Source organism: Lacerta agilis, chromosome 5 (assembly GCF_009819535.1).
Source record: "Lacerta agilis isolate rLacAgi1 chromosome 5, rLacAgi1.pri, whole genome shotgun sequence".
NCBI classification, from domain to species: domain Eukaryota; kingdom Metazoa; phylum Chordata; class Lepidosauria; order Squamata; family Lacertidae; genus Lacerta; species Lacerta agilis.
The window spans coordinates 88583949-88656037 of NC_046316.1; positions in this window are offsets into that span (position 1 = coordinate 88583949).

Here is a 72089-nt window from a genome sequence, read left to right on the forward strand (position 1 = left end):
CAGGAGCACCATGCTCCTGTCCTCCGACCCATAGGTTGGGGCACTAATGATGTCTTACGAACTGTGTGGGCAAAGAGGAGCTTCAATTATTCAGCTGCTTGTCAGCGCAATTAAATTAACTCTTCATTGAGAGAGCCATGAATATTTCACTAGAGAGACGCAAAAGAGATCTCCCGGCAGCACTGCTGGCTGAATGAGGTTCTGGTACAGGGCAGCAGAGAGTGGCTGAATCATGCACCCCAAATTTTCTACACATGAAAACCCAATGCAGATCTGACTCTGCCTAGTTTGGAGGGTAGGTTTCTTGGTACAGCGGTGCAAAAGTAATTGGTGTAGACCCTAATGGCGCTGAGCCAAATCTTCATTAGTTTTGGGGTTTGCATCAGCTCATCCGGAATTCCTCTTGTCCTGCCGCTTCCCCCCGAGAAAACACACTCTGAAGCACTGAATTGGAGCAAACGGCAGCCAGCTATTCCAAGGACTGATGTTTGCTCCGGTTTTTCTGGGACACTTGCAGGTGTCTCATTGGAAGTTGTTGTTCAGGGATAGATGGGGTGAGCTAGGATTGTGGATGTCCTCAGGTTTCATCCTGTTGAAATTTTGGCCACAACTCAACTTACAGAAGAGACAGTTGCATGGGTTAAGACAGAGAGCTAGAATGAGGGACATCCACACTCCCAGACTATCTCTGTCCCTTTAACTTATCAGCTTACTTCTTTATATCCTTGTTGTTTAGACTGATACATCTTAGGTTGCATCCTGTTTACAACTTCCTCCTCACACTTTCTCTTGCACTCCAAGATGAGAGGGTGTCTTTAACTATCTCATGAGGGACCAAAGGAGCAGGCATAGCTGCCTTTCCCCCCCTCTAGAGTAGTTAGTTAGACTGGAACAAGAAACTTTTCTATACAAGTTATGGATTTCCTACAATAAGCAACTGTATTATTTTCTTACCTATACACATCTTGTGTGAGAGAGTGTGTGATTGCAACAGGTTACTCTCTAAACAAGATTCACTAGAAACTGCAGGAGGTGAGATCCCTCTTGTGCTTAGGTTCTGCCTGTGGGTTTCCCCATAAAGCCTCTATCAGGAGCGAGCCAGCAATAAATCACACAGAGTAAGTGAACTCTTTATTGGAAGAAGCAAGGTCTGCTCAGGAGTGCCAGGCCTAATGAGCACAGCAACTCTTCTTGGTAGGTCTTGTCCCTACGAGGCAGTTGCGGAAGCTGGGTCTTTCCCAAGCAATCCGAGACTATGCCGGCGCGCCTGTCTTTGCTCTTCTCACTTCATACCTCTCCCTTTTCATGGGAAACCAGGGAGGGAGGGGAACTTGTTGCAGCAGGAGGGAGAGACACCCTGGTTTCTTCACCAGTTGAACTCATCTCTGTCTCTTGGAATCCTTCCTGTCCTGCTTCCGCTTCTGGACTTTTCTCTGCCACAGACTCTCCTTGCTCACTAAACCCTGTTCCCTCTTCAGTTTCTGACACTTCCTCCCAACAGTCTTCTCCCTCTGACTACTCGTAGTTGTCCCACCACCCCTCCCCAGGCTCTGAGCCTCCTTCCCTTGGGGGTTCCCTGTCCGGTTCCTGCCACCATTCCTCTGCATTCAAACAGCCCATGACAACCTCTGGTTGGCCACTGTGAAAACAGGATGCTGGACTGTATAAAGCACAGGCCTGAGCCAGGAGGCTCTCCCTGTGTTCCTATGCTGCAGTGCATCCTGGAAGAGTTGCTCTTAGAAGAGAGTGATGCTTGGAAGTCCGTGTTGGCCAACAGGTTCACCTGTCGGCCAACAGGTACTGCTCATGTGCTTCCCATGGATATTTGGCCACTGTGGGACTAGATGGATCTGTGGCCTTGCAGATCCAGCAGCCAGAGGCTTCTCATGCTCACTGCTTCAGATGTGGTGAGTTTCACTGGGATAAGGCTGCCCCCTCTCCCTCCTTCATTTTCTATCCCACCTTCCAATGACATTAGAAGCTAACACCTGCTTCCTCCTTCCAAACACCAAGGGCCTCCAAACACCGATCCCCAAATGCTCCTTGTCCCAGTTCCATGTATCAGCTCTTCAGCCCCATTCCCCTCCTCCGCCTCCTCCGCTAACCGGTGGCAGCAGCAATAAGCAGCTCTGGGATTCTCCTCCGTCTTCTCTTCTGAGCAATTAATAATTTATTTCATTATCAGAGAAGGTGGGGGAGGGGGGAGCGAAACTGCTAATGAGACGAAAACAAGCCAGAAACATCTGTCAGGGGCTGCTTTCATCCTGGGCCCAGGGCTTCCGCACGGGAAGCAGCAAGGCTGCGGATGGAATCGAAGGGTGTCCCTGCACACCAGGCATTGCACAGCCTGTTGCCTGACGCCCCCTCCCTCTCCCGCTGCGCTCGTGCACACACACACATCCTGATTCTGCTCTCATGCACGTAGAGCCATGATTTTTCCTCTCCTGCAGAAGGCAGGCATGCCCACCAGTGTGATTCCCAGCAACTGGCATTCAGAGGCAGTAGAGACAGAATGTAGCCATTGTGGCTGGTAGCCATCCATAGTCTTCTCCTGCACTCATATCTTCCCATTTTAATTTTGCAGAAGGAGGCTCTATGGGCAGGCACAGATGGTGGGGTGCAGACCCATGCCCAGAGCCTGACATAGATCAGCCCCTTGGCTGGATCAGGCCAAAGCTCATCTAGTTCAGCATCCTGTTTACACAGCGTCCAACCAGATGCTTGCAGAGAAGCCTACAAGCAAGAGGAACCAGAGTGCCATGCAATGTGAGTGCATCCTACATGGGGTGTAGTTTCCAAGGATTCTGCGTTTACATGAAAAAGTGTATACTCAAACCGTTCCCACAAAACTAACGTTTAAGAAGTGGGTTGTATTGAGGGAGAGAGCTTTGCAGAAAATTAACACCGGGCAAAATTGCATTAAAAAATTGTGTGTATTTGAGCCGCTAGGATTTTAATTGCTAAAAGATGGAAAACTGAAGAGCTACCAACAGTCGAAGAATGGCAGATGAAGTTGATTGAGTATATGGAACTCGCAGAACTGACCGCGAAACTTCGAGACCAGAGGGAGGAGAAGGTGCAAGAAGATTGGAAGAAATTCAAAGAATATTTGAAACGACGTGAAAAGTTAGATATTTGAAATTGAAATCAGAGGATATTTTAGGTGACAGTAATAAAAAGTTAGGTTAAAATAGGATATAAGAAGTTAGAATTGTGTTATGTTTACTTTTGTTAGGAATAAGATTATAGATATATGATGATAGATAAGGACTAAGAATAGTTGAGAAAGAAGAATTTAAAAATGTTATAAAGTTACTATAGTATATTTGAAATGAACGCAGAATGTGATGAAGTCCCAAAATAAGGTTATAAATAAGATAAGTACAGATGAATAAGTGTTTGTTTGTTAGGTTTTGTTTTTGTATTTTGGTTGTATTGTAGTTTTGTGGTAGTGTTTTGTTTATTTTGTATTTTGTATGTGTGTTTTTTTAAACCAATAAATTCTTATAAAAAAATTGTGTCTATTTGGAGAAATTTGGACTAAAATGCAGGTGGAATTACATTAGGACCAAAAAAAATGGCACACTGATATGGAAATGTGGAGAAGTGAACTGAAGACTGGGGAAATAGCAAAGGAAGTGAAACCGAAATGGAGAGATTTGCTCATCCCTCCCCATTGCTGCCCTAAAGTAAAAGAGAGACCCAGCCATGGATCTGGCTTGGATCTTCACATTTAAGGGTGGGTCTCTTGGAACTCCCACCTCTGACGCTAGCCAGGAGAGGCTTCGTTCCAGTTAACTATTCTGAGTTATCAAAGAGCTGGCAAGCTTGTGCCTGTGCCCCCTTTTTCTCAGACTCTCCCCCCCTTCTGCTCCAACACCACCATGCTGCCACCTGCCTCCCCCCCCCCATGCCTCCTGCTTCATTGGGGCTTTGGAGCTGGCTCAACAGTTAAATGGCCCATTGTTTGCAGCCCCCAACCAAATGAATGGCTCCTAAGTGGATTAATTAACTTGGTCTGAAGGATAAAGGGGACTCTCCTCCTTGGGAACTATTGTTTTCGTTTGCCTTTGGTCACTGCAGGCAAATGAGGGTGAGGCATTCTTAGGGGGAGGTTGCCACCTTTTTGCCTGGCACAGTTCCTGTGCCGTTAAAAACCGTGGGGCGGGGTGGGGGTGGGGAATCAACATGTAGGATGGCATCCTCCTCCAGTCCCAATCTCTATATCTCTATAAGACATGGAACTCTTCCTGCTCAATCTCGGCACAAGAATAAACGTGCCAAGAGATAGCTCAGTTGGTAGAGCATGAGACTCTTAATCTTCGGGTTGAGCCCCACGTTGAGCAAAAGATTGCTGCATCATAGGGGGTTAGACTAAATGACCCTCATAGTCCCCTTTTGGGTTCCATGATCACTGCAGATGGTGACAGCAGTCACAAAATTAGAAGACGCCTGCTTCTTGGGAGAAAAGCAATGACAAACCTAGACAGCATCTTAAAAATCATCTTGTCAACAAAGGTCCATATAGTTAAAGCTATGGTTTTCCCAGTAGTGATGTATGGAAGTGAGAGTTGGACCATAAAGAAGGCTGGTAGCCGAAGAATTGATGCTTTTGAATTATGGTGCTGGAGGAGACTCTTGAGAGTCCCATGGACTGCAAAAAGATCAAACTTATCCATCCTTAAAGAAATCAGCCCTGAGTGCTCACTGGAAGGACAGATCCTGAAGTTGAGGCTCCAGTACTTTGGCCACCTCATGAGAAGAGAAGACTCCCTGGAAAAGACCCTGATGTTGGGAAAGATGGAGGGCACAAGGAGAAGGGGACGACAGAGGATGAGATGGTTGGACAGTGTTCTCGAAGCTACTAACATGAGTTTGGAAAAACTGCGGGAGGCAGTGGAAGACAGAAGTGTCTGGCGTGCTCTGGTCCATGGGGTCATGAAGAGCCGGACACGACTGAACGACTGAACAACAACAACAACAACAAGTCCCTTCCAATTCTATGGTTCTATGAATCCCAGTCCAAATTGGCAGCTCTGCCCTGGGGGCTTCCACTCTTTACTGTTAAGCTGGCCTCTCCAAGGAATCCCCAAATAATAATATTCCACCCTGCCTGATCCCTGTGAGAACTTTGATTGGACCAGACTTTGCGATGCCAATTTGTCCTATTCTACTGACTGCTGTGTTGCATATTCCATATGTCCCACTGTGCTACGTGGATAGACAAGCCTGGTGGCCAATGGCGAAAGCATTTCTCTGCCTCTCCCACCCAGCAAGCTTGCAGGTCTAGGGATGCTGTCCCAATGCCATGCAGCTTGTCTCACTTGCTTGAGCCATCTATAATTAGTGGACACTACTGTGTGGCTTGAGCAGACAATGTTTTCTCCTGCTTTCCGCTGGTGATCTGGGACAAGCTATGTGGGAGGCAGCATTTGGAACAGAGTGGGGCAGGAGCTTACCAGAGCGTAGGCTACAGAAGTTAGGCTATCCCTAACTAATTAATAATCATAACAGCAACAACTAATCCTCTTGACCTCATCTCCGCAGCTCTCCCCACTCATTTGCGGGGGTGTGACCATGGGGGTGGATCCTATGATGGTAGAAGGGAGGCAGGCTTCTGAACATTTTGCCTGGGGCACCCCCAAAATCCACCACCTCGTTCTGCCTCTCATGAAAGCCTCATCTGGCTTGTGATGGCCCCTTGCATGGCACTCTTTCCTCCCAGCCCCTTCTCCGACTCAGAGTTTTCATTCAGCCAGACGATGAATAATTCAGCTCCTTTAATCTTCCTTATTAAGTTGCTCCCTCAGGCCTCAGATCATTTGTTGCTTGGCTCTGAAGTGCCTTCAATTTGTCCGCTTCTCTTCGAACCCTCCAGGACCCGGGGAGAACCCAGGATTGGTGGGAAAGTGGCGGGTAGCTGGGAGGGGAGACTGAATGGGCTGCAAGATCCCTAGACATAAGGAAGGAGAGCTCTCTCTCTCTCTCTCTCTCTCTCTCTCTCTCTCTCTCTCTCTCGGTTTGGGGGATGAGCTAGAGAATGCCTCCACGTGCATGAAGATTGGCATGTTCTCACCCTACCACACACTCTCCTCTCAGGAAAGATGACAAGGATCCTTCTCGGATCGTAAAGGGAATCCATTTGGGGGTTCAGCGAGTGGAACGATGCTCAGGAGGCAGGACTGAGAAGTAAAAACCAGCAGTGTGTTCCTTGCTGAGGAGAAGAAGAGATCAAAGCTAGCAGCAGGTTGATCTGATTTGGGGCACTTCTTATTTATGTGGTGCCGTCGCCATGCAGAGCAATGTAAAGTAACAAGGCAGAATTGGGGAGGAAGGCCTCTGTCCTCAAGGAGCTTACATTCTCAAGTTCAGCAATGAGTGGGAGACCACGGAGGGAAACCTGGGCGGGAAAGGGGCAGGCTAAGGAAACGAAATTAAAAGACGCCTGCTTCTTGACAAGCCTAGACAGCATCTTAAAAAGCAGAGACATCACCTTGCTGACAAAGGTTCGTATAGTTAAAGCTATGGTTTTCCCAGTAGTAATGTATGGAAGTGAGAGCTGGACCATAAAGAAGACTGATGGCCAAAGAATTGATGCTTTTTAATTATGGAGCTGGAGGAGACTCTTGAGAGTCCCATGGACTGCAAAAAAATCAAACTTACCCATCCTTAAAGAAATCAGCCCTGTGTGCTCACTAGAAGGACAGATCCTGAAGTTGAGGCTCCAGTACTTTGGCCACCTCATGAGAAGAGAAGACTCCCTGGAAAAGTCCCTGGTGTTGGGAAAGTTGGAGGGCACAAGGAGAAGGGGACGACAGAGGATGAGATGGTTGGACAGTGTTCTCGAAGCGACTGGCATGAGTTTGGCCAAATTGCGGGAGGCAGTGAAGGATAGGCGTGCCTGGCGTGCTCTGGTCTATGGGGTCACGAAGAGTCGTACACGACTGAACGACTGAACAACAACAAGGAAACGAAAATGAAAATTCAGTCGCACAAGATACAAAGGCAATGATTTCCTCCTGTCCCACTGCAGGGAAAAAATTACTCAGCAATGCTAAGCTGGTCGCGTTACCGGTTTAACCAATTACAGCCGCTGCGAAGGATATTTCGTATGCCTTTTAGCTCTGAATTTTCCTCTGGCTGTACTTTTTTTTGCATTTCATTGATATTTCATGCCAACTTTGGGTCATATTGACACCGGGCAAAACCTCAAGAACCTTCCCCCCCGCCCCCCATCTCTGCTGTTGCCTGCCCAGGCCTTTTGAATGATTGTTTTTATGCCGCATTGATTGCTTTTACTATTTTAAATATTTTTCTTTGCATGTTTTCCGTTGATAAATTTTTCATTTGTTTTACTGCGGGGGGGGGGTGAAATAAAGCGGTCGTGTGAGTTTTATTGAATGGCAAGGTACGGTATACATTTTTTTTAAGCCCCTTAAAAACAAAGGATGAAAGAATAGTGTGGACTATTAGCCAAACAAAATAATGGTTGCTAAGCAGTCATAACAATACTCATAGACTGGTTTTATTACACCAGTTGAACTGTAATGGATTCTCCAAAATAAATCTGGAGAGTTGTCATTTTGGTGAGGGTGATGGCAGTCCACTGCTAAAGATCTCTTTTGTTCACGGGACGGTAGGAGTGCATCCGCTCAGAGCAGACTCATTTAAATTAATGGACCTACCGGTAAATTAGTCATGTCTCCTAATTCCAATGGGTCTGAGTAGGGCCAGCATTGGCTACAACTCATAGTCCACAAAGTATCCCAGAGAGAGAGAGAATGACAATTAACCTAGTTGATTTGCTATGGATGTATCCCCAGTAGTGTACTTCCATACCCATAATAGTACAAGAACATTAAGAAGAGGGCTGTCAGTAGCTACTAGCAATGTTTTGGAACAGCAGTTGCTGGGAATCACAAGTCAGTAGAGTGCTGTGGTGCTCCGGCCCTGCTTGCAAACTTCCCAGGGGCAACCAGATGGTCCTTGCGAGAAAAGGATGCTGGATTAGATGAGCCATTGGCCTGATCCAGCAGCCTCTTCTTATGTTCTTATATCAAGAGGCCAAACTGGTCCAGCATCCCGTTCTCACAATGACCATCTGGTTGCCCCGGGAAGCTTGCAAGTGGTGCCTGAGCACCACAGCACTCTACTCACTGGTGATTCCCAGCAACTGGGATTCAGAGCCATACCATGTGCAACAGTGGAGGAAGAACATGGCCTGTTGATAGCCTTATCCTCCATGAATTTATCTTAAGCCCTTTTAAGGCCATCCACATGGGTTGCTGCTGTTGTTCAGTCATAGAATCATAGAATCATAGAGTTGGAAGAGACCACAAGGGCCATCCAGTCCAACCCCCTGCCAAGCAGGAAACACCATCAAAGCATTCCTAACAGATGGCTGTCAAGCCTCTGCTTAAAGACCTCCAAAGAAGGAGACTCCACCACACTCCTTGGCAGCAAATTCCACTGTTGAACAGCTCTCACTGTAAGGAAGTTCTTCCTAATGTTTAGGTGGAATCTTCTTTCTTGTAGTTTGAATCCATCCGCTTCTCTGGAGCAGCAGAAAACAACCTTTCACTCTCCTCTATATGACAGCCTTTTATATATTTGAACATGGCTATCATATAACCCCTTAACCTTCTCTTCTCCAGGCTAAACATACCCAGCTCCCTAAGCCGTTCCACATAAGGCATTGTTTCCAGGCCTTTGACCATTTTGGTTGCCCTCTTCTGGACACGTTCCAGCTTGTCAGTATCCTTCTTGAACTGTGGTGCCCAGAACTGGACACAGTATTCCAGGTGAGGTCTGACCAGAGCAGAATATAGTGGTACTATTACCTCCCTTGATATAGACGCTATACTCCTATTGATGCAGCCCAGAAGTGCATTGGCTTTTTTAGCTGCTGCATCACACTGTCATTCAGTCATGTCCGACTCTTCGTGACCCCATGGACCAGAGCACACCAGGCACCCCTATCCTCCACTGCCTCCCGCAGTTTGGCCAAACTCATGCCAGTCACTTCGAGAACACTGTCCAACCATCTCATCCTCTGTCGTCCCCTTCTCCTTGTGCCCTCCATCTTTCCCAACATCAGGGTCTTTTCCAGCATCAATTCTTTGGCGATCAGTCTTCTTTATGGTCCAGCTCTCACTTCCATACATTAGTACTGGGGAAAACCATAGCTTTAACTATACATGGGTGGCCATCACTAAATCCTGTGGGAGCGAATTCTGGAGTTTAAGCACTGTGTGAAGAGGTATTCCTTTGGTCTTTGCTGAATTTCCCAACATCCTGCTTCATCGGATGCTCCTGAGTTTCAGTATCATGAGAGCTACTACCTAATCGGCTCTACACCTGACATAATTCTGCACACCTCTGTCATGTCTCTCCCCTACCTTTCTCACCTTATTTCTAAAGGCTCCGGTTGCCATATTCCCCCCCTCAACAGCCATTTGATCATGTTGGCTGCCCTTTTCCGAACCTTTTCCTGCAAGCTCCTTGTTCATGCCATGCATGCCACCCCATAAACATACAGTGGAGCAGTGATTTGCAATGGCTTTGACTGGAGGACCATTTAAAGCTAGCACAGAAGGCTGCACACACCTGCACACCCACTTCGAAACATGGATTGCTGATGAATCCCAGGCTCGTGGCACATAACCTGCTCCAGAGGGTGGGACTCGAACCAATGTCTTCAAGTCGCAAGAAAGGAGGTTCCGACTGAACATCAGGAAGAACTTTCTGACAGTAAGAGCTGTTTGATAGTGGAACAGACCCTCGGGAGGTTGTGGGCTTTCCTTACTTGGAGGTATTTAAATGAAGTGTGCATGCACACGAAAGCTCATACCAGGAACAAACTCAGTTGGTCTCTAAGGTGCTACTAGAAAGAATTTTCGATTTTGTTTTGGAGGTATTTAGGCAGAGTTTGGATGGCCATCTGCCATGGATGATCTAGTTGAGATTCCTGCATTGAAATAGATGATCCCCGGGATCCCTTCCAACTCTACTGTTCTATGATTCTATGATCTGCCTCTCTCTAATGGATCTGGATTGATTACTTGGAGCTAAGTGGTACCTTTGGGGATGCCAGAACTGGGCCCAGGGACCACTTATTGCACAGAAAGGAAGTCAAGACTGCCCTCCTGACCATTGCATTTGAATATGCTAATTCATTTCTTAATGTATGCACATTTAAATTTGACCCTTAACTTCTGATAATGCTGAAGTGGGAAAAGGAAAACTAAAGAGGGGAAAGCCAGGCTGATTTAAAACTCTCTCAGCAGTGTGCTGGCTCTTATCGGTTCCTGCCAGCCAATGAATTTAAGGGATTTGGAGGTGGGAGACAGCACCCCACTCTGGAGACCTTTTTGGCACAGATCCTGGACTTCCCCTGATCACGGACGAAACTGCTGCTTGGTGGGGAGATGTTAAAACTGTGAGGGTCAGAGCAAGCAACTCTCCTGCCAGCTCAGCACACTGCAGGCTGGAGCAATGGATGGGGCAATTCTGCTGATTTCACTGTGTCTCTCAGTTCCAGCCTTAGGTTCAGTTCTCTACATTTCCCTGTCAGTTTGCAATTTAATTAAAAAACAAACAAACCCATGTTTGGCGTTTTAGTGTGAATTTCTCTTAATATACACACTTGGGTATGCAATTTCCCATAATAAAATGTGCTTTTCAACGTCATTTTCACTAGCATATGCATTTGTATGCAGACTTTACCCTAGCATGTGTAATTTTTGTACATATCACCAGGCTGGAGAACTGCAACGCAAAATTCAGAAAAATGCGAATTTTCAAAAGAGGGTTGTGTTTTGGTTTATGTATTGTTTGGGAATGTACAGATGAGGTACGTTCGTCCTTAAATGCAAAGTGAATTGGATTTCTCCTCCATCCACACAAGACAGAGGTGCGTGTTTTGGGTTGCAAAACCAGCTGCTCTGAATGCAGGTTTGCAACCAGTCCTAGTCAGAGTTGCATGCTCACAGGACCGTTTCTGAATGGGTCAGGACTGGATGCAACCTGGGGAAAGCAGGAATGGTTGCGGTGCTCAGAAATGCTTTTTAACAACTGAGGTTGGTACCCCAGCTGCATCCCTGTCGGGAGAGAGCAAAGAGTTAATCACACAGTGGCAAAATCTGGGCTGGGCTACCGTAATGCACTTTGACATCAAGCTGCCTTTAATAATGGTTTAGAATCTTCGGCTGATACTAAATGTGGCTGCTTCGTGGTACCAGGCGGACAGAACATATTCTTCCCATATTGAACCACTTGCCTAAGCATTTGATGGCCCAGTTTAAAGTGCAGTCCTAAATGGCTTGGGACCATGTGATCTAAAGGCCTGGAAATTAATAAATGGTAGGATTTTGACTACCTGGGATATGATGGGAGAAATACAAGCTGCAGAGGAATTCCTGGGCTAGCCTATGCCAAATGACCTGACCAAGCTGGGGCCATTAAGAAACAGGACAGGACCATTGAGGACTGGGGTTTGGAAGGTTGCCAGGGTAACTGGGGCATAGCTGCCAACCCTCTCTGCTGTTTCCCAATGCTATAAGAAGGGAATTTCCCGCAAAAAAAATGGGAAAGGTTGACAGCTATGAACTGGGGGTGAGGTGACAGGAAAAGAGTCTTGAGCAAGGGTTGCTGGTAAGGAGGAGGAGGAGGAGGAGGAGGAGGAGGAGGAGGAGAAAAGATGGGAATCCATCTTGGGCTGGCTGGCTGGGAAAGATGTCTTGGACTTCAGGACTGCACTGCTGTGGGGTACAAGCCCCTCTTGAAATGATCATGCCGTAAGATATGTCCGTCCATGCTGACTGAAGTTGTAAATCAGTGAATAAACCATGCTTCTATTACAGTCTCCACTGTGTTTCAATTCTCCCAAGGAGCACAGACCCTAGTTGACTCCTGAAATCCCTTGTATGGCAGGGATGGGGGTAGATCCTAACATACTCATACCAGCCTGCGTGTAAACTGGCAGGGACAGCTGTGGGCAGGATTCCTGCATTGCAGTGGGTTGGACTAGATGACCCTCGGGGTCCCTTCCAACACAGCAATTCTATGATTCTAACTTCGGACTAGTTGGCGGTTTGGAGTCCACTTCAAGGGCAGCTCCGTGCAGAGCGCATTGCAATGAGATGGTCTCTCTCCATGCCTTCCACACACATGTACAAAAGCCAACCAGGCTGGGCCTTGTCTCTTACTGCATCAGTGGCAAGAGGGCAGCATGCTCCACCACCCCGGAGAGCAGCAAGAAAAGCTTAGCAGGTGCCGATTAGGCGGGGGGAGGGGCAGCATTGCCCTGCCTGCTTCCCACTGCTGCTCGTTGCTGCTAGTTACCGGGAGGGAGAGGGGCAGTCCAATGGGGAGCCCAGTGCTGTGCTGGTGCTGTGGCAGAACCCATTCAATGCTTCTGCCACCGCACCCACACTGCAACAAACTCCCTGCTGCCTTGGTACTTGGCAGCAGCGGCTGGGTAGCCAGAAATGCCATCCCTCCTGCGCTGCCAGTCCCCTCTGCCTGCCGAAAGGTCTGAGAAGTGTGTGTCCCACAGGAGAGCAAAAGTCGGATTATCACGGTGGCCGCTGGGTGCCCTCTGCATCCCAAGGCTGGCACACTTTCCTCTTCCTCATCCGGGATGCCTTCCTGTCCTCCAGTTCCTCCGCAGCTCAGTCATATGCCAAGGGGGGGGGAGGGAGGGGGTGGCGGGTTCTTTTCTGAAATTGCTTGGGTGGAGAGAGAGAGAGAGAGCGCGCAGGCAAAAGAGACCCTTCCAGGGGCCTCTGCCCAGATGTTGTCAGTTAGTGGTGATAAGATCTCGGCATATTAATGCAAACAGCAGGGGCTTCGCGGGGTTTGGGAGGCGATGCTATCGCTCTGCAGGAATGCGGGGCGGCCCCAGGAGACAGTGCTCGCTTGCTCGGGGCACGCAGGCAGGTAGGAGGGAAGCCCTCTGTGTGAGGGGGACACAAGGAGAGGCTTGTGTACGAAACCTGTGGCACCGATTGGTCGCTCGTTACTCCCAGCTAAGCATAATGCCCAGGGATAATGCCATACCCCACTCAGATACCCATGGAAACAAGAGGGTGTATAGCTTTCCTTTCGTATTTGTTTTCCCACGAAGGCTGGGGAGACAATACTTTGAAAGAAGATTTAAGGCCGTGCTGTTGAGTCTCCATTGCCCATGGCATATCTTTATGTGAGTACACACACAAACACACACATGCATCTTTCCAGAAAAGCAATGCTTCTATCAGTACATAAAACACATCCCCCCCCCCATTCTTATTATTGTCTCTGGTGGAAAGGAGAGCGGAGCAATGATTAAGGCACTGCAGAATTCATCATGTGAAAGGCTGGGCTGGATGAATCCCAAACCGGAATTAAGATTGCCGGAAAAAATATCAACAACCTCAGATATGCTGATGATACAACCTTGATGGCAGAAAGTGAGGAGGAATTAAAGAACCTTTTAATGAGGGTGAAAGAGGAGAGTGCAAAATATGGCCTGAAGCTCAACATAAAAAAAACTAAGATCATGGCCACTGGTCCCATCACCTCCTGGCAAATAGAAGGGGAAGAAATGAAGGCAGTGAGAGATTTTACTTTCTTGGGTTCCATGATCACAGCAGATGGTGACAGCAGTCACGAAATTAGAAGACGCCTGCTTCTTGGGAGAAAAGCAATGAAAAACCTAGACAGCATCTTAAAAAGCAAAGACATCACCTTGCCGACAAAGGTCTGTATAGTTAAAGCTATGGTTTTCCCAGTAGTAATGTACGGAAGGGAGAGCTGGACCATCAAGAAGGCTGATCGGCGAAGAATTGATGCTTTTGAATTATGGTGCTGGAGGAGACTCTTGAGAGTCCCATGGACTGCAAGAAGATCAAATCTATCCATCCTTAAAGAAATCAGCCCTGAGTGCTCACTAGAAGGACAGATCCTGAAGTTGAGGCTCCAGTACTTTGGCCACCTCATGAGAAGAGAAGACTCCCTGGAAAAGACCCTGATGTTGGGAAAGATGGAGGGCACAAGGAGAAGGGGACGACAGAGGACGAGATGGTTGGACAGTGTTCTCGAAGCTACTAACATGAGTTTGGCCAAACTGCGAGAGGCAGTGAAGGATAGGCGTGCCTGGCCTGCTCTGGTCCATGAGGTCACGAAGAGTTGGACACGACTGAACGACTGAACAACAACATGCTACAAAATTAAACCAGATTGGAACTAGCATAAAGGCCATTGTTTCCCTCCTAACCCACCCACCTCCTAATAAATAAAAATCAAAATATTTGGAATTGTAGTTTTGTGAAGCTGATGAGGCTGCTGTGACAAGATCTTACCATTCCAGAGTTTATTAAACTGAGAGCTCTGACAGTTATCGGGAGCTCAGGCTATTTAAGTGATTTGAAACTGGCTTAAAGGTGTGGTTTTAGATCGTACGCATAAAATTTCCTGCATGGTCCTTGAAAAGCAAGAAGAAAAAGCTGTTGGCTCTATGTGTAGCCTTTGGAGGCCTGCCATGTGAGAAGCTTCTCAGTTCACATTAATGATTGCTGGTGCAGGCATACCTGACGCCATGTTCACACCATATACAGGTAGTTAAAGCACTCTGATAGTGCTTTAGATTCAGGTAGGTAGGCATGTTGGTCTGACGCGGTCAAAATAAAAAAAATAAATTCTGGAAGACAGAAGAATTACCAACAATAGAAGAATGGCAGATGAAAATGATGGACTATCTGGAGCTTGCAGAAATGACCGGGAAACTCCGTGACCAGAGAGACGACGCGGTGGAAAAAGAGTGGAGGAATTTTAAACTGTATTTGAAAGATCATTGTATGATTGAAAGTTAGATATAATCTGAGGATAGGATAAGTCGTAGAGTAGAAGACAGTTGAATAAGTTAGAGGATGATAAGGATTAAGATAAGATATAAGTTAATTATTAGGCAATGTTATAATAATGTTAAGAGGTATGAGATAGAAATGATATTAGTGTAAAGATTAGAATAGGAATAAGTCTGGGAAGTTACCGTACATAAAAGGTATTCACAAAGGACGCAGGAGGAGGAGATAGGAGGAAGTCCCGAGATGATGTGAGGAAAGATTATATTTTTAGTGAAATAATACGTTAGTGTTTTTGTTATGTATGTGTCTTCTTTTGTGTTATTTGTGTTTTTGTTTATTATTAAAAATTGTTTATTAAAAATTATTATTAAAAAAACAAAATAAATAAATAAATTGTCCAGTAGCACCTTGGAGACCAACTAATTTTGTTCTGGGCATAAGCTTTCGCATGCATGCACACTTCTTCAGAACGGAGAGTGCTTTAAACAGCCATGGCTTCCCCCAAAGAATTATGGGAGCTGTAGTTTTTCTAAGGTTCTCCTAACAACTCTCCGGAAGAATAAGAGGACAAATGATTCAAACAGTGTGGGAAGAATGGAGGATATTTAAAGAATATTTAGTGAGTAATGGTATAAACGGAATCCTAATGGCAGATGTAGATTGAACCTTCATATAATTATATAAACAAAAAGAGATAAGAAGAAAAAATTTGAGTAACAAATGGAAATATATAACTGTACAATATACTAATATAATAATACAAAATGCAGTGAGGATAATTGGAAGCTGTTCGAATGTGTGTGTGAGTTTGCGGATAGTAATTAAGTTTGTAAACATTTTTACTAAAGGATTTAAATTGTTTGTGATTAATATGTATGTGATGTATATGTTTTTTGTGATTTTAACCAATAAAGAATTATATATTCAAAAAAAAAATGTTCTCAGCACCCTTAACAGACTACAGCTCCCATGATCCTTTGGGGGAAGCCATGGCTGTTTGACGTGGTATGACAGCATTTTACGTGTCTGGTGTGAATGGGGCCTAAAGAAAACTATGAATGAGACACCGTGCTATTCCTCTGGGGAAAAACAAATGTTAATGACTCAGGGTGTGAGGGCGGCTATCCAGTGTTCCCTGCCCGCCCTCCATGGTCCTGCCTTCATTACTGGAGAACGAGGCGGAGGAGGATGGCAGGTCACCCTCCCTTTGCAGTTACGCATGTGGCTTCATGAAGGATCCCGCTGGTAAGTGTAGGGTTCATTCCTCCTCATTGTCTGGGGCAGCCTGTTGTCAATGGAATCGCCAGGGTGTAAAACGCAAGCTCAGAGACAGCCCCTGATCTCTAATCTAGCACATAAATATGACCGAGAGCGGCTAATTGATTGTTCAGGCTCGCTACAGTCGTATCATCTGAGATACATGGGCAGCAAAGCAAGAAGGCACTGGAGGCATTTCGACTGTAATCTGCAATCTGTCAATTTAGCAGCGTGACTAAAGCGTCCGTGAATGGGAGAAGAAGGGTTGCACATCCATAATATTGATGCATAAGCGGCCGATGGGCAGAACTAACTGAATCTGCGGTTGGAAAGGCGGTAGCGGCGGGGAGGGTGGGGTGGGGGGACAAGACGGCACCAGGCGAGGAAGTAATAGCACAACAAAACACCCGTTCCAAGTAGAGATAGAAAGAGCACCCATTTCTCCACAAACCCTCCTAGCAACGGACTGTATCCAGGGAATGTCTTGCTCAGGTGCCAACACCTCACGAAGCAACATCAGGAGGCACAAGGCTTGTTCATTCAAGGCTCCCATCCTCAGAGCCGTGGTGGTGGGCATGCAACACCACAGCAAGAGCTCGGATGCTGGGTTGGACAAAAGGCCCCTCGAATCCAGCGGCCTGCTCTCCCAGAAGCCTCTGGGAAGTCCATAAGCAAGGCTTGAGCACAACCAGCTCCCTCCCCACTTGAGAATGAATTGTTTATTTATTTGGTTTTTCAGGTTAAAATTTTGCAGTCACCTGTCCAACTTCCAACATAAAAACAAGATTCCAAGGAATCTCTTGGACTTCCCTCCTCCCCTTTGTGGGTCTTATTGTTTCTTATTTCCTCCTGCATCTTTTATGATAATCCAAAATCCTTTACCTCTCCATTGTGTCCAAAATTCACCATTAAACTACAAGTGATATTCCAATCCTACCAACCATTTTAACTGTTTACAATGGTTTTTCAGGTAAGTTATAAATTTCCCCCATTCCTTATTAAATTTTTGGTCTTCCTGATTTCTGATTCTTCTGGCCATTTCAGCCATTTTGGCATAATCCATCCATTTGATCTGCCACTTTTCTCTGGTAGGGAATTTATCTTGTATCCATCTCTGGGCCAATAACATCCACACAGCCGTGGTCACATACATAAATAGTCTTTTCTGCTCCCATGGGATTTTGGCACCTAGAATTCCTAAAAGGAAGGCTTCAGGTTTGTTGTTGTTGTTGTTGTTGTTGTTGTTTAGACATTTGGTCGTGTCCGACTCTTCGTGACCCCATGGACCAGAGCACGCCAGGCACTCCTGTCTTCCACTGCCTCCCGCAGTTTGGTCAGACTCATGTTGGTGGCTTCGAGAACAATGTCCAACCATCTCATCCTCTGTCGTCCCCTTCTCCTTGTGCCCTCCATCTTTCCCAACATCAGGGTCTTTTCTAGGGAGTCTTCTCTTCTCATGAGGTGGCCAAAGTATTGGAGCCTCAGCTTCAGGATCTGTCCTTCTAGTGAGCACTCAGGGCTGATTTCCTTCAGAATGGATAGGTTTGATCTTCTGCCTCATATTGCTCAGGAGCTTTATCTGCATAACAAAAGACAGAGAGGATTCTAAAACCCTCCAATGACATTTGCTGGTAGCTTGCAGGCAGCCAATCCCTGCTGCGATAGAGCCAGGGTTATGATTCGCTCATTTCGCTGTCAGGCCAGCTTTCCAGGTCATGTGGCCAGCATTGCTAAACCTCTTCTGGTGCAACAAAACACTGTGATGGAAGCCAGGGCACATGGAAACGCCGTTTACTTTCCCACTACAGCAGTACCTGTTTATCTACTTGCACTGGTGTGCTAGGTTGGCAGGAGCTGGGACAGAGCAACGGGAGCTGGGACAGAGCAACGGGGATTCAAACTGCTGACCTTCCAATCGGCAAGCCAAAGAGGCTCAGTGGTTTAGACCACAGTGCCACCCGTGTCCCACTTCTTGGGTAGTAGTCAGTGATGGTCTTCTGTGGTGGCTAAGTCAAAAAAGAAGATGTAAGAACCTCAGAAGAGACTGGTGGATCCATGCAGTGCTCCACCTAGTCCAGCCTCCTGTTCTCACAGTGGCCGGTGAGAAACCCACAAGCAGGATCCACAAGCACAAGAGCAACTCTTCCCTCCTGTGGTTTCTGGAACTTCTCCGTTGCTGACTAACTACCCAGTCCGCACCCACAACTCAGCAGAATCCCACTTCCATCATGCCCTTCTGGCTGATCTCCTGCGACACTGCAGCATCCTGGAAAGATGCTCCACTTACCCAATGGCAGGGCCTGGCCTCGCCATCCCAGCTCCTTTCCCTTCGCTAGCGTGGGCCGGCATTGGAGAAAGGGGCCTGCATCCGAACAGCAATGCCTGTTATTCTTAGCCTGGTTCCAAAAGAGGCTGCGGGTCAGCCGCTCCTTTCTGCCTCACCTGGTGAGGAGGCCACGGGTTCGGAGGCAAGTTCCCACCCCTCCGCTGCCTAACGCCCACACCCCTTCCCAGTGGGCCGACACAGCGCTAAGACAGAGGGAGTCGCACACCATAAATCAGGCTAGGCCGGCCAGACGACGACTTGCGGGCTCGAGGCCTGTTTGTTTTGGAAATGAGCAAAGCACATTTCAGAGGAGCCGGAGATTTACAGGCCCGGCCTGGGGCTCACTCCGTGGGAGAACAAGGAAAAGGCATTGCCAGGACCTTGCAAATGGGGAAAGCAGAAGTCAACAGGGGAACCAGAGAGGGGAGGCTGCGACTAGGCCTGGACCGGTCTGGCAAAGAGTTGAGTTGAGCAATGGTGGCACAAAGACCATTGTCTTGATGCCCTGCCCTCCTCTGTAGTCTCAGCGGCAAATATCCAGCTATCAGCTGGAGTAAGGTTGTGGGGTTGCTACCTCTTCATCGTGCTTTGGGGCTGCTCATATTTTGGGAGTGCTGCCCCTAATAAACAAAGGACCTCTTACAAATGTAGCTTGCCCATATTTTCTGCAAAGGCAGAATCTTACGCTCCGAAAAATGTCCACTCCCCAACGCCTCCAGTTTCAAAAATATGCCTTTGTTCGGAGGAAATATGTGCTTCCGTGGGGCCAGAGAGGCAGGCTGTGCAAGTGATTTTTCTTCTTCTTCTTCTTTTATCCCTTTGAAAAATGAGCTAATAAGGGCAAGTTGTTTTCAGGGAATATAATGCAGAGCATTCCTGTTACCCGCACCGACTTCACCCTGAAAATTGAAATTGCAATGTAGAAAATTAAGGGACGCTAATGACCGCCTTTCCAGCTCTGTGTTTAATAATTAAAATAAAATAGTGTTACTAGATATGCATGATTATGCTTGGTCACAATAAGGCTCTTGGTGTCATGCTTGGTTTTGTCCCCCCAGACGCCGTGAGTAAGAGGGACGGCTGCTTCCTAGGCTAGGCTAAAAGAAGGCAAGGCCATCTCCAAAGCGGGGTGGAAGCCAATAAATGCTCAAAGCCAGTAGCGAAAGTGGGGTACTAGTGGTCCACATAGTTCCTTGGCCCCCCTCTGACCTCCTTTTGGTGGTTGGACCCACATTTACAAGCACATTACTGGAATAAACTTGACCCTGTTTGACCCTCTTGCTGGGCTTCCTGCAAAGGAACCCTAGACAAAATAGGAAGCTGTGTTATACTGAGTCAGGCCATTGTGGCCCAGCTAGCTGTGTGTGTGTGTGTGTGTGTGTGTGTGTGTAGGCACTCACATTAAGAGATCTGCAACTTCCCCCCAGCATTCTAATTCGCAAGGCTTTTTGCAGAGGGAGGCCATGCCAGTGGATGTGGGTTAACTTTGTAAATAGTAGAGCAGACCATAAGCCAAGGGTGGGGAATCTCAGGGCCAGGGAACAGAATGCAGCCCTCGGTTTTCTGTCCCCTCGGCTGCGTTCCTACACAGGCCATACCGCTTTCCCCCCAAGCCATGCCTCTCTATGCTGGGATCAGACAGGAATCCCTTTGAACATTCCCTGACATTAAGTTTCGCCAAGATAAATGGGTCCTCGGCGAGGCAGGGCCTTCTTGGCCCTCCGCCAGGGCCTGTCTGTCCGACAAGGGCCTTGTCCGCTTCAGACGGAGCCTTCTGCTTCCATCCCTTAATCGCAGCCCGGTGATTTATGGGGGGAAGCTGGAGACCCCAATTCCGCTTCCCTTCCTGAGTCTCTCGCTAGCCTGAGAAGCAGCAGCGGCCCCAAGTCAGGCAAGATTGATGAGGCTTAAAGGTGTTCTCTGCATACAGAAGCGTCTGTCTGGGCCTGCTGTGTGGCACAACACAGGATTAGTTGACGTACTACAAGACCTCGCAAAGAGGCAGGAGAGCTGGATTACAGGGGAGGGAGGCCTTTGCCTGAACCGTACTGTGGGGCCCCAAACTATCTCCGGCATCCCAACACGAGCTGATGAAAAAAGGAGGCAGCCCACCCAGGTCCCATTCATGGAGTTGGGTGGCCGAGGCAAAACAAACAAACAAACAAACAAAAAACCCCAAATGACAACTTTATTTTAACTGAAGTTCTATATTTTGATATTCTACTGCATGATACCACTGTCCACCATATTGAAACGTCCTCACAACTGGTGGTATATAAATATCTTCTTAGAGCTATCCTTAGGAGGTTGACTAGGAGCTCCAGGGAGTGATTAATGCTTCACTGCAGTGGGGGGAAGTACCATCTGCCTTGGAGGAGACAGTGGCGTGCCCCTTTCTTAAAACGACCTCCCCGGACCTTGAAGCAATAAACCATTATTGCTCCGTGGAAATGTCCCATTTTGGGGCAAAGCTTTTGAGAAGGTGGTGGCAATCCAGCTTCAGGAATGCTTGGATTACTTGGATCCATTCCAGTCTGGCTTCATAGAATCATAGAGTTGGAAGGTACCCCCAAGAGTCATCTAGTCCAACCCCCTGCGATGCAGGAATCTCAGCTAAAGCACCCATGACTGATGGCCATCCAACCTCTGCTTAAAAACCTCCAAGGAAGGAGAGACCACAAGCTCCTGAGGGAGACCATTCCACTATCGAACAACTCTTACCGTCAGAAAGTTCTTCCTGATGTTTGGGCCTGGTGGTCATGGCACCGAGACTCTCTTGGTCACCCTGGTTGATGACATTTATCAGGCAAGAGATGGGGAGACAGCTACGCTGCTCGCTCTCCTTGATCTCTCAGCGGCTTTTGGTACTGTTGGCTGTGATTATTTCCTTCTGGAGCAGCTCAGAGGGTTGGAGGAGCTGTGGTTCAGTGGTTCTTCTCCTCCTGTTTCCAGAAAGTAGTCGTGGGAGGCCACTGTTCAGCACCCTGGGAGTTGCCCCGCGTTGTCCCACAGGGCTCCATCTTGCCCCCCATGCTGTGGAGCACCTAGGAGCTGTCATGAGGAGATCTGGAGTGAAGGGTCCCCAATATGCAGATGACACTCGACTCTATCTCTCTGTTCCATCTGAATCAGGAGAGGAGGCTGAGGTGTTGGGCCGGCACTTGGAGGCAGTGATGGGCTGGGTGTGGGCCAATGCACTGAAGTTGAATCCTGAAAAGACAGAAGAGCTGCAAATCCCACCCAGGACCTCATGTTCAGGAGGTGGGAGAGAAGGCATGCTCTGGACAGGAATTGCTTCACTGTACAGAGGCTGCCCAGTAGTGATGTATGGAAGTGAGAGCTGGACCATAAAGAAGACTGATCGCCGAAGAATTGATGCTTTTGAATCATGGTGCTGGAGGAGACTCTTGAGAGTCCCATGGACTGCAAAAATATCAAACTTATCCATCCTTAAAGAAATCAGCCCTGAGTGCTCACTGGAAGGACAGATCCTGAAGTTGAGGCTCCAGTATTTTGGCCACCTCATGAGAAGAGAAGACTCCCTGGAAAAGACCCTGATGTTGGGAAAGATGGAGGGCACAAGGAGAAGGGGACGACAGAGGATGAGATGGTTGGACAGTGTTCTCACAGCTACCAACATGAGTCTGACCAAACTGCGGGAGGCAGTGGAGGATAGGGGTGCCTGGCGTGCTCTGGTCCATGGGGTCACGAAGAGTCGGACACGACTGAACGACTGAACAACAACAAATGTCATCATACGTTTCATGCTTCTTCCATTTAAGGCAATGCAGCAGCGGACCACCATCTAACACGAATTGATCACTTCTTGGAATGTATTCGGTAATCCCTGGCATGAGTTTGGCCAAACTGCAGGAGGCAGTGGAAGACAGGCGTGCCTGGCATGCTCTGGTCCATGGGGTCACGAAGAGTCGGACACGACTGAACAACTCAACAACAACAACAACAACAACAACAGAGGCTGCCCAGTTTTTGACAGCCATGGGTTGTCATTGATCCTGTGTGGCCAGCCCCATTGTTGGTTTGTTTGTGTGCATATATTATTCCTACATTGCAAAGGGTTGGACTAGTTGACTCTTGGGGTCCCTTTCTATGAATTCTGCCCCAGGAATGCTTCCTCTTGCATGAATCCTGCTGCATGAAAAGCACAGGACAGAAGGAAAAACAAGCTGGCAGTCCACGCTAATGTTTGTAGACATTTTCTGGACACATTCCATGCTGGGCGGCCTCGGTGGAGACTTCACGATCTCCCCCAAAAGCAGGCCCCCTGTGGCTTCTCCGGCAGGGACAGCCAATCTCCCACAAGGACGCTCCTTGGGAGCCAATCGATTCTTAATTAACAGGGCTCCTCGTCAGCGCCTCCACTAATTGCTACTCAGCATAATTGATTGTTAAACTGTCACTGACTAAGCTCCGGAGGTTTAACCCAGCGGGAGCTGATGGCTGGGCCTTGTGTTTTGTGTGCTGAGCTGCCAGAGCCCTTCACACCAGCCGCAGGGCGGTGGGGGGGGGGTTTACTTTACTGAGACTCAAAACAAATCAAAAAGCCAATTCCAGGAAGTTCACCAGAAAGGCAAGAAGTGTGTTCTGCAAACATAATTTGCTCCAATAAACTATTTAGGGTTGTCGGGACACTTCGGTGCTCTAAGTCGCTGTATTGTATTATCCGATGCGAAATAATATTAAATTTGGTACAGTGCTTTCAGGTGTTCAAAGCTGCAGACCTCAAAAACAACCGCAAGCAAGTGTGGTGGCTTATCTTCTCCCACATTACAGATGAGGAAGGCTGGCAACGTGGGAAACCCTTGCAGACAGACCGCAGCACCGGGAGACAGGCAGTCAGGTTGTGTATCTGCAGCAGTCACCAGAGGAGGAATGACCGCCGGAAGGAGTGCAGAGAGAAGCATCTGCAGCAGCATAACTGGACACCTTCATCTGCCCCAGCTGTAACAAAACATGTCTCTCCCGTATCGGTCTCTACAGCCACAGCAGGTGCTGTAACCTTCAAACAGTTTTCACCCCCAAAGGCACACTCCTCTGTTGTCTCCCAAGACAGGTGGATGCCAATGACAACAGACGAGGAGACTGAGGCTTGTCAAAAGCCCCCAGTAAGTTCATGGCTGGAGCAAGATTTGAACACGGACCTCCTGTTTCATAGCTCAGTCTCGTAGCCACGGTGTTATCTGCGTAGGATCTAAGAGTTCTGCATCCCAACATTCTCTGCAATGAATGTAAAATCTTGGAGGGTGGGAGTGACCTCGAAGACAGCTTCACGGAGACCTTTAAAGATATTCCTGCCTCGAGGGGCCGTTCCAGCTGTTTGTACGGAAGATGGTGTTATAAAACTCCATTCATCATCGAGAAGGATCAATGGGTGTTTTCAGGACTTAACAAGCTAAGTTAAGGTGGAATTTTTGCCTAGGTGAGCACATGGGACAAATAGTTAAGGGGAAATCACAGCAGACCAAAAGAATACTAGCCCTCATCCTTTCTGCCTGCTCGCAACAATGGCCAGTCTCTCTGCAGGAGTTGCAGGCGTAAGGCTGCCAGCAACGCTTGTATCCTGCAAATAAACAAGGCGCCAAACAAGCAAAGACTTCACCATGTTCTTTGAAATGCAGTTTTGTATGGTGTCGTATAGTGAATACTGTGTCCCCCCCCCTCCTTTTTTTGTATAAATTGTATCCCTTTATGGACAGGTTGAGCCCATTTTTTTAAAAAAAAAAAGATTCCCGGAGGCTTTTAGAAGTTGCTTTTAGTGGGGCTTTTTATTAAATTCTGCTTCAAAGTCTTAACACGTTATTTTACTTCATTTTAGATAATACTTTATTGCTGAGATTTTTCCCCCCTCTGAAGTTTATTTATGTTAAATTGTTATGTAAGCCACTTTGATTAGCAGTTAGCAGGCATCTGGATTTTTTTTTTAAAGTTTCTCAATAAACAGGAAACTAAGAAGCTGAGTCATGTTGGAAGTCAACTCAGCTTGCTGAGAGGTTTTCATGAGTTAAGGCAGATAGAGTCAAGGACAACCAGCTTCCCAGTCTTCCCCTGTGCCTTCATCTCTATGCTGACTTCTCTCTATCTCTTTGATGTTTAGACTGGTAAGTCTTAGGCTGTATCCTGTTCCTTTGGGCCACTAGACAAGAAGTCATCTTGGATCAATCTTCTGAGAACAAACAGGCAAGCATGCCTTCTCTATTTCTCCAACTAGTCAATTAGCTAGGACCATAGTGAGCCAGTGTGGTCTAGTGGTTAGAGGGCTGGACTAAGACCTGCGGGGCTTGGGTTCTAGTTGCAACTTGACCATGAAGCTCCCTGGGTGACCTTAGGCCAGTTGCAGTTCTCTCAGGCTAACCTACATCACAGGGTTGTTGCAAAGATAAAATAGAGGGGAGGGAGAACAACCTCTGCCACTTTGAACTCGTCGGAGGAAAGGTGGTACATAAATGAATAAGAAGAATAATTTATTTATATGCCTGTTATTATTATTATTATTTATTTGTACCCTGCCCATCTGGCTGGGTCTCCCCAGCCACTCTGGGCGGCTTCCAACAAATATTAAAATATAGGTGAAACTCGAAAAATTAGAATATCATGGGAAAGTCCATTTATGCAAGCAATTGTTTTCATTAGCTACTGTAGTTGAATATATGAGATAGACTCATGACATGCAAAGCGAGATATGTCAAGCCTTTGCTTGTTATAGTTGTGATGATTATGGCGCACAGCTGATGAAAACCCCAAAGTTGAAATTGTTAATTTGGGGTTCTCATCAGCTGTATGCCATAATCATCACAATTATAACAAATGAAGGCTTGACATGTATCTCGCTTTGCATGTCATGAGTCTATCTCATATATTAGTTTCACCTTTTAAGTTGAATTACTGAAAGAAACGAACCTTTCCACGATATTCTAATTTTTCGAGTTTCACCTGTACATTAATTAAAATAATAAAATACATGTTACTGGGTTGCCCTAGCCACTCTGAGTGACTTCCAACATATTAAAACATCAAACATTAAAAGCTTCTCTATACAGGGCTGCTTTCAGACATCTTCTAAAAGTCAGGTGGGGGTTTATTTCCTTGACGTGGGAGGGCGTTCCACAAGGAGGATGCCACCACCGAGAAGGTCCTGTACCTGGTTCCCGGAAACCTTGCAGTGAGGGAACCACCAGAAGGCCCTCGGAGCTGGACCTCAGTTTCCGGGCTGGATGATGGGGGCGGAGACACTCCTTCAGTTCAGTTATACAAGGCCAAGGCTTTAAAGGTCAACACCGACACTGTGAATTGTGCAAGAAGCAGAATGGGGGAGCGCTAGCCTGCAGTGGCGCCCACCTGAGAGGTGCTGGAGCTGTGCTCCGGCATGCTCCAGCTCAAAAAGAAAGAAAGAAAGTGAAATATACTCGGAGTCAAGTGTGAATTTCATGCTCTTTATTCAGCTCATAGTAGTGAGGAATGCAGTTCCCCCAAAACCGTTTGCTTTATATACACTATTTACACAATGGGCCCCATGTGATTGGCTAATTCCGGGATACTCCTGTATGCCAATCGGATTGCGGATTCACTTCCACCTGCGGACCAATCAGACCGCTGCATTTTGGATCCTATTCACCTCAGTACATAACAGAAAGAAAGAAAGAAAGAAAGAAAGAAAGAAAGAAAGAAAGAAAGAACTGTTTTTTCCCACTCCAAGGGAAGATGCCAGTTTCTTTCTATACCTCCTGGTTTTGGGGACGGTCTGCTTGTTTTGTTAAGTGAAGAGGTCCCAGAGGCCGGCTGTGGGTGGCAACTGCTGCAGCAAAAGTGCTGTCCACTTTCAAAGGTTCAGGAGATGCTTCTCAGGGTTCCTCCCTAGGAAGTCACCTCTTCCTGGGCCCAGGAGGAGATAAGGCTGTGAGGAACTAATGCCAAGCCCTGCCACCTTGCGCACCCAAAGCAGATGGCAAGATGGAAAGGCAGCTCCTCTTTCAGGGCAGGGCCGCTGCCACTGCTAAATCTTCCACCACTCCTTGTGCGCTCCCCTCCCTCCAAGTCTCTCCCCCCCCCCATTGGCACCGTGAAATGAAAGCATTAAGATGCGGCGGTGAGGAGACCAGCCGCTCCATTGCAGATGCCCTCGCTAATTGAGCCGTTTTGTTTCAGAGCGCTTGAAAAGAGCAGAGCTGAATTGGCTTTGAGAGGCATGGAGAGAGGGAGGGGGGAGCCAAGGTAGGAGAATAGAGTCAAGAAAACACACACACACAAAAACACAAATATGTAGGAAGAGAGACCCACAGGGCCAGCCCCAAGGAATGGCAGCCGAGCTAATCCCAAAGCCCTCAGCTCTCTCCCATGCACAAAGACACCTACCCCACTGAACTGGGAACGTCAATAAGCATGGAAAATGGGCTGGATCTTTCTAGCTTGAAAGCTTGGTGGAAGCCTCCTGGAAGCTGGGGGACTTACAGTAAGAGGCAACGTTTTGGAAGTTTACTCTTAGATGCATTCAGCGCTAACTTGCAAAACAAGGGTATTTTCTGTGGTTGCATTTGAGAACTCATAATAGCTCTACGGCTGTGTTATCTACTAGGGTTGCCAGATGAGGAGGAGCCCACGAATCCTTACCTTTGGCCTGCCTGGATTCCCAGCCGTGGGCTTGATATGACGGCAGCACCTGCCCCATCTGGCCGACCAGGTGCTTTTGGCCAAGCCACGCCCACCTGCCCTACACAGGTAAAGGAGCAGAAGTCCCAGCAAAGGAAGAATTGGGGGGGGGGGACTTATGGAATATATGCAGAAATGGCAAAACTTACCGGAAAAATTAGAAATCAAGATATACTTTTTATAAAAGAATGGAAACGGTTGATTGAATAATTACAGACAAATTCTAAACAGATAAGAGCATTGGCAGGATTATTGTAATAACCTGCAGTTTTATAAGAGTAAATATTTGAAGTAGATGAATAAATGAACAAATTAAGTTAATTGAGATATGCAGAAGATACTAAAAATACATTTAAGGAACCGCAGAAAGAGGGGGAAGGAAGTCAAGTTTTGATATGTTAAAATGACTGTAAAATTATTGAAACGTATAAACGTGAAAATCATAAATAAAATTAATAATAAAAGATTAGAATGATAGAATCGTAGAGTTGGAAGGGACCCCAACGGTCATCTAGTCCAACCCCCTGCAATGCAGGAATGAGGGTAAATATGGATCAGGCCAAAGAATTGATGCTTTTGAATTATGGTGCTGGAGAAGAAGAAGAAGAAGAAGAGTTTGGATTTGATATCCCGCTTTTCACTACCCGAAGGAGTCTCAAAGCGGCTAACATTCTCCTTTCCCTTCCTCCCCCACAACAAACACTCTGTGAGGTGAGTGGGGCTGAGAGACTTCAGAGAAGTGTGACTAGCCCAAGGTCACCCAGCAGCTGCATGGGGAGGAGTGGAGACACGAACCCGGTTCCCCAGATTACGAGTCCACCGCTCTTAACCACTACACCACACTGGCTCTCGAGTCAGGAGGAGACTCTTGAGAGTCCCATGGACTGCAAAAAGATCAAACCTATCCATCCTTAAAGAAATCAGCCCTGAGTGCTGACTGGAAGGACAGATCCTGAAGTTGAGGCTCCAGTACTTTGGCCACCTCATGAGAAGAGAAGACTCCCTAGAAAAGACCCTGATGTTGGGAAAGATGGAGGGCACAAGGAGAATGGGACGACAGAGGATGAGATGGTTGGACAGTGTTCTCGAAGCTACCAGCATGAGTTTGGCCAAACTACGGGAGGCAGTGAAAGACAGGCGTGCTTGGCGTGCTCTGGTCCATGGGGTCACGAAGAGTCGGACACGACTGAACGACTGAACAACAACAATGGATCAGGCATACTGGCCAAATTTTCCCACCCCATCCTTAACCTATTTAAGCATACCTTAAATGAGCACACCTCTCAGTTGATTAAGAGATGCAAATGAGCAACATGCCCCACCCACAGGAAGGGATCATCTAAGCTTCCTTATTTGGCTTCCTCACTGTCAGCGGCCGTATCATTGGAGAAGAGAGAGACAGAATGCGGGACCCTCAGGAGTCGGCGCATATCTCTCCATCTCAGGCATGAGCTCATGCTCTCCAATGGACCTTCCACTGTGCTTATCAGAACTTGCCTCCTCTTGCCATCACCACCTTCCAGGGAGTCCCTGCCTCCCTGTCACCCGGCAGATTCCAGGGCCTTGACTGACTTAGCCGATGGGCAAAGGCTCCTCAGCAGCTACAAGTGTCGCTGGAAGACTTTCTCCCTCGTGCTGACGCTTTATCAGCTCTCTGCCTTTGGAGCAGGATTGGGGGGGGGGAGAGCCGGGGAGATAGATGCTCTCTGTGCAGGAAGCTAGAATGAAGAGGAAGCTTTCCCACAGGACTGTGACAGGTGGGTGGGCTGCTGACGGCTGCATCACCCGACTAATTTTAGCTCTGGAATAAGGACGGAGCTGACTTGACCTCTGCCCTCTCGCAAGTCCCATGTGTCACGTGGCCCACTGTCTGCATCCAGATCCTGGCACAATTGTATGTAGCCCCTTGCAAAAGATTAACCAAGCAACGAAAAAAAGTTTGCCCACACTTTGCTCTCAAATGCACTAAATATGTGTTTCCAACCCATCATTCAGCCCGGACACTGAGATCCAGCGCCGAGGGCCTTCTGTCTGTTCCCTCACTGCGAGAAGCAAAACTACAGGGAACCAGGCAGAGGGCCTTCTCGGTAGTGGCGCCCGCCCTGTGGAACGCCCTCCCATCACAGGTCAGGGAAATAAACAACTACCTGACATTCAGAAAAAACCTGAAGGCAGCCCTTTTTAGGGAAGTTTTTAATGTTTGATATTGTTGTATTTGGTTTCTGTTGGAAGCCGCCCAGAGTGGCTGGGGAAATCCAGCCAGATGGGCGGGGTACAAATAATAAATATTATTATTATTATTATTCCAACTTGTAAGGAGCAGATAACATTCCATATGGGCGTATTCTGCATCCCATCCTTAATTTTCAGCTTCTTCGGGGGGTTCTTTTGTTTGTTTGTTTTTGTTTTAAGTCTCTCATCCTTTTTACTCGCAAAAAGAGAAAAATGAATGCACAAGATTTAGACAATTTTGACAATAAATGCACAAGATCTAGGCAATTATCCAGTAGGAAGAAAAGAAACAAGAGAGAAAGAGGTTGGTTGATTTTCAAAAGTGTCTGGGTTTATTGAACATATTTTGGAAATGCACTTTCCTTATTCAGGGGCAACCCAAAAATGGATGCTTCTTGATTCAGGTATGTTCCAGAGCGACAAATCTGCCCATTTCATTTTCTCTCAGATTCTCTCTCTCTCTCTGTCACATTTCCACATTATTTTGGCTTTTATGAAAACCAAAAACTCATTCATGATCGCCAGCATTTGTCTCCTTCTCCTAACATGCAGTTTTGCCTAATAGTGCATTTTCACAGGTTTCATTCATATATATATACACACATACACACACACACACACACACGCTTTCCCTTAACAAGCATATTTTGGCATCCATCACATGGATGGAGAACTGCACTGCAAAATCTAGAGACGTGTGAATTTTTGAAGGATGGCTGCATTTCAGTTCACAAATAGCTTTGGGAATTTCAAATTGGGTGGGTTTGCATTAAAATGCAAACTGAAACCCAACTTCCCTACCTGCCTCCCAGACTGATGCACAGAATGGAACATTGTTCTGCAGTGGTCCAAGGTCTGCCTTCAGCCCTAGATAGATGGGAGCAGCCACCTCTTTTCCCACCCAGGGAGACTGCCCATTCAAGGCTGAAGGAAGGGACAGTCATCAAGTCATCAGGCCCTGGCTTCCTGAAGGATTTTGTGGCCCTGATGCCTAGCTATGTAGCTACCGCTGCAGCTTCTATCTGTAAAAAGAAAAAGGATGAATGGTGAGAGGCAGCTCCCAGGCGACCTCATAAAATGCAACTCCTTTTTTCAAAAGGAGAAACCCAGCCCACCCAATCTCAAACAGCTCCTCACCCACAATAATACAACAACAGGACTCAACATGGACACTGGTACCAGAGCCTGCAATAAACCCAGATGCCAGCTTTGCTGCCACATAAACCCGGACAACACCATTACTGGCCCCAACAACATCAAACATACCATCTCAGGACTATTTAATTGCTCATGTTCCAACATTGTGTATGCAATCAAATGCCAACAGTGCCCTTCAGCTCTCTATATTGGACAAACAGGCCAAACCCTACGCCAAAGGATAAATGGACATAAATCTGATATCAGGAATCACAAGACAGAGAAACCAGTAGGAGAACACTTCAATCTCCCAGGACATTCTATAAAAGATCTCAAAGTGGCTGTCTTAATACAAAGAAATTTCAGAAATAGACTGGAAAGAGAAGTGGCTGAATTGCAACTAATCACCAAACTTAAAACCATGGAGAAACCTGGTCTGAACATAGACATTGGATTCTTATCTCATTATACATGACAAAGCTATCTTTAGCCATCTCACCCCTTGCCTTTCCCTGCAAGACTAATTGCAGCCGTTAAGAGTCGTCAACAGGTTTTCCACACCTATCAGCTGATCACCCATTCCCACCACCCTCTGAGTAATACCCCTCCCCACTCCCTCACTATATTTAAGGGTCTGGTGACTTCCGTTTCAGTGTATCTGAAGAAGTGTGCATGCACACGAAAGCTCATACCAAGAACAAACTTAGTTGGTCTCTAAGGCGCTACTGGAGAGAATTTTTTATTTTGTTTTAAATCTGCACACAGTTTGGATATGATGGTTTGTGTCAGTTACGTGCGAAATTGATCAAACTTAGACGGTTATGACTATGCCTAGCCTAGAATCAAGTTGCACGCTTCCCCAAATTGCCCGTGGAAAAGGAAATTGCATTTTAAAAAATGTGTTGGGCTTCAATAAGCTCAGGTGCTTTTGAAACTCATTCTTTCGCTGCATTTCTGGACTCCCCTCCTGGCTTTTCACTGCCCCATTAAGACGTGAACCTGTTCCTGGCTCCCTGTTTTCTGTCCAATGAGCATGAAGGCACTGAACAGTGATGGTCAATATTATATTATATATGAAGCGTTGAAAGCCTTCGATGGCAAAATGGCCCGCAGAGAGAGACAAAGTGGGCATGCTCTGGAGCCTTTCGTGGGCTTAAAAGTGTCCGTCCGCGAGGTGTGCAGGATGCATTTTCGGCTTGCGGCCAGCCTCATCTCTCATCCTTTGCCAGGTCCGTAACGATGCGCATACATCAGTCACAGCACCTGGCGCACGGGAACGCTTCGCCGCACATCTGGCCCAGGGAGAAGTCACGTCCATCACTTGGAACAGCTGGAGGAAGCCGGCCATGAGACAAGGCATCTGGTCGGGAGGCTGGTCTCTCAGCAGGTCGGTCCCTGGCCTTGGGCTCCGAGGAGAAGATGTAGAAGGAGAGAGGGAAGCTTCCAAAGGGTCACTTTAAATGGAATGGACACAGCAAAAGATGCACAGGGGCTTAGAGTGGGACAAGTGCCAAGTCAAGCACCGGTGTGACTCTGGCTACTGATTTTTTTAAAAAAGGTTTTAACAAGATGAATCCAAGTCAGCTCCAGTGCACCAATTTTAACTTGCATTTGAACCTTTATTGCAATGCTTAACATATGAAGGCTCACAGTCAGGGGCATAGCAAGGGGGGGGCGGGGGGCAGTCCGCCCTGGGTTCCATAATGGAGGGGGTGACAAATTATCAAGGAACAGTTTTTTTTGGGGGGGGGGAATTGAATTTTTTTTGAATTTTTTTTTTTGAAAATTCCTGCTCCAAAGGTCTTATCTTACTATACTAGGGATTATATAGCTATATATGAAATTTCCATATGAAATTTCCTGCATATCGGTTAATATCTTGACCCTCCTCCACCAAAATAGCTGTTCACTTGGCTGTTTTCCTATGTCATGAAGGCTGAAATTTCAGTTCAGAGAACACTTACTGTTCCCAACCCTAACCCTGTGGAAAGCCATCTAATTAGACTTTAATTTGATTCTGAGATGTTTTTAGGAGGTAATTTAATTATTGTTTGATTGTATACCAATGTTATGTATCTGATGTTAGCCACCCTGAGCCCGACTTCAGCCGGGGAGGGTGGGATATATAAAAAGTTTTATTATTATTATTACTTGTTTTTATTCCTTTGTAAAAAAAAAAGAAGAAGAAATAACGTAAAACCATTTTTGCGGGGGGGGGGGTGTCAATGGGAGGGGGGTTGACAAGAAATTTTCTGCACCGGGTACCACCTCACCTTCCCATGCCTGGGGGGGGGATTTGACAAAAAAATGTTTGCCCACGGGTACCAATTTACCTTGCTACGCCCCTGCTCACAGTCCTAGACATTCACTTTGATCCAATACATGTTGAATAATGATGGAATGCTGTTGTGTGTTGGGGGAAAATTCTGATTCTGTGGTTCTAATCATCAGCATCAATGTTGCTGGAGGATGTGTTGCTGAGACTAAAGCTAGGATTTTGTCGAGGGCACTCTTGTGGTTTCATAGCATAGGTGAGGTTTTAATCAGGCACTCTCAGTCTCACAGGTCTGTCTCAGAGCCTCTGTACTGTGCCAGGTCACCCCATAGCCTCTTCCAATACTCCGACTCCAGCACACGATTTCCGTTCACATCCTGGGGGCAAAGTTCGCAACCAGGAGCAGCGGAGCTCATAATCTGAAGCGTTTGTAACCAGATGTACCGCTGTATTAGACTGCAGGAACAGAAGTCCTTCTAGTGGCAGGGCAGGGCTGGGGTGCCGGGGTGAGGGAAAGGGGAAGAGGAAAGAAGGTTCTTGCAATAGTCGGGCACATTGATAATCTCTGCAGCAAGTTCCAGGGTGAGCCCCAGCATTGAAACCAGATTCGACAGGACCGCGAACGCTGGTTCAGATTAAGCCCTGAATTAATATTTCCTGACGGGGAGCAGAGATGCCATCCCTTCCTGCTAGCTAGCGTCTTGGACGAAACAGGGAGGGAGCCTGTTCCTTCCTCCTCCCTTGCTGACATCTCTGGGACTCAACGGCAGGCCGCCAGCCGCAGTCCCCAAGAGTTCAGCCGTCAGAGTTCACTGATGGGGGAAACCCAGAGAGGTTTTTGTGGCCTGGGAAGGTCTCCAGCATGAGGCTCCCTGGAGGGAGGGCTTTCTCCAGAGCTCCCTTTCTGCCATCTCCCCAAGAAAAGACTCGGGTGTGGATATAGGTGAACACGTCCATTTTGCTTCTTCCTAGTTGCATGTTTTTCCAATCCTTCGATCACTTCCCCACATTTCCACATCCGTTTGCCATTTTTTAAAGAGTCCTGATGAAAATTTTATCAGCATTTCAGTGCACATTTCCCCCCAAATACACTTTTTTAATATGCACATTTTTTGCTGAACCATCAGTAATATATCATGGTTTTTTTTGTATTAGTTACAGGTGGGTAGCCATGTTGGTCTGCCATAGTCGAAACAAAATAGAAAATTCTTTCCAGTAGCACCTTAGAGACCAACTGAGTTTGTTCTTGGTATGAGCTTTCGTGTGCATACATCTGAAGAAGTGTGCATGCACACGAAAGCTCATACCAAGAACAAACTCAGTTGGTCTCTAAGGTGCTACTGGAAAGAATTTTCGTTTTTTTTGTATGTTATTTTTACTGATATACCGTATATACGTGAGTATAAGCCGACTTTTTCAGCCCATTTTTTGGGCTGAAAAAGCCGCCCTCGGCTTATACTCAGGTGAAGCGGGCGGATGCAGAGGGACAAGCGGCAAGAAAGGGATCCTTTCTTGCTGCTTGTCTCCCCTGCCCTGCCGATCCCCCATCTGTGCCTGCTCTCTGATCCCTCGTCCTGTGCCTGCTCTGCGCAAGGCATCGGGGAGGGAAAAGCGGGGAGAAAGTGCTCCTCGATGCTTTTTCCTCTCCGATGCCTTGCACAGAGCAGTCACTGCTCTGTGCGAGGATCGCCTCCTCCTCCTCCCGTCCCTTCTCCCCGAAGGGGAACAGAGGAAGCGACGGGGGCAGCGGGAGCAGGAGGAGGACAAGTATCGAGCAGGCGCGCGAGCCGGCTCAGCCCCAGAGAGCCTGTTGCTTTTGCCCCCATCCCATCCCAGCTCAGTCCGCCATAGAAACTGCCCACCCTGAAACTACCCACCCCTGAAACCTTCCCAGAATCTGCTCCCTTAATTCCTCCCTGAATATGCCCCCTCCCCCTGAGCCCTCCCTGTAAAGAGACCCTTTCTTTCCAAGCCTTCCCTCTTAACCCCTGCCCATCCCAGCTCTGCCCACCCTAGAAACTGCCCACCCTGAAACTTTCCCAGAATATGCCCCCTTGCCTCTCATGCCCTCCCTAAATATGCCCCACCCACCCTGAAACCTTCCCAGAATCTGCCCCCTTCCCCCTTAATCCATTCCAGAATATTCCCCTTGCCCCCTGAAATGTACCCACAATATGCCCCCTTACCCCCTGAGCCCTCCCTGTAAGAGACCCTTTCTTTCCAAGCCTTTTATTGGTATTTATTTTTATTTTTGAAATTTACCAGTAGCTGCTGCATTTCCCACCCTCGGCTTATACTTAAGTCAATAAGTTTTCCCAGTTTTTTGTGGTCAAATTAGGTGCCTCGGCTTATATTTGCGTCGGCTTATACTCACGTATATACGGTATATGCTGGGATTACTGCTCTTTTTTGGAGATTGGGCGTTTTTGTGTGTGCTTCCAGATGGGGACTTAATTTGCAAACAGTTCGTTGAGATGGACGGGGTTGTTGACTGTCTCTCTGCCTATCACTTATTTCATCTATCTTCTAACTATCTGAGGGATCATCCATACCGTCATTTAATCTGGACAGAAAGGTTCCAGTGCTTCCAATCATTCTCCATTGACATTTTCCACATCATTGCCTGCCCTATTTTCCCCAATTTGATTTTTATCCCACCAGGAATACCCTGAAAAAGTGAGGGTAAGAGAAAATCTGGATCAAGGGACAGGAAAGTGTGAGAAGGCAGCGATTTGAAGGAGGGCACCGTTATATGGGCTACAGAGACTCAATGCAGGCACAGGAAGGCTATTGTCTGCAGAAAACAACAGTATGGGTTTGTTTATTTTTTACACTCGCAAACCACCTTTATTTCCAAGGAGATCAATGTGATGTACATGGTTCTCCTCCTCCCCATTTCACCCTCACAACAACCCTGTGAGGTAGGTTGGGCTGAGAGACGGCGACTGTCCCAAGATCACCCAGTGAGCTTCATGGCCGAGTGGGGATTCGAACCCTTGTGAGCCTTGATAGTTCATGGAAAAGACTAAATCTGGGGTGGGGTGAGGGGTTTTGTTGTTGTTCAGTTGTTCAGTCGTGTCCGACTCTTCGTGACCCCATGGACCAGAGCACGCCAGGCACCCCTATCCTTCACTGCCTCCCGCAGTTTGGCCAAACTCATGTTAGTAGCTTCGAGAACACTGTCCAACCATCTCATCCTCTGTCCTCCCCTTCTCCTTGTGCCCTCCATCTTTCCCAACATCAGGGTCTTTTCCAGGGAGTCTTCTCTTCTCATGAGGTGGCCAAAGTACTGGAGCCTCAACTTCAGGATCTGTCCTTCTAGTGAGCACTCAGGGCCGATTTCTTTGAGAATGGATAGGTTTGATCTTCTTGCAGTCCATGGGACTCTCAAGAGTCTCCTCCAGCACCATAATTCAAAAGCATCAATTCTGCCTGCCTTTTTGATGATGCTGCAGAAACACACTTTGATGCCTGGGGGGCAGCGATTCCAACCTAAACGCTTGCCTCGGGTGCACCCTATGCCCCGTTCTTGCCCCCTCCCTGCTGAGCCGGAAGTACCCTTTGCCCTCTGCACACTCAAGAGCCACCGGAAGAGGCACACAGGGCAATCCCGGCTGGCAGCCCACTGCCAACTTTCTTGCCTTTGCATCCTTCTGCGTCTTCCCAGAGATTGCCTTTAATTGAATCCACGTTTCCCCGCAGCCAGGGCCCAGAGATGCTGGCAAGGCTCTTTTTTCTGAAAGGTGATCCACTCAGTTGGATTCGCAGGTCAGCGCTCCCCTTTGGCAAATCCATTAAGCGCTCCCTTTGACCCTGGCAGCCATTAGCAGCCTTCCTTGGAGGAAGGGGGCAGGTTGTGGCAAGAGGGCCTGTTGGAATCAGGCGGAGGAGTCCAACCACCTCTCCTCTTTCTCTTCCCTCCCTCCCTCCGCCCGCCACCTCGCTCTCCATCCTGGCACTGCTGTCCTCTCTGGAACTCAGTGGGCACAGGCCTGCCAGAGGAGGAGGAGGAGGAGGGCCAATGGGGCAGCCTCCTCCTCCTCCTCTCCCCCCCCCCCCCAGCACTCCCGAGCAAAGAGAAAAAAGCAGCCGATAAGGAATTGGGGAGAAAGCCAAGGTGAGGATTAGGGCAGGGGGTGTTACTGGGGCTCTGCATTAGCTTAATGGCTTTGGAAGACAAACAGATTAGGGAGATAGAGGCATTGGCAGGGGGATCAGCTAAATTGGAACCACAGCTCAGCCTCAGAACTGCGGGAGGAGGGGTGCAGGTTTGGAGAACAACACACAGCCCTGACTTCCTGTTACCGCTTGGAAGCTGCTGTTTGTGTAGCTGGGGGTGGGTGCATAAGGACATCACTGGAGCAAGCCAAATGTCTATCTAGTCATAGAACCATAGAAATGGTAGAGGTGGAAGGGACCCCAAGGATCGTCCTGTCCACCCACACCCAAACCAGCAATGCAGGAATCTTTTGCCTGGCGTGGGGCTCAAACCCACAACCCTGAGATGGGATTCTGAGGTCTCTGGGACATGCAGGAGAAACTCGGCCCCAGACCGCACAGGGGAGATAAGGGATAAGGTGGCCTCTCGAGTAATGGCAGAAAATGCCTGGCAAGAGTTAAAAAGCAGGTTGGATCGATGCAGAACTAACTTTTTCTGGCAGTTCACGAAGACCCAAGTAGCCTGGAGTCAATGGCCATGGGTCACTTCTTTTGGACGTGATCCCAGTGTATATTAAGGGGTGCTTCTGAAACTCTCCTGCTCCAAATTTCTCCACCCGTTCCGGAATTCAGAAACAAAGCCAGGTGGTTGGAAGTGGAACCAACCACATTTAGACATTTCTGTTTCTACTGCCCGGGTTTTTTTGTGCAACCTGCTGCGCCAAATTCAATCGCAGAAGATTTTGGTTGCAATAATAGGGCCCGACCGGTTGAAATTAATGCACACAACTCACATAGATTTCTTAACCCCTCCCCCCGTCTACTCTGAGTAGAATTTAGCAGGTTGCAACACAATAACCTTTTTTGTGATCTTATATCATTGCACATACATGTTTGATGAAAAAACTTCACTGCTCAGACCCCCAAAAGTCATTTCTCCCCCCTATCCCGCAAGAGCTCATGTGTGCATCAGCAAAACACACCACATAAAGAGGCTGTATACACACACACAGACACACACACCATTAATTTAAAACACTCCCTCAAAGAATCCTGGGAACTGTAGTCTTAATGGTGCTGGGAATTGTAGCTGTATGAGAGGTAACCTGCAATGCATGCCCAGGATTCTGCACAGGGAGGGGATGTGTTTTAAATGTATGGTGTGCATGATGTCGATTAGTCTTTTTGATGCAATCAAATGCGATAATCACACCGTTTGCTAGGGCTTGTTTCTTTGATGTGTTTTATCAAGGCAAACATGTGCCTTGGTAATCTAGCAGAGATGCAAAATGGGTGAAGCAACTCAAAGCAGCAACCCAGTGTGCATGCTTCAACCCTGGAAATAATTCTCCCAGTTGTGTGTGTGTGTGTGTGTGTGTGTGTGTTCCAGAATGGGTCAGAGAAACATAGGAATGCAGCACAGGTAACCCTAGAGGTGGAGAAAAAGGCATGGGAGATGGATCGGGGCACCATCCTCTTTTTGGAGCTGTATTCCTGGGCGTCCTGCAGGCAGGACAACATCACCAGGGGCCCCAGCCCTGACAGCTGTGATTCCTGATCTTCCCAAGGGATGCTTTTGAAGCTCAGGAGCTGAAACAATAGCCGGTTCTGTTCTCCCAGAAGCCCCCGCATTCCCTCTGTGTGGGAAGGCCTTTCGGGGACCAGCCTCAACCTGCCTCTCCGCCTCTGCCATCCTTTTGAGGAAAGCGCAAGCTAAAGCCTTTCGGTCCCCCGAGGAGCCGAGGCGAGCCGGTTGATGAGAGACCGGAGCTGTTAAAACGGCCATCAACAAGTCATACTTCACTACGGATTAGAGGGGCGTAATGAGGAGGATTAGCTGAACGTCTGGGTTATCGGAGGGGGATTAGCCAGGCTGCTTGTGGGGACCCAATACGGTAGCAGGAGGGGCAGAGCCGGGGGTAGGCAGTGCCTCCGAGGCTGGCAGCAACACTGTCTCTTGTCTGCAAGGACCCTGGCACCGCTCCCACAAAATGCAAGGGCTGGCAGGTGCCAAGGGCGTCCCAATAAGCCAAGAGAAAGGAAAGCTGCCTTATCCCAGTGCACACTCTCTCTTGGTCCACCTAGCCGGCTGCACTGTCAACTCTGGCTGGCAGTAGCTTTCCTGGGTCTCCTTCCGCCCAGCAGAGAAGGGCATACCCTGCAACATTTCTCCAATGAAAATAGCGGTGTCCTGTTCCCTGAGGGTCGTCCATTCCAACCTCCTGAGATGCAAGAATCTCGACTCAAACATCCATGGCAGATGGCCATCCAACCTCTGCTTGAAAACCTCCAAGGAAGGAGAGTCCACCTCCTAGCAAGGGAATCATAGAAGAATATGAATGCCACCTTGAGCTCTATGGAGAAACAGATGGGATATAAATGCAATTAATAATAATAATAATAAGTAGTAGTAGTAGTAGTAGTAGTAGTAACAACCACTACAAACTTAAGCATATATCGAAGCTATACATCAGAGAGAGAGATGTGAATACTCTCTCCTTTCCTCAAATACCTCCTCTCCTAAGTTATCTAACTGTTGGAGATGCGATAGGGATAATGCTTCTCTAAAACATATGTTTTTTCATTGTCCTATATTGAAAGATTTTTGGCAGAAGGTAACTGAAACCATCAACAGAACTGTATGTAACGAACCTTACATTTACAGAGCAAAATATCCCATTGAATTATATACCCAGCACATGTTGTTGTTGTTGTTCAGTCGTTCAGTCGTTCCCGACTCTTCGTGACCCCATGGACCAGAGCACGCCAGGCACGCCTATCTTTCACTGCCTCCCGCAGTTTGGCCAAACTCATGTTAGTAGCTTCGAGAACACTGTCGAACCATCTCATCCTCTGCCGTCCCCTTCTCCTTGTGCCCTCCATCTATCCCCAATGTAACCCCATCCGGGAACTGCCTACCTCCCTCCCATCCATCCAGTCTCAGGAACCACCCAGTGAGAGGGCCGCTGTCTTATCTGGACAGAGTTTCAATTTGTAGGCTCTCGTCTAGACATTACCGAAGCAAGACATTGGTCCAGCACATCCACTGCCTCACCTGCAGATGTAAATGAGAAGTTGAGCTGTGCGTCACTGGCATATAGCTGATCGTGAGCTATTAAGCCAGAATTCCCCAGTTTGGACATAATAGGAAACTCTAGCTTAATGGAAGACAGGATATTTGATGGAAAGCCAAAGCACAACGGAAGAGGGAGAAGGCCCACACTCTCAGTCCCACACGTATCTGTGGCTTCCCAGATTATGTTATATGAAGCCTCGGATGGCCATCTAAGCTGGGCCAGCATGGAAAGAGAGACCCTTGGAGTGGGGTTATGTTACCTTGGCCAATATGTTGGCAAGGTCAGTTGCAAGTTCAGTTTGGTGGACAGGTGGAATTCTTCCCTCAAAGAAAAGTTGCCAACTTAGACGTGGTGGGGAGGGGATCACTGACCTGCTTCTGTGTCTCTAGTAGAGATCTTGGGGGATTCAATTGTTGTGAATGTCAATTCGAACTGACGGGATCTGCACGATTGGGAGTGGTATTATCCACCAGCTTCTGCACTTCGCAAATGTCCCAATGCAGCTGTCGGGTTTTTTTGTGTTTTTTTTTTTTAAATAGATCAAAAGGCATTTAGAATTCATCTTTTGAGAGAAAATGCTTTGAAAAATACATTCTGAAATATGTATTGAAATGGGAACCGGTGTGCAGATTTAAAGAAGTAATAATTGGCAGGTTAATGTGGAAATGGGATGAAATGGATACCTGGGTGGGCACTTGTGAAATTCACGCAGACCAGAAATAAATGGATTCATGTATCCTTAGAGACTTCATCGCTGTCGTCCTCTTTGACACCACAGGAACAGAGCAAGCTGCTTTATACTGAATCAGATCAGCGGTCACAGAATCCTAGAATTGATTGGAAGGGAACCTGAGGATCATCTAGCCCAACCCTCTCCAATGCAGGAATATGCAGCTGTCCCATACAAGGATCGAACCTGGAACCTTGTCTACCACTCTGTTCTGCCCTGGTTGGACTCCCCCTGGAGTACCGTGTCCAGTTCTGGGCGCCCCAATTTAAGAAGGATGTTGACAAGCTGGAAGGTGTGCAGTGGAGGGCGATCAAGATGACCAAGGGTCTGGAAACCAAGCCTTATGAGGAACAGTTGAAGGAGCTGGGCATGTTTAGCCTGGGAAAGAGGAGACTGAGAAGAGATAGGATAGCCATCTTCAAATATCTCAAGGGCTGTCACATGGAAGATGGAGCAAGCTTGTTCTCCCCTCCTCTGGAGGGTAGGACCCAAACCAATGGAGTGAAGTTTCAAGAAAGGAGATTCCGGCTTAACATCAAGAGGAACGTTCTGACAGTAAGAGCTGTTCAACAGTGGATCGGTCTCCATTGAAAGGTTGTGGACTCTCCCTTCTTGGAGGTTTTTAAGCAGAGGTTCGATGGCCATCTGTCATGGATGCTTTTGTTGAGATTCCTGCATTGCAGAGGGTTGGGCTAGATGACCCTCGGGGTCCCTTCCAACTCTACAATTCTACGATTCCTCCTTTAATCTCTGCAACAGCCCTGCAAGGTAGCTGAGGCTAGGAGGCAGTGACTGGCCCTAGGTTACCCAGGGAGCTGCATGGCCGAGTGGGGATTTAGTTGTTAGAGATTTCAGAGTTGCCTACGTGCAGAAATTCAGCTGTCTATCTCCAAGCAATTAACTAGTTGGCAGAAAGCCCAGATCTGCTCTCTCTCAGACCCTTAGCAACGACCTGTGATTGGTCAATGAGTTCCTAAAGACTGAGCTCTGTGTGAGAGCTTCTGTGGTTAGTGTGTGGTGCAGGTGTTGGTGTGGAGAAAGTGGTAAGTGTAGAGAGAGAGAGACAGAGAGGAAAAGATTTTATGTTTTGTTTCTTTTATTTTGTAAAGTCTGTACATAGTAACTTTATGGATACTAGTTGCTTCAATAAATACTGTATATAGTTATCCAGTGAGTTGCTGAGTTCCTGCGTTGTGCTGTCCAGTTAATTACACAACAGCCAGAAGCTTCCAGAAAAGTCTGCGTCTAACTCTGCGGTGTCCAGGAATACGTTATACTCCTGACACTAAATCTTAAGATTAGTCAGACAAGCTAACCCAGCCTTCCTCAAACCTGGGACCCAGGTGTCCTGCAACTACAGTTCCCATCATCCTTCACCACTGGCTTTGCTGGCTAGGAATGATGGGAGTTGTGTTCCGACAACATCTGGGGACCCAAGGGTGGAAAAGGCTGTTGTAAGCACTGCGCCATATTGGATATCGATAAGGGGTATCTCAAGAGATGCTTCAAGAGACACCCCAATGGACATTCAAGTATGCGAATGGGACCGTGTCTGAAAAGTCATGCTCCATATGAATACTGTGAGCCAGCATTGGCAGTGCTTGTACACATGCACACATACATGCCCAGTGTGGCACACTCAGATTTGTTGCTGCAAAATGGCATCAGCAGAGTCATAATGCCTCTCACAGATTAAATACAACACATAATGACAGGCAAAATGGTCACACGGCACGGGGGGGGGGGGGCTCCTCCACCACCTAGAAGGCTAAAAATCTGCGATGCAGAGATTTTGAGCACCTGACCTTAAGGGAGAATATTGACAGAACAAATATGTAAAAAAAAAACGAGGCAGAATTGCGGCAATCAATGGGACAGTATAATGCCGCGGTGTCAATTATATAGGAATAACAAAAACGTGGGAGGGGGAGGGGGAGGAGAAAGAGACAAAGGAACAGGAGAATGCAAACTGCGGTTACCAGGGTCGGATTTCTCTATTAGTAGAAATTGCAGATCTCTGTAGCAAATGCCTCATTGTCTAGGCTCTCTTGGCTTGTCAATGCTGAGAAGTGTGTTTCTGTATTTATGCAGTGCAATCAGGGATGGGCCAATCTGCCCGTTTTATCCTCTCTCATTTCCCCCATTCCCTCGGCCCCCAGGCTTGGAGTTCAGTTTGCCCTATTTCCAGATCAGTTAGCAATTTAAAAAAGAAAAAATAGATTCTACCTGTAGGCTGAGAATTTCCTACTAGGGGACCCAACCTGCCCTGCTTGCTCTGTGGGAAAGGATAAAGGTAAAGGGACCCCTGACCGTTAGGTCCAGTCGCAAACGACTCTGGGGTTGCGGCGCTCAGCTTGCTTTATTGGCTGAGGGAGCCAGCATACAGCGCAGGGGTGTAGCAAGGCAGGCAGGGGGCGGGCCGCCCCAGGTTCCATAATGGAGGGGGTGACAAATTATGAAGGAACAAATTTTTTTTGAAAAAAATTTTGGGGAATTTTTTTTAAATGCCTTCTCCGGAGGTCTTATCTGACTATACTAGTGATTATATAGCTATACATAAAATTTCATGCATATCAGTTAATATCTTGACCCTCCTCCACCAAAAAAGCTGTTCACTTGGCTGTTTTCCTACGTCGTGAAGGCTGAGATTTCAGTTCAGTGGAGCACTTACTGTTCCCAACCCTAACCCTGTGGAAAGCCATCTAATTAGACTTTAATTTGATTTTGAGATGTTTTTAGGAGGTAATCTATTGTTTGATTTTATACCAATGTTATGTATCTGATGTTAGCCACCCTGAGCCCGACTTCGGCCGGGGAGGGTGGGATATAAATAAAAGTTTTATTATTATTATTATTACTTGTTATTATTCCTTTGTAAGAAAATATGAAATAACGTAAAACCATTTTTGCAGGGCGGGGAATCAATGGGGGGGGGGTTGACAAGAAATTTTCCGCACCAGGTACCACCTGACCTTCCCATGCCTCTGGGGGAGGGGGGGTTGACAAAAAATTTTTTGCCCCCGGGTACCAATTTACCTTGCTACGCCCCTGGTACAGCGGACTCACTGTTAAGACCGTGTTCATAGGAGACAATCTTATTCTGGTACAAGTGATCGCCAAAGAAGGAGAAGAAGCAAGGCTGTGGGACCCTCTCCATTTCCATCGCCTAACATCAAAGCCCAAACTGAGAGCAGGAAAATTTGCAAACTCGTAAACAAAAGACTGCATCACCGGCTTTGGGTTCCGGTTGGTACAGACATAGCCAAGATCGCTATCTGGAAAGGTCCTTGATTGAGAGAGGGAATTTTACTCTGCACATGGTCTGGGGCACTTTCATTTTTAGCGTTGCTTCTGTGCCAGGAGGAGTTCACCTTGGAAGATGCGGAAGATGGCAGAAGGAAACAGCTGCAACCCTCCAAACTGAGTCCTGGTGAATCGTGACTCAGCCTAAGGCTAAGCCTTTCAGAAAGATCCAGACTATTTATATATTTGTTACATTTGTATCGGAAGATCACAGGGTGGTTCACAAGATAAAGTTACAAAACGGGAAACACAAAATGCAAACCAAAATGACAAACCAATAAACCACCACCACCCCAAACACGTTTAAAGGGCCACAGAAGGTTTAATCAGCCCAAGGCCTGGTTATAGAGAAACGTTTCTGCCTGAAGATATGTCGCCCACCTTCCTTCCAAGGAGCTCGAGATGATATACATGGCTTCCCCCTCTCCCCATTTTATCCTCACAACAACCCTGTAGAGTAGACTGAGGCAGTGACCGGCCCAAGAGCCAGTGTGGTGTAGTGGTTAAGAGTGGTAGACTCGTAATTTGGTGAACCGGGTTCGCTTCTCCGCTCCTCCTCATGCAGCTGCTGGGTGACCTTGGGCTAGTCACACTTCTCTGAAGTCTCTCAGCCCCACTCACCTCACAGAGTGTTTGTTGTGGGGGAGGAAGGGAAAGGAGATTGTTAGTCCCTTTGAGACTCCTTCGGGTAGTGATAAAGCGGGATATCAAATCCAAACTCTTCTTCTTCTTCGCTCAGTGAGTTTTATGGCCAAGTGGGGATTTGAACCCTGGTCTCCCAAGGTCCTGGTCCAACACTTCAACCAGTTGCTTAGAGTGTGGTGCTGATAATACCAAGGTTGCATGTTCGATCCCCATATGGGACAGTTTATTCCTGCATTGCAGGGGGTTCGACTAGATGATCCTCGGGGTCCGTCCCCCCCAACTCTACAATTCTATGATTCTGTAATAGAGAGTCAGAGGGTCCTTTGAGATGCACATTGACAATGCATGGCCTCAGGGTCACCTGGTGACAGTCTCTCCCCCCCCCCCAAGTGAGATGGAGCACATTTATATTTAAATTCTAACAATTACTTCTAAATGTGCACCTATGCACATGAATTAGCACCTGCACATTTTATAATATCCTCTGAGAGGTCCTCCTTTTTGGTGAGGTGTAAATGGCAAACTTAAAAACAAGGACCTGCTTCCCTGTGTCTACCCACCCCATCATCTCTGCTGGTCCCTTTTTTCCTGAGAGCACAAACTGCAAGACACCCTCCCTTGTGGTGTGCAGTGAGCGCTCTCCCCCCCCCTTCGCGGTTATGCAACCACCCCCAGAGATTTCCTCCGCTTCCCCAGGGAGCAATTACCAGTCTCTGCTGCTACATCCCCTGGTCCTTCGGGACCAAGACACATCAGCAAATAAAGGCTCAAGAGACATGAGGGAAACAGACACAAAAATGAATAGCTGATAGATATAGCTCAGGCTGGCAATGTAGAGAAAACTTGCAGCCTTCTTACCTGCTCTTTCTTTCCACTGTTTTCTTGCTGTGGGCATTGCCTGTGGAGCTGGAGAGGAGAAAACAAGTATCCTGCGGTTCACGGCATGACCACAAACATTACCTGCTTAAGTGTCCTCCAAGTCTCTTTTCCAGATGCCTCTGCCAGCACCCGGGAGTGACCAGGTCAAGGGCCCAGAGCCAAGCAAAATCCCTCCACCTTGGCTTTTGCTTGTGACAGTTCAGGTTGTGCACACCCCGCAACCACGGTGCCAGCTGAAAGAGCATCTCCACTAGGGATGGGTGGGTCGGTCAGTTTCTCTCATTTCTCCAAACTTAAGTTCAGTTCTCCAATTTTACACATACTTTCCCCCAGAGGTGCCGAGTTCCATGCGACATTAGGGGCTTGTCCCGTGACATTACACGTGTGACACACACGTGTGCTGTCACGCACGTTGGGAGGAGGCCACAAGGCCCGACAAGGCGCTCCACCACCACAAATAGACCCAGTGGGGCCCTCTGCCATCATGGGGAGGCCAGGCAGGTCTTGGCCCCTCAAGACTGGGGCGGCTCAGCCCTGTCACCACATACTTTGAGGGGGCTGAGGGCCCATAGAATTGGCACCTCTGCTGCCTCCTAATGTACACATTTTTTTGGCTGCAGAGCATAGTTCAGCGAAGCGAGAATTTCAAAGGCTGAATTTCAGTTTCTCTACTGTTTGAGGAAATGTGAATGAGCTGATTATGCATCAAAAGGCAAACTGAGCTGGAACTCTCCCTGATTTGGACGGTGAAAAGTTTGGTTGGCATATTCACCGGCACCTACAGGTCTTCTCCTAGGGATGCCCACCTTGCTTGAGCATCCAACATGAAACTAAAGCGCCTCTTGGTTACTGTGTCTCTACCGCCCACTTCAGAGCCACTGTCCTGCCATGTGCCAGCCAGCGCTGCTCAGGAGGGGTCTCTCCCATGCCCTTTCTAGCACAATCCCTTGATGGAGCATCTCTCAAGGTGCCAGATGGCACAGGAGCTCCTGGGTGCAGGCAAATAAAAGCCAGCCTGCCCAGAAGTACCTAGGCAAACACAGCCCTGGCAACCTCAGGAGCCTTGGCACCTGTTCGGAGTGGGCCAGATGTGAGTCACAGACTGGGTCAACAGTGGGAGCAAACAACACTGCTCTTTAAATTCCCCTCTCCTGCAACCATTGGAGACTTCAAACACGGTAAGAGCTTTGGAAAAGTCAACAGGCAGCGGCCCAGATTGCGCAGCCATGGGAACGGGGGCAGGGGCAAGGGAACGACAGCGCAGCCTGCAGAAAGAGATCAGGAAAGGCGGCACCTGGTTACCTGAGAGCCACCTGAGACAAGGCCCCTCCGTTGACCCAATGACAGGAGCGATGGAGGCAGCCAGATCTTCAGCATGTTATTGGAAAGAAGGTCCATTGGTTTCGATGGGATTTAGGCAGCCAAGGTTGTATTCAGTGTAGTGCAAGGACTTCTCCTTGTGCAATAATATGACCCCCCACACACACACACATTCTCTCGTCTCTGCCCCTCTCGTCCGCTCACATGCCCCCCAACACTCTGCAGCAGGTTTGGAGATGGTGCCAGGTGAGTTCTGACTCCTCTTTTTCGAGAAAAAATAGCACTGGTTTTAATGTTTTGTTAAAAGCCACACAGGATCAATGCAGTCAGGTGGGTGGCTTATTATTATTATTATTATTATTATTATTATTATTATTATCATTATTATTATCATTATTATTACACTCTCAAGGCAAATCTTCTTTTTTTAAAGTAGAATAAACACCGACAACTGGGAAACACTGTCCTGCAAGCGCTCCAATTGGAGAACAGCCTTTACCATAAATGTCATGGGTTTTGAAGATGCTCAAACTCAGGACAAAAGGGAGAAACTCGCTAAGAGGAAAGCACACTTGGAAAACGCTCACCGTGATCAACTCCCGCCCAGAAACCTATATCCCCACTGTGGAAGGATGTGTGGATCCAGAATCGGCCTCCACAGTCACTTACGGACTCACTTTTAAAAACCGTACGATCGCCAAAGAAGAAGAATATTACGTATTGCTATTACTGTTGTTATTATTATTGAAGTCACAGACCAAATGAATGTGTGGGTGAGCGCTCTGCAGATCTCGGCCAGTGCTGCCCTCTGCTCAGCAGATCCGCTCTCCCAACCCAACGCCTCTTGCATAGCATCCTTTGCTGTTGAGCTGAGGATAATGCGGTCACGGGGGGGGGGCCCCCATGCAATGGGCTGAGTCCCTAGGGATGCCTCTCTGAGCCAGGCCCCTGTCGCTCACGTAACCCGAAGCTGGTGTCTCCCGTCCCTTTTGTGCTGCAGATAATGAGCAAGGCGGAGCCCCCCCCCCCGAAATGACTCACAAGAGCTTTCAAAGCTCCCATTGTCCCTTCAGAATGGAGATCCCAGAGGCTCTCCCTCCATCCCCGCATGCACAATCGGCTCCCTCCACAGTGAGCATCTCGCTTGGTCCCCAGGCGCAGGGCAAACAAAACAGGGCGTTGCTCCCTCATTTGCCCTTGCGGGTTCCTTCTACTTGCCTTTTCAAGGATATGTCATGGGCAGTGGCACAGCAGGGCAGGGGTCTTGCCTCATTCGTAATTTGTGCCCAATAGGGAATTGCAGCAGGCAGAGAATCTAGGGAAGGATAGGGCGGGTGCCACTAGGAATGCGCACATGCTCTGGGTGAAACCAACCCTGGATCATACTTCCTTGCCTAATGCACGCCTGAGGTGCAGCATGCAGCAAATGGAGCAACATCTACCTGCCACTTGCCAATGCTTCCAACAGCTTGGCTGGCTTCAAAAGAAGACAGTACATGTGAAAAGGATCTAGGAGTCTTGGTAGACCATAAACTTGACATGAGTCGACAGTGTGATGCAGCAGCTAAAAAAGCCAATGCAATTCTGGGCTGCATCAATAGGAGTATAGCATCTAGATCAAGGGAGGTAATAGTACCACTATATTCTGCTCTGGTCAGACCTCATCTGGAATACTGTGTCCAGTTCTGGGCACCACAGTTCAAGAAGGATACTGACAAGCTGGAACGTGTCCAGAAGAGGGCAACCAAAATGGTCAAAGGCCTGGAAACAATGCCTTATGAGGAACGGCTTAGGGAGCTGGGTATGTTTAGCCTGGAGAAGAGAAGGTTAAGGGGTGATATGATAGCCATGTTCAAATATATCAAAGGATGTCATATAGAGGAGGGTGAAAGGTTGTTTTCTGCTGTTCCAGAGAAGCAGACACAGAGCAATGGATTCAAACTACAAGAAAGAAGATTCCACCTAAACATTAGGAAGAACTTCCTGACAGTAAGAGCTGTTCGACAGTGGAATTTGCTGCCAAGGAGTGTGGTGGAGTCTCCTTCTTTGGAGGTCTTTAAGCGGAGGCTTGACAGCCATCTGTCAGGAATGCTTTGATGGTGTTTCCTGCTTGGCAGGGGGTTGGACTGGATGGCCCTTGTGGTCTCTTCCAACTCTATGATTCTATGATTCTATGATCATACTTCCTTGACTAATGCACGCCTGAGGTGCAGCATGCAGCAAATGGAGCAACATCTACCTGCCACTTGCCAATGCTTCAAACAGCTTGGCTGGCTTCAAAAGAAGACTGGGCAAATTCATAGAGCAAGCAACGCCTGTTAGCAGAACAGCTAAATTGCAGCTAGGAAGCCAGATCACGTGCAATGCTCTTTTCTTGAAATTAAAACAATGTCCAAACACTTGTTAAAATATTCAAAGACTTTTACTTGCAGAACATATAACAAAAGAAGAATATGTGCAAAGCATTTGCATTCACGCGCTTATCCAGGCATGGCCTTAGCTGGAGATTGCAGCTTCTTCCTTAAACATTCAAACTGTGTCCTTCTCTCTTTCTCAGCCTTCTGCCCATGACCCACCCAGCAAGGCCATGCAGCTCCTTCTGAGACATTTCCACTTTCTCCTTACGGCAGCCTTCTACTCACTGCTTCTTTCGGAGAACATCCACTTCTGCACTTCTTTCTGCCACTTTTGCACCCACACAAAAACAGTAGCTCTCCTCTCCTCTGCTGTTTTTTTAGAGAGAGAGTTATTGACCACCCTAACCTGAATGCAGGCAGAGTTGTTTTAGTCCAGAACTCTTTCCGATGGCTTCCCTTTCTCTCTGTGTCTTCAGCACAGCTGCACTGGGATGCAGAAGGACATGAGATTTAACTCGGAAGTTCTCCAAGAGGCCCTCCACGTGGCCATTGTAATGTACGGAGCTGTGATTGCCTTGCAAAGGGCATGCAAACCACCCATCTCAGTCCACTGCTGCTGCTGCTGCTTCTGAAAAGGGTCTATCAGCAAATTCAAGCAGTGCAGTTATAGTTGACTTGGTGCTCTTGCAAAACAAACCTGCGGCCTGGCTGCCCCCCCCCCCAAAAAAAAATTCAGCATTTTTGCAATAAGGAAAGTGACAAGGAAATGCCCTGGAAAGCTTGGGAGAAGAATTGCTTGATGCAATGTCATTTAGCCTCCTGCCAAACAAGTCAGAATAAATAGCCCATGTCATCGAACCTCCTCCCAGCAGCTTTGTGCAAATATGCTAGGATGGATGCTCAAGAAAGAGGTTGTCTGGAAGCCACCTCTGTCTGTTGACCTCCACACCACCAGAACCTTATCTCTGTGACATGCCACAATGCTCTGCCTACAAGAAGTGGATGGAACCTAATATCTGCACAGGCAGAATAAACTCTCTCTGACCTCGTGGACCACACCTGAAATATCAGAATAGGAATCAAATCACACAATAGCCTTTTCGCATTTTCCAGCTTGGTCTTGACGGAGGAGGATTCCTTCTGCAGCTTTTCCAGAGAGACTCATCCCAGAACTGTGCATTTCTAACTGTGTAGTAAGCATTGTTTTGGGAGTTTCTAGCCTCAATAGTAGCAATGTACGGAAGTGAGAGCTGGACCATCAAGAAGGCTGATCGCCGAAGAATTGATGCTTTTGAATTATGGTGCTGGAGGAGACTCTTGAGAGTCCCATGGACTGCAAGAAGATCAAACCTATCCATTCTCAAAGAAATCAGCCCTGAGTGCTCACTAGAAGGACAGATGAAGTTGAGGCTCCAGTACTTTGGCCACCTCATGAGAAGGGAAGACTCCCTGGAAAAGACAATGATGTTGGGAAAGATGGAGGGCACAAGGAGAAGGGGACGACAGAGGATGAGATGGTTGGACAGTGTTCTCGAAGCTACTAGCATGAGTTTGGCCAAACTGCGAGAGGCAGTGAAGGATAGGCGTGCCTGGCGTGCTCTGGTCCATGGGGTCACGAAGAGCCGGACACGACTGAACGACTGAACAACAACAAGCCTCAATATATGTCCAGCTTTCCCTGGGCCTCTGATTGGAGTGATATCCCCCTCCTGAATTGCCCTTTCCTTTGGATGCCTTTAGGAGCATCCACACTGCATCTTAAAAGCAGTATCATACTGCTTCAAGCAGCCATGGCTTCGCCCCCAAGAATCCTGGGCATTGTGGTCCGTTAAGGGTGCAGAAAGTTCCCCTCCCAGAACTACAATTCCCAGAGTTCCCAGTGAAGCCACACTGATTGTTAAACCTTTCTGAGAACTTTGGCTGTAAATATATAGAGTCAAGATGTAGCCTTGGTCTCCAGTCTGCGGACATGCCTGCAATGGCGCTCGTAATTAGTTTTAGACTCTGGTGGTAAAGCTAAATTTGTAACGCTAAAGGTCACCCAGTGAGCTGCATGACCAAGCAGGTATGTGCACCCTGGTCTTCCAGGTATTAGTTCAATGCTTTAACCACTACAACACACTATTTCTAGTGCAGATGGGGCCCAGAAGGAAGGTGCATTATTTCCCCAGCACTTTATATTAAGGGGGGGGGGGAGAGAAAATGTTCAAAGAACAAAGCCCCAACGGCAACCCTGTGTTCAGCAGGGCAAAGCTACAAGAATGGATTTCCCATTGCAATTGTACCGAACAAAGAAGTGCATTGTGGGAGACGTTTATATTATTTAAGTATTATTCACTCAGAAGGTCACACGCTTCGCTGCTTATCGCCAGTTTGCGGGTTAGGAATAAACAGGAGTTCAAGGGGAGATCAAAGGGGGAAGCGGCTCACATGGCAATCTACCTTTTGCTCTTTCCCGTCCTAATTTACCTGTTCCCAGGAGCTGGCCAGCACAGCGGCGCTTCCTGGCATCTGATCAGTTGCTCCCGAAGTGCTTTCTCCGCCCTGCCCTGCCCCAGCTTGCCTCTCCAACTTCTCATTGTTTCCACTTCTGTTCCCCGGGGGTCAAATTGGACCGTTCTCCTACCTGGCGGAAGCAAACCAATCCGCTCCCTTTCCCACCGGGGCCAATTTGCATGCGATAAAGAGTCAACAAGCGCCGGCACCAACGAGGAAAGAAGAAAGGGGCGATTCATACATGCGGGAAAGGATCGCAGAAAGAACCTCCTGCACCATCTCGCCCAGCATCCTGTTCTCACAGTGCAAAACCAGATTCCCCAGTGGGAAACAGGCAGGATTCAAACACAAGAGCATTCTCCCCTTTGGACAAAAAATTTTTTGCCCCCGGGTACCAATTTACCTTGCTAGGCCTGCTCCCATGGGCGACTTGAGCTCCAGCTCCAGCCTCTCGCCCAGGCTGTTGGCAGAAGATGCTCGAGGGCAGAGGAGAGGGGAGAGGAGAAGTCAGGTTGGGGTGGTGGAGAGGGGCAAGTGGAGGTGGACTCACACCATGCTAGTCTGGTGGGTGATGGCTGAGGACGGGTACCAGTGAGAGAGAAGAAGGGGAGAGAGAACGGAAGAGGAGGTCACTTCTTCCCCCTTCTCTATATTGCCGCTCATGCCACGCTCCTCATCAGCTGCACCAACAGTGACACAACCACCATTTTGAATTTTATTTATACTTTTCAGGATTATACACTTCATTAATTCTGCAATCCTTTTTACATTTCAAAACTTGACTTCCTTTCCCCCTCTTTCTGCAGTTCCTTAAATTTATTTTTTAATATCCTCTGCATATCCAAATTAACTTAATTTCTTCATTCATTCATCTACTTTAAATATAAGACTCTTATAAAACTGCGGGTTATTACAATAACCCTGCCAATGTTCTTATCTCTTTGCAGTTTATCTGTATATATTCAATAAACCATTTCCATTCTTTTGTAAAAAAAAAAAAAAAAAAAGTTTGTTATCTTGGTGTCTTATTCTTCCGGTAAGTTTCGCCATTTCTGCATATTCCGTAAGTTTTTGTATCCATTCTTTCTTTGCTGCAACTTCTGCTACTTTCCATTTTTGGGGTGAGTTGCGTTCTTGCTGCTGTGGTAGCATACATAACTAAATTTCTATACAATTTAGGTAGTTCTGTCCCTATAATTCCCAAAGGAAAACTTGACACAACCATCATTTTCGGCCAGCTGAGCTGGAATATGTGGGGGAAAAGACATCCCGTTTGAAGTCCAAACAGGGCAGGGGACACTTTTGTCCAAAAATGGGGCAATCCCATTTTTCTAGGGACAGGTGGCAGCCCTGCTAGCAGCCACTGATCGCCTTGTCCTCCCTGAATTTGTCTGATCCTATTTTTAAAGCCACTGAGGTGATTGGCCATCGCTGCCTCTTGTGGCAGTGAGTTCCATAGTTTAATTATGTGCTCCATGGAAAAAAGTTCTTCTATCTGTCCTGAATCTTCTAGCATTCATGTTCACTGGATGTCCACAAGTTCTAGGGTCATGAGAGAGGGGGAAAAACTATTCTCCGTCCACTTCCCCCATGACACGCAGTTTTTTTAAAAACAAAACAAAAAAAACTTCTATCATGTTCCCTCTCGCTTGTCTTTTCTCTAAACTAAAAAGTCCCAAATGCTACAACCTCTCCTCCTAGCCTAGGGTCCATCTCTCTCAAGAACGTGCTTTTTCCCGCAAGGGGGGAGCGAGGAGGGAGGTGTTTCATTTCTTTTTAACGATGGTTTTAGTTCAGTGAATTGTGGCTCTGTTCTTAATTGGATTTTATCAGCATTACGCTGTATTGATTTCCAAGCCACCTTGAGGGGAAGAGAAAGGAGAGTGGAAATAATATTGATCTATCGGATCTGGATGCCTCTCCCAAACAAACAAACAAACAAACAAACTCCCTGCAAGTAGAAACGTAGAAATCAGGGAGAAGGCTTTCACCTCAGCCTTCTCACTGACATGTTCACTTTCCGAACATGGGGAGCTAGGGCCACAAAGCTTGTTTGCAGATGGACCCAGGTCCAATCCTTCCTATAACCCGTTGGAAGGATCTTAAGTGGCATTGTGGGGAAAGAGCCCTGCAGAGGCAAATTTGGGGCGCGCAACAGGTCTGACCATTTCGGGAGCACATGCAGGGAGCACTGTGACAAATAAACAATGGGCGGTGGGAGGCAAAGGGTGCCCCAAGTCCGCCATTGCTCTCTTCCCAAGATCCTGGAAAACAGCTGCCTGTTGGAATAGATAAAAGCAGGCTCCATGGACCAATTAACTGGCATAGAATCATAGAATTGTTGGAAGGAGCCCTGGGGATCCTCTTGGAATATGCAGCTGTCCTATACGGGGATCGAACCTGCAACCTTGGCGTTATCAGCACCACGCTTCATATAAGGCAGCTCACTATACTCATTTGCAGCACCCCTCCCCTACCTGGTACGCGCCAGCTGCTTTGGACTACAATTCCCAGCGTGGGGATTCCCAGCGTGGACAATGGTCAGTGATGATGGGAGTTGTAGTCCTCAACAATGGAGGGCACCACATCAGGGAAGGCTGATTTATGGAATTACAAAGTGGACAGGATATATGGAGCATTGTAATTTTAAAAACGTGCAGCGTTAAACATAGAACATCATGGATAGGGAGTTGGGTGGGAAGTCAATGAATAAATTAAACATTTGTTGTTGTTCAGTCGTTCAGTCGTGTCCGACTCTTTGTGACCCCATGGACCAGAGCACGCCAGGCACCCCTATCCTCCACTGCCTCCCACAGTTTGGCCAAACTCATCCTAGTCGCTTCAAGAACACTGACCAACAATCTCATCTTCTGTCGTCCCCTTCTCCTTGTGCCCTCCATCTTTCCCAACATCAGGGTATTTTCCAGGGAGTCTTCTCTTCTCATGAGATGGCCAAAGTACTGGAGCCTCAACTTCAGGATCTGTCCTTCCAGTAAGCACTCAGGCCTGATTTCTTTAAGGATGGATAGGTTTGATCTTCTTGCAGTCCATGGGACTCTCAAGAGTCTCCTCCAGCACCATAATTCAAAAGCATCAATTCTTCAGTGATCAGTCTTCTTTATGGTCTTAAACATATTGTTAATAAAAAAAGAATAATCTGGAAGAAGACATAAATGTCTGACTGGAGTGCTGCAAGATTTTGTGGCTGATCTCACTTGCAAAACATACTGAATTAATTGCATGTCTAGCCCCATGTCTGCCCCCAAGGGCTCTGAGCCTATTGCTGGCTTACCTAAGAAAGCACTTCCAGTCCATCTTAAATCTTGCAGTGGAACCTGGAGGTGAAGAAGACCTCTTGGATAGGCTGGACTTGGGCCATTTAGACATTTCCTCGGAGTTAAAATATAAGGTAAACTATCTTACACTGGGGACGCGGGTGGCGCTGAGGGTTAAACCACAGAGTCTAGGGCTTGTTGATCAGAAGCTCGGCGGTTCGATTCCCCGCAACAGGGTGAGCTCCTGTTGCTCAGTCCCTGCTCCTGCCAACCTAGCAGTTCAAAAGCTCCCCAAAAAGTGCAAGTAGATAAATAGGCAAGTAGATAAATACCTCCGACGGGAAGGTAAATGGCATTTTCGTGCACTGCCCTGGTTCGCCAGAAGTGGCTTAGTCATGCTGGCCACATGACCCAGAAGCTGTATGCCGGCTCCCTCGACCAATAAAGCAAGATGAGTGCCGCAACCCCAGAGTCGTCTGCAACTGGACCTAATGGTCAGGGGTCCCTTTACCATTTCCTTATACTGAGCCAGACCACTGGACCATGTGGCTCAATATTGCCTGCGCTGACTAGCAGCAACCCTGTGGCATTTCAGTCAGGCGTCTTCCTGAAGGTGCCAGGGATCTGAACCCAGGACCCTTTGCACGCCGGGCCTGATCCCTCCCAAAAATTTGCTTCTGTTTTGCCTGAATTATTCATTCGATGCACTTGAGCTCTGCACCTGCTTCCTAATTAAACGCTGGGCACGGGCTATTCTAAATCCCACTGCAAGCTGCAACGTAATAAGGAGCACGATGTGCTAAAGAAGGCCAGCTTCCCCTGTTATTTCCATCCAGGAGTTCAGAAGTCCAAATCCAAGAAACATCTGCACCGCCGCTCCTTTCATGCTGGCTCCCCTGGGATGCTCCGAGCTACTGCTGGCTCTTCTAATGTTTAAGTAAATCATGTTTAACACTAAATTACCACTGGGAAGCGTGAGCCCCCAGCGGTAGATGCACTTCCAGTGGCAGCTCCCACAGTTAATTGTCGGGGAAGGAGCATAATGAAAGCAATCAAACACAGCAGAAAAGGCTATTTGTGTTTGCTATCTGTTTGAAACCAAAGGAACAGGATGAAAGGAATAGATCAGTCCATTGATTTGAACTGCAGCAGCAGCAGCAGCTAAGCAGGAAATATGAGTTGTTCAGATACAAGAGGCACATGATTATGGGCTTCTGCAAACTGTTGCGCGTGTGCTGACCCCTCATTTCTTGTGCATGGAAGCCAGTGTTGTTTTGGATACATAAAGGAGAATGACTTTGCTCGTGGTCTATACCAGACAATGTAGGATGTCTGCCTTCAGCAGAAGCTGCTGGACATCATTGTTGCTGGTTTATTGTTGCTTCCCGGGGTGGGAAGAGGGAAGCTTTTTTTTGGGGGGGGGTTAATGTGGTGAGAATGACAGGAAGTTTGGTGAGTGGGGCAATCAGTTCAGCCCCTAGTATGTATACATTGGCCACTGGTCCCATCACCTCCTGGCAAATAGAAGGGGAAGAAATGGAGGCAGTGATAGATTTCGCTTTCTTGGGTTCCATGATCACTGCAGATGGTGACAGCAGTCACGAAATTAGAAGACGCCTGCTTCTTGGGAGAAAAGCAATGACAAACCTAGACAGCATCTTAAAAAGCAAAGACATCACTTTACCGACAAAGGTCCGTATAGTTAAAGCTATGGTTTTCCCAGTAGTAATGTACGGAAGTGAGAGCTGGACCATAAAGAAGACTGATCGCCGAAGAATTGATGCTTTTGAATTATGGTGCTGGAGGAGACTCTTGAGAGTCCCATGGACTGCAAGAAGATCAAACCTATCCATTCTCAAAGAAATCAGCCCTGAGTGCTCACTAGAAGGACAGGTCCTGAAGTTGAGGCTCCAGTACTTTGGCCACCTCATGAGAAGAGAAGACTCCCTGGAAAAGACCCTGATGTTGGGAAAGATGGAGGGCACAAGGAGAAGGGGACGACAGAGGATGAGATGGTTGGACAGTGTTCTCGAAGCGACTAGCATGAGTTTGGCCAAACTGCGGGAGGCAGTGAAGGATAGGCGTGCCTGGCGTGCTCTGGTCCATGGGGTCACGAAGAGTCGGACACGACTGAACGACTGAACAACAACAACAATGTATACATTTGTTTACTGGGGAAGGGAACGTAATCAATTTTGAAAGAGCTGCCTAACAGCTCCAGGAAGAGGAAGAGGAAGAGGAAGAAGAAGAAGAAGAAGAAGAAGAAGAAGAAGAAGAGGAGGAGGAGGAGGAGTTTGGATTTGATATCCCGCTTTATCACTACCCGAAGGAGTCTCAAAGCGGCTAACATTCTCCTTTCCCTTCCTCCCCCACAACAAACACCCTGTGAGGCGAGTGGGGCTGAGAGACTTCAGAGAAGTGTGACTAGCCCAAGGTCACCCAGCAGCTGCATGTGGAGGAGCGGAGACGCAAACCCGGTCCACCAGATTACGAGTCTACCGCTCTTAACCACTACACCACACTGGCTGGGTGAGGGGTGTTAGTAATCTCACAGGCACGGAACAATCACAGACCTTCCAAGTGCCCCTATTTCCCGGGGACTTCCCTGATTTAGAGAAGCTATCTTGGTTTCTGATATGATCCCGGAATGTTCCACTTTTCCTTAGGATGTCCCTATTTTCATCGGAGAAATGTTGGAGGGTATGAAACTATCCACCCCCTGAGCTGTCTGAAGGCAGCCCTGTATAGGGAAGGTTTTTTTAAAAAAAATGTTTAATGTTTTATAATGTTTTTTATATGCTGGAAGCTGCCCTGAGTAGCTGGAGCAACCCAGTAAGACGTGTGGGGTGTAAAAAGCATAATTATCATTATGGAATGGGACGCCCCTATTTTCATCGTAGAAATGTTGGGGGATATTCAATCAGTGCTCGGCATTTATGCATACCCCTCAACTGTCCCAGGAAAACCAGGACAACCTGTTCTCTAGCTCACAAGCACAATGGCCATTTGGGGCGACACAATCTTAGAATCCTAGAGTTGGAAGAGACCACAAGGGCCATCCAGTCCAACCCCCTGCCAAGCAGGAAACGCCATCAAAGCATTCCTGACAGATGGCTGTCAAGCCTCCGCTTAAAGACCTCCAAAGAAGGAGACTCCACCACACTCCTTGGCAGCAAATTCCACTGTCGAACAGCTCTCACTGTCAGGAAGTTCTTCCTAATGTTTAGGTGGAATCTTCTTTCTTGTAGTTTGAATCCATTGCCCCGTGTCCGCTTCTCTGGAGCAGCAGAAAACAACCTTTCACCCTCCTCTATATGACATCCTTTTATATATTTGAACATGGCTATCATATCACCCCTTAACATCTTGCCTCCAAAGAATTACTTTTGGGGGGGCGTAATCTCGTACAGATCACGTGACTCACAAGGGAGTGCAGCCCAGTTTTTCACCTCAGCATGTTGGAGTGTTTGAACCTTGACCCAAGGGAAGAAATGATGTTGATCAAACAGAGCCGTGTGCTCCTCAAGCTATAACTGCACAAGACTTTACATAAATCGTAGAAAGCGTTGATGGGTTTTGATGCAAAATATTTGGAGTGACAAGTAAGGCGTTATCTTTCCTGCCCAGAAAAAGGCCCTCTCCCTCCTTCTCTCTGTTTCTCTCTCTCTCTTCTTTCTGTGTGTTTGAGAGAGAGAGAAAGATACTTCTTGTCCATCTCATTTATCTCTCCTGCTCTGTTATCGTTCATCAGCGCACAGTTACTGTGTGTGGAGAGGCCTTGATGAAGTTAATGTTGAGCAGGCAGCACAGGAAATGAAACAGGCGTTGTGGGCCGACAGGGTGACATCAGAGGGGTGGAGGAAGGGGGCGCCGATGGCATGGCTCTTTATGACTTTGCTAACCCAGGAGAACATTCAATAAAAAAAACCCGAATCTGCAAATGGAAATTTACGGGCGGCACAGCAGCTAAGGTTGCATCCACCAGACAGAATATTTAATTGAATAGAGATACATGCAAACCTCTTCATGTGTTTAAACTTCTAAATTAAAGGAGGTTTTATTTATGATTCCAATAAGATGCAGGGTTTTTTCGTGCCGGGCCAAGATCACATTATCATCGCCTGGCAGCTGCAGGGTCTTGAGCGAGGCATGTATCACCTGCTGGCTCCTGGGAGCCAGATGTGGAGAAGAAAACTTCCAGACCTACATGCAAATGAAATCCCTGTGCGATCCCAGGCTTTCTGTTAATGCCTCTCACATCAGCTCCTCCAGGGGCAGGGTGATTTGTGCTGTCGGCTGGGACAGAGATGCCACAGGGTGATGTGGAGGGCCGGGCATTTTTGCAGGACGGAGGGGGTGGAGAAGGAGGTGCTAGTGGCATCAGGGTAGCAGGAACTGGGCCTCTCTCAAGATGTAGCTGTAGCAAGTTAGATCAGGCCTGGCCAGGTCAGCCTAGGACCTGGGAGAGAGCAGGGTTCAAATCCTCACTCAGCCATGTAACTCACTGGGTGACCTTGGGCCAGTCATTGCCTCTCCACCTAACCTACCTCACAGGGTTGTTGTGGCAATTAAACGGGGAATGAGGAGAACCATTCGCCGAAGAATTGATGCTTTTGAATTATGGTGCTGGAGGAGACTCTTGAGAGTCCCATGGACTGCAAGAAGATCAAACCTATCCATTCTCAAAGAAATCAGCCCTGAGTGCTCACTAGAAGGACAGATCCTGAAGTTGAGGCTCCAGTACTTTGGCCACCTCATGAGAAGAGAAGACTCCCTAGAAAAGACCCTGATGTTGGGAAAGATGGAGGGCACAAGGAGAAGGGGACGACAGAGGATGAGATGGTTGGACAGTGTTCTCGAAGCTACTAACATGAGTTTGGCCAAACTGCGAGAGGCAGTGGAGGATAGGCGTGCCTGGCATGCTCTGGTCCATGGGGTCACGAAGAGTCGGACACGACTGAACGACTGAACAACAACAACAACAAGAGGAGAACCATGTATGTCACCTTGAGTGTATGGGCCACAGGTGAGAGCTGAGTGCAGGATGAGGACCAAAGGTAGCTAGACTACACCTGAAGGAGCATGACATGTTTCCCACCAGAGGTACTATGCCACACACACACACACACACACCATCTTTCCCTAGGTTTTTTTAATTAACATTTTACAGCGGTACCTCGGTTTACGAACTTCATCCGTTCTGGAAGTCCGTTAAATCAAAACCGTTCTTAAACCGAGGCACACTTTCCCTAATGAAGCCTCCCACCGCCGGTGCCCTTCCACCGTTCAGATTCCGTTCTTAGACCAAGGTAAAGTTCTTAAACCAAGACACTATTTCCGGTTTGGTGGAGTTTGTAAACCAAATCGTTCTTAAGATGGACTGTTCTTAAACCGAGGTACCACTGTATTAACAAAATTTCATTCATAAGAAGACAGAATGAGGGGGGGGAAGTGAGTAAGAAGATCTGTATACATTAATACACAGATATGTGTGTTATTTTTATCCTAAAATACATATACTTTTCAATAACCAAATATAGTCTGCGTAAACCCATTCCAAATATCATAGTATTTATCCAAAGAAAGTCAGCGTCTATAAGCTGTCCGTTCATATGTTGCCAGCGTTCTCATGTTGTCTAGTAACTGATTTAGGGGAAACATATCTCTGTTCTGCCAATTCACCTTTCCCTAGGCTGATGGCGTTTATGCTACCCCTGTATCCTAATGCAAATTCTAGTATATATACACAAATCTTATGCAAATTGCCGCCCTCTTTCGTCCTCCTTTTTGGCAACGCATGTGGTTAGTCCCTTTAGCAAGTTAGCCTGTGGGTAGATCCACATCAGCTCTATGCACGGTGGTGGTACAGACTGAGCTGCGCATGGAAGACTGAGGGGGTCTGGTGCCTGACAGACCAGGCTGGTAGCAGCAGGCTAGGTGACAAGGTGGCCTCTTATCGCTTTCGTTGGTTAATGATTAGCTCTCTGTCAGCTGCAGGCATTCGTAGCACTAAGTGCCGGGCACAGCTTTGTATTCTCGCTGCCAGTGGGCCTGGCTCAGAGACCGGGCACCTAAGGCCACCATCATGGCTAATAGCCATTGATAGCCCTCTCCTCCAGGAATTCGTCTAATCCTCTTTTAAAACCATCTGGGCTGGTGGCCATCACTGCTTCCTGTGGCAGTGAGTTCCATAGGGGTGTGTTCCAAGCATGGCTGCAGCACCCTGTGTTCAAAGAAGCATCCTCCCCCTCCTCCTTCAGTCTCATAATGCCACTCAAGGAAGGTGACCAGTCCTACATTAAAGGACGAACGAGTCTCCCGGGGACAGGATGTCACATGTTCTGGGGTCAAATGGAAAGACAGACTCCTAATACCTGAAAGCAAATCAGGCTTTGTTCTCTTTCTTCGTGGGCCTGCTCATATGTTCAAATTGAAATCGAGTCTAATTCGGCTAATTCAAATTAATTCAGAGGCAGTTAATTCAAATTTGCAAAACGCAACCGCCGCTAATGCCAGGGCGAGAAAGCAGGGATGTTCTACGCTGCAGAGGCTGAGGTGAGCGGGTGGGGGGGAGGAAACCAAGGGGCCCCCACAGGAGGATGCTGAGGCAGGAGGGGCAAAAATGGATCGGGGGTGCCGTGGGTAAGCCAGATGTCAGCAGCAGCAGATACGCCGCGGATATTTTAAAAGAGGCAAGCGCAGCATCTCCAAGCAAAGAGAATTTTCTGGGATTTGAGGGCATTTTCACACAAGGAGGAGGCTTAGAGCCGCCGTTGCTTGAAACCGGCTTCTAATAGGAACACAAAATTCACACGGAGCCACCGTGCTCGCCTGAATGACAAATGCCATGCCTTGCTTTCTATTATTCGCTGCACAGAAAGTGCACCAAAATGTCCACGAGTAGCTCGGAGGTGATCTATCGATCTATATGAGCTCTCTTGCCCTGCCTTCCCCAACCTGGTGCCCCCCGAAAGCTTTGGAACACAATTCCCATCTGCCACAGCTGTCTCACCGTGGTGGGTCAGAGTGAGACCAGGTGACCTGTGTGTCTGCTCCGTCTGCTGTCCGGGTGCTGATTGATGGGTGCCCCTCTCAGTCTCCCTTCTTAGGATTCTGAACCTTTGAACTGGGCTTGGACCAGGCCTCCTTTCCACTAGGGGACTCCTTCAAGCAAAGGACCGTTGTCTGAAAAGTAGGACGCATGACCACCCTATTGGTGGATTGCATACAGGTGTGTGTAGTCACCAAAGAGTTACACCCACAGCTATTGTTTGGCAAGGCTGTTGGCTCTGAATTCCCAGCTATTTTGCTGCCCCACACACTCTGAGAGGGGTAGCCCCACCCACTGGCGGAGGAAGAGGAGTGCGGGGGGAGCACACCGCCCCTGCCAGCTTGATCCCTGTGGGGTGCCATCGTGGCTACCCCCCCCCCGCCCACGCTGGGTGCCACGCCCCCAGAACGCGCACCACGCCCCTATGGGCAGCACGCCAGGCCCCCGGGACATGTGCCAGCCCCACCCCCGCCTGCTCTCCACCCCCACCCCGGTGCCGGAGCATGAAGCTCCACCACTGGCCCCACCCTCTCCCACGCCAGGGATGCCTTGCAATGTCAAAGATGTCGCTGAGCATTGGGGGATATTTTTTTGACTGCAGCAGCTATCTGCGGGAGTGAACATGAGAAGAGCTCTGCTGGATCAGGCCGATGGGAAACCAGCGAGCAGAATTTGAACACAAGAGCAACTCTCCCCTCCTGCGGTTTTCAGCAACTGGCATTCAGAAGGATCGCTGCCTCCGACTGTGGCGGCACAGCACCGTCACTGTGGCGAGTAGCCGCTGACCCACCGAGAAGGGAGATTGTTCTGCCTGGCAAGCTGGAACGATTGCGCCGACGGAACAATCTCATTATCACTCCGCGAAGTTGGCATCTCGGTCCCTACTAAATTAGTTACATCTTACCTGTTAAAAAATTGCTAGATTTAGCAGCCTGGCTGAATTTCAAAGATGTGCTTGTGTTCTATAATTCATTGGCCGATGAGAAGTACAAGTTGGCTAATGAAGGTCTGCGCTCTGCCTCCCAAACACGCCTCCCTGTTTTCGTGCTCCTGGAAGAGAGACGAGGGGCAGAAACTCGGCATTAACGGGGGGGGGACCCTGAGTATGCCAGGAGGGGGCAGGATCAGAGCAGGAGGGGAGAGGGGAGAAGCCAGAGCCCTGCTCCCTTGGGTGAACCGGGGGCACAATCGGCACCCCATAAAGATATCGCGATGCAGCGGGTCTATCTGGCAGCTCAACTTTGCCAAAGGAAGAGAGGCATGGGGTAAATGGAACAGCTGTGGAGAGGACTCTCAGATGGAGCGTTTCCCCTAACACCATGCAAACAATAATTCCCAGAATCCTTTTGGGGGAAGCCATGACTTTGAGCTGCAGGATATAAACTCAATAGACAAATAAAATTGGTAGAAAACCAACATACTGTTACAAAAGTTGAGAGCCGCCGCCACAGTCTGCCGAGCTGGTTTGTGCTCCTTCGGAGAATTGAAGACACGGCAGAGACTGTCATAGATTTTTTAAAATATGATTGATTCATCTATTTGCACCTTCCGTCTGCATGGAGGGAGTCCAGGTCGTACAGCATGGTCATCTCAAGAGGGGCTTGTCCCCTACAGCAGTGCAGCACTTGAATCAAAGGCATCACTTGAATCAAAGCCAGTGTGGTGTAGTGGTTAAGAGCAGTGGACTTGTAATCTGGGGAACCGGGTTCGCGTCTCCCCTCTTCCACATGCAGCTGCTGGGTGACCTTGGGCTAGTCACACTTCTTTGAAGTCTCTCAGCCCCACTCATCTCACAGAGTGTTTGTTGTGGGGGAGGAAGGGAAAGGAGAATGTTAGCCGCTTTGAGACTCCATAGGTAGTGAAAAGCGGGATATCAAATCCAAACTCTTCTTCTTCTTCTCTCCCAGCCAGCCTTCAGCCAGCCTGCCCAAGATGGATCCCAGTCTTTCTTCTCTCCCTTCTTCTTTCCAGCACACCTTGCTCTGAAGGCTTTCTTCTCCTGTCATCTGAAACACACACCCCATCACTGTGGCCACCTCTGTCTGCCCAGGCCCAAGAATTCCTCTCAGGTGAGCCATCATCCCCTTTTGTCGTGTTAATGCCTCTATCCCAGGTGAGGTTCTGGCTTGGAATGGAAGCTTAGCCTCCAATCTTGCCTTCAATACTCCAGATAATCAAAATCCTGCCATTTATTAGTTTCTAGCAGGGTCCCCCCCCCACCAAATCTATAACAGTACGCTTGCAGCATGAATATGCCCACAGGTCTGGTGCAGAGGATAAGTGATTCTGCATTTGCCCCAACGGCAGTGCCCTCTCGACTCCTTTTACTGCAAACACAGCCGGTTCTGCCATTGGGCAGAGCGAGGCGGCTGCTTCAGGTGTCTGACACCAAGGAAGGCATTTGAGGTGCAGCTTTCTGTCCCCAAGAGCAGTGGAGGAGGACACTGCCCCACCTCTGGTACTGGATCTGGCCATCGGTCCCCCAGCCAGCTTCTGTTCATGGAGCAGAACGCCATTTGCCTTAGGCGGCAAAATGCCTTGCGCTGGCCCCTGCCTGCCTGCCTGCCTGCCTGTCTGCGTGGAGAACGCAAGATTCCTCCTGCCCTTCTTTCATCCCCGCTGAAGCGGCTGAGGAAACCGTACGGAAGCAAAGCACCTTGCGGCGGGAGTTAATAACCGAGGCAAACGGCAGCTGTCTGAAAAGGGAAGGGCGAAAGTTCAGGCACTTGTTAAGGCACGAGGGGCTTGGGAAGCGCGGCTTGCCTCATCCATCCTGTTGTGACGCAAAGAGGAGAGCCCCAAGCAAAGCGCCTGCCTCATTCTCACTGCACCGTGATCCCCGGAAGCATAGAATCATGGAATTGTAGAGTTGGAAGGGACCCCCAAGGGTCATCTATTCCAACCCTCTGCAATGCAGGAATCAGGTTCAGCAGTGGAGCAGGTGGAGCTGTAAGGAACCACCAGCCAGCAGGCCGGTTTGGCCATCCTCTTTCCGGCTAGGCTCAGGTATATGCAAATTGCCTTTAAGTCACTGCTAAGTTGAGTCACGATCAGACCCTCTGGATGTTTAGGGTAAGTAGGAAGAATCCCTTGGCCAGAATACAATTTGCTTGCTCAATTCGGTTTTCTTGCATTTATATTCCAATGAACTCAAGGCGACACACATGGCCCTCGCCCCCTGTGAGGTATCACCACACAAATTATTCCCCCTATTTATCCATGTACCTCTTATTGTTTTCTTCCACTAGTTTCTTCTTCTGCCTTCAGAATTTATTTAACTTGTTCATGTAGATCTGTATGTTCCTTGGGGCAGGAACCTGTCTTGCTATTCCTTATTCTTATAATTATTCAACCCCACAAGAACCTTGTAAGTCAGGTGAGGCCGAGAAGCAGCGACTGGCCCACGCTCACCCAGGGAGTTTGACGGCCGAGTGAGGATTTGAACCCTGGTCCCCCAGCTCTTAGCCTGATGCGACAACCACTACACCATACTGGCTCTTCAAGCAAACAACGTTGGCTGAAGATAGCCACAGATCCGCAATGCACCATGTCCCAAGTTCAAGTCCTGGCATCTCCGGTTAAAGGGTCTCGAGCATCAGGGTGAGGAAGGATCCTGGTCTGCCGTTTGGAGTACACAAGGTCAGATTGATGCTGTGACTTCCTATAAGTCGCCTCTCTGTGTGCACAGAAACTCCAGATAGATCTGAGGCCATTTTTAGCCACTAGGCTGCACCTCGGACGAATCATTCCTTAGACGCCGAAGCATATTTGATGACCCCAGGTCCTTCCTCCCCCCCCCCCCCGGCCGTGGGCTGGCCTCAGCAGCGTCGAAGGACACTCCAGATCAAGCACACGGTCCTTGGGCTGTGGGCCACATGCTAATCGCTGCCACAATCGTTGGCGGCAGCAGACAGACGGTGCCCTATCTCCAGCCAGCTTGTGTAACTAGGAGATAAAGTGGAGGGCCTGGGACAGGTCTGTGCAGCTGGAAGGAATCTAAAACAGGGGCAGAGTGGGACCGCATGGCAGGCTTCACCTTGTGGCTTCACTCACAAAGGAGAGACTTTGCCCCTACATGGGATATGGCCTGCAGCAGACAGGTGGGTTGTCAACATGTCCAACCAGGAGGCTGATACAGGAAAAAAGCAATCCTGTTTTTCATATCAAGACCAAGTGCCAAGCCCTGCAAGTTCTTGGGCTGGGGGAATTGTGTGTCGAGGTCCTCAAGCCACCCCCCAAAGAATTGTCGGGAGAATGCCAACTGGGGAGAGTTAAGGAGGCTGGGGGCAAAGCCTCCCTCTCCCCAGAGGTCCCAGGGGCTCTGGCTACAGCCCTATCCCCGACCAGGGGTTTGGACAAAGCATAAAGAGCCACCGGATTCCTTTACCGGAATTCCCTGTACCATCATCACCATGATACTGGAGGTGGGCACCAGGGGCATGATACTGGAGGTGGGCACCTGCCCCTCCTGCCCCACGCACCGCCGGTCACTAGGGAGCGGCGGCATGTGGGAGTGGCGGGAGGGGCCGCCGCTTGTCACCCCCACCCGTCGCTTGTCACCCCCACCCTCCCCATCACCCGGGGTGTACCACCCCTACCGCCCCCCCCTAGCGACGCCCCTGGTGGGCACCACCCATCCAGTAATCAACACAATAACCATTGCCTAACCGCCAACCGTACAAGTTGTGACAAATTGCTACTGCAGTAGGCGAAAACCAAATGGCAACAGCCAATCAGCCAGATGGACAAAATTCCTACTGGGCCTCTGCCCCAAAAGCAGACGACCCCATGACAGGCAGTTGCAAGGTCAAAAGCAGAGGCCTATGAAAAGAGGGGGGGGGGTGTGATCCGAAGCTCGAAGCCCAGAGAGAGATCACCCTGCGTGCAGAGGAATATAAAGGACGCTGGGCTGTCCATCACAAGTTGCTACATTTCCTTTTGCCCAGCAACACCTCCTGACCCTATTGCAGCTAGGGCCGGCTAGCGGCCCCACCCCGCTGGACAGGGAGGTGTCTTGCCAGGCCCGACCGCAACACGTGCTCTTACTCAAGGTAGAACCCGATTTGTCAATCACAACATGTGCAAAGACTAGGAGAACCCATAGCTCCCTTGGAGAAGAGACCAGGAATCTCTGCCACCCTTGAACAAGGCCAGGGCATTTGTGTCTTCGTATATAATCTTCTTGCATCCAATTATTGCGCTGAAGCCCACCAGCAGCAGCCTTCTGAACTGCGCCTCCAATTGTTGTGGTTGCTTCTAGCCTCCCAGAAACTAGTCCATATGCAGGTATTCTCTCCCCACCCCAGACAGAACCACAGCACCCAGCTCCTGCAGCCAGAGTATGAGAATCCCCACTAAGCTGACCCCCTTCCTGGGGACAGACAGGCCTGCAGCGAGGAAACTGCCCCCCTGCCCATGCCCCACTGCGGTTCTTTGTTGTCCTTGTGACTGGAGATAAATTCTGAGTGGCTGCGGCAAACACTTTGAATGGGGATTTGGATAAAGAGCTCCTGGAACACTTTCATGTTGGCGGCCGGGACTCTGCCAGGCGGGCTTGAACCAGTGGCAGGTAGAAGACAGACGCCGTGACAAAAACCCCGAGGCCATATGATCGAAGCCGAGCTCCGTAAGCTATCGGAGCTCTTTGGCGTGCAAAGTGTGCGGCGTACGGCTTGTGCATTTGGCCGGAGAGCAGACTTTACCTGTTGCAATCACGCAGACACAGAGAGATGCAATAAGAAAACAATATAGGGCTTTATTGCAGGAAGTGCTGAACTTGGATAAAAGAAGGCTTCCAGTCATAACCGTACTAATCTAGAAAAGTTAAAGGAAGCCGGGCTTGCTCCTTTGTTCTCAGGGGAGAGATCCGGGGTGACCTCTCTCGTCTTGAGGTTAAAGAGAGAAGTTGGAGGAGGAGGAGGAGGAGGAGGAAGTTGCAGACAGGATGCAACCTTGGGTGTTTCAGTCTACACTTTGAAGAAATAGGCAGGTGGTGAGCAAAGAGGTCCAAGGTAGCCTGCGAATGTTTCTTAACCCCATGCAAGCTGAGTTGCACCCAAACTTCCAACATGTTTAAAGAAAGGGAGCTTAGGCAACCTGGAGACTTGCATCCATGCCAGGGCCTGCCCAAGACATTTTGCTGCCCGGTGCAAAGGGCATGGTGGCCCCCTCTCCCACGTGCCCAATGGCAAGCTGGGTCTTGCTTCAACACTGGGGGTAGCTGCATATCCAGTCCCTGCATGGCTTGTGGGTCTTCAACACTGCCAGAGGAGGAGCTGGGGGGCTCAAGAGGAGCAGTATCAATTGTGACATGAAAAGAGGTGTGGTCTCTTTGACATTCGACAAAGGAAGAGACAGGGCGTAGGATTCCAAAAAACAACTGAAGCTGCTTTGAGCTCGACCCTCATGCTGTGTGTGTGTGTGTGTGTGTGTGTGTGTGTGTGTGTGTGTGATTCATCATCAAAATCCTCTCCAGAATACACCAGAGATGCCTGGACTTGAAGACTCCAAGAACATCATCTAGGAGAGGGAGAAAGAGCTGGATACTATATATCTGGAGTGAATATTTGAATATTTTGAAGAACTCCTGTCACATTCCACTGGATGGCTCAGTTGGTTAGAGCGTGGTGCTGATAATGCCAAGGTCCCAAATGGAACAGCTGCATATTCCTGCCTTGCAGGGGGTCAGACCAGATGATCCTCAGAGTCCCTTCCAGTTCTATGGTTCTATAAACTGTATATAACGTAACAGGTGGATAGTTGGAAGTCCTTTTTACTCATTTCTTTAACTTTCTCCCTCCCCCCTTTTATTATTATTTACTCCTTTATTATTATTTTTAATTCCATTTCTTTCCTTTGCTCTTGCTTCTGTTGTTGTTGTTGTTATCAATGTCCTCACTCTGACTCAATGAGGGAACTTATGCAGATGAAGATGATGCCTGGCTAGCAAAGGACCCTGTGTCAGACCCTGTGACAGGGAAGGGAAGATCTCCCAGGGTGGGAGGCTGGGAGGAGAGAGGAAACCTCTTTTTGTGCGGGGCAAGTTAAGATTTACCTGTGAGAGAGGACTTTGCATTCTTATCTCTCTCTCTCTCTCTCTCTCTCTCTCTCTCTCTCTCTCTCTCTCTCTCTCTCATCTTGTTTAGATTAGTGTGTTTCTTATTGCAATGTATTATGAACGTTCTTAATAAAATCTTATTTTAAATAATAAAATCTTCTCCAAAGGCAGCATAGGGATAAAAACCAGGGATGTTGTTTTACCTGGGAGCAGGTAGCAGAAATAGGGACTGCTGTCCCTGATAAATGGGGGGGAGGGAGAAATTCAGAACTGAACCCTGCAACCTGCATAAATGGTGCCAATTCATCTATTTTTGTAGGCATTTGCTATCTGCAAATTATTCTGCTAGCCACAGGAGAGGCGGTTAAGTACACAGGCAGACCCCACATGATCATGGACTGCTCTTGTTGCAGCAATCCTCTGGCAACTGGGTCTCTCCCCCCCCCCCCACAGGCACTGCCTGCAGCCTTTCTCTCGCCTAGTAGGTCTTACATATTTCATTGCATTGATTTACTTATATCTCGCGTTCTCCAATTACTTCTAACCCCCCGCCGTGCTGGGGAAAGCTTCGCCTGTTCAATTTCTGCCTGTCAGGCCCAATCATTGCCTATCAAGAGCATCGTTGCATACGACGGCGTGCAGTGATTAATCCCCTGGTACTTTATCGGCAGGCCCAGGGCGGGAGAATGCAAACGATCTGGGGGCGTTTGGCTGCAGAAAGTGCCGTTGGGCAGACTGCAATGTGATCCTGCCCGGCACCCCATTAGGAACAACATGTGTATTGGACTATTAGTATATAAGACCAGTTTACTTACGAGATTGCCTTACCCCATATATGTTCACTCAGAAGCTTATAGATGCCACATAATACCTGTTTCCCATTTGTATGAACTCAGTCTTTTAGTGGAACTTTGGAACTCCCTGCCTGTTCAGATGCGGCAGATGCCATCACTGTTCTCTGCTCAGCAGCTTCTAAGAACATTTTTATTTAAACACGCCTACCCTGATATGTGCAATGACAAACCTAGACAGCATCTTAAAAAGCAAAGACATCACCTTGCCGACAAAGGTCCGTATAGTTAAAGCTATGGTTTTCCCAGTAGTAATGTATGGAAGTGAGAGCTGGACCATGAAGAAGACTGATCGCCGAAGAATTGATGCTTTTGAATTATGGTGCTGGAGGAGACTCTTGAGAGTCCCATGGACTGCAAAAAGATCAAACTTATCCATCCTTAAAGAAATCAGCCCTGAGTGCTCACTGGAAGGACAGATCCTGAAGCTGAGGCTCCAGTACTTTGGCCACCTCATGAGAAGAGAAGACTTCCTGGAAAAGACCCTGGTGTTGGGAAAGATGGAGGGCACAAGGAGAAGGGGACAACAGAGGATGAGATGGTTGGACAGTGTTCTCGAAGCTACTAACATGAGTCTGACCAAACTGCGGGAGGCAGTGGAAGACAGGAGTGCCTGGCGTGCTCTGGTCCATGGGGTCACGAAGAGGCGGAGACGACTAAACAACTAAACAACAACAAGACCCTGATATATAGAATGTGGGTGTGTGTTTTAGTCTGTTCTCAGTTTGTGGCTGATTTAAATATTCTTGAATATTTAAAACAGTAGGTTTTTTTCTACCCAAAATTGTTTTTTTTCTGGCAGTAAGAGCTGTACGATGGTAAAATGGACTCTCTCAGGAGGTTGTGGGCTCTCCTTCCTTGGAGGCTTTTAAGCAGATGTTGGATGGCCATCTGCCTTGGATGCTTTAGCTGAGATTCCTGCATTGCAGGGGGCTGGACTAGATGACCCTTGGGGTCCCTTCCAACTCTACAATTCTATGCTTCGCCCCTCGCCCCAAACCCATAACAATAATAAAGAGATACAATTACAAGCATTGGCACAGCAACAGCAACAAAGTAGCACCAATGGCATATTCGGTTGAGCATGAGACTATTGATCTCAGGGTCGTGGGTTCAAGGCCCACAATGGGCAAAAGATTCCTGCACATCATGGGGTTGGACTAGAAGACCCTCGGGGTCTCTTCCAACTCTACAATTTTATGATTCTAAATCCCTCGTCCCCTTGGTGCCCCCCATAAATGTGTTCTGTGGGTTGCCAAAACCCTCCATCCATTGGGGATGGTGTGGGCTGCATGGGGGAAAGAGAGGTGGAATGTTCCATGGTAGAAGCAAGGACATTTGATACTGCATTATCATCATCATGGGTGCCAACTTGAATAAAATATTAAAGGGTACCAGCTAAGCTCTGCCCTGCTTAATCAATCACAAGACATGGTACATGTGCACCATCTGAATGGCAATGCCCATTGACTTTGGGGGGCCCCCTAAAATATTTTATGGGGTGGCTGAAAGGGCCCCGGCCCCTAGGATTTGGCTCCTGTAATCATCATCCTATTCCCTAGCAATCAAACAACAGGTAAACATGTGTCTAAAGTGGCAGATCTCCATTGCAACGGCAGCAAACCCAGCATCCTTTTCAGGGGACCCGAATCCAACCGTCCTCCTCCTTCCCCACAGCACAGGAGCTCTAATGCAGCTATGTCTGTGACCTCCAAGAGTCGCCATGCCACCCAACACAGTCACCTTCTCACCGGCTGCAGCTCCCTGCGCACCTTCTGATGTTGACACTCCCTGCCTCCCTGTGCTCCTGGCATCTGTTGCCAGGGCTAAGGGGCCTTTGTTCCTTGCGTGCTCCTGTGTGTTTCTCTTTGACGTGTCCTCAACGGGTCGGGAGCCAACAAACGAGCCTTATCGGCCGCAACCTGGGAAAGCGACGTGGGAAACAGCTGAAGAACAAACAGCCAGGCAGAGAGTTAAGGAGCTTTTGATGAGTCAACAGTCGGGAGCATGAGCCGCCAAGAGTTTGCAAATGCTGCCGCTGCGTTGAGCCAGGTGGGCATGGAGGGGCTTGGCAAAGGCAGCCTCTTTCCAAGGATGCCACCTCTCTCCTTTTACTCTCTATCAGAAATATCAACCCTTCCACTTTTTCCCCA